Source organism: Amphiprion ocellaris, chromosome 6 (assembly GCF_022539595.1).
Source record: "Amphiprion ocellaris isolate individual 3 ecotype Okinawa chromosome 6, ASM2253959v1, whole genome shotgun sequence".
In the NCBI taxonomy this organism is placed as follows: Eukaryota; Metazoa; Chordata; class Actinopteri; family Pomacentridae; genus Amphiprion; species Amphiprion ocellaris.
This window is the reverse complement of record NC_072771.1, coordinates 5,792,253-5,853,200: the sequence shown is the minus strand read 5'-3', so window position 1 is coordinate 5,853,200 and position 60,948 is coordinate 5,792,253. Positions and strand designations below refer to the sequence as shown.

General features: G+C 38.2%; 1 protein-coding gene and 1 long non-coding RNA gene across 3 annotated transcripts; both read left to right on the top strand.

Annotated features, from left to right (window-relative positions):
* Positions 1-1,222: 1,222 nt before the first annotated feature.
* On the top strand, positions 1,223-49,248 carry ypel1 (yippee-like 1). Of its 2 annotated transcripts, none has more exons than XM_023292304.3 (5): positions 1,223-1,786; positions 13,596-13,880; positions 36,907-36,950; positions 41,273-41,381; positions 43,622-49,248. In XM_023292304.3, exons 2-5 carry the CDS (start codon positions 13,764-13,766, stop codon positions 43,709-43,711), a joined length of 360 nt encoding a protein of 119 aa, XP_023148072.1. In that variant the 5' UTR covers positions 1,223-1,786; positions 13,596-13,763; the 3' UTR covers positions 43,712-49,248. The 2 variants fall into 2 exon arrangements, with proteins under 2 accessions (XP_023148072.1, XP_023148071.1); XM_023292303.3 differs by lacking the exon at positions 1,223-1,786 and adding an exon at positions 6,708-6,979.
* A 9,975-nt stretch (positions 49,249-59,223) lies between these two features.
* LOC129349051 (uncharacterized) lies at positions 59,224-60,801 on the top strand. Its single transcript, XR_008601885.1, has 2 exons — positions 59,224-60,519; positions 60,583-60,801. It is a non-coding gene; the product is annotated as an uncharacterized LOC129349051 (long non-coding RNA).
* Positions 60,802-60,948: the final 147 nt, after the last annotated feature.

Below are 60,948 nucleotides of genomic sequence, written 5' to 3'. Positions count from 1 at the left end.
GGCAGCTGATTGGCCAGACGGAGGTTCTTCTGGTCGCTGATTGGACGCTATTTGTAGAACAGGCTGTGTAGCTAGGCTACTGCTGCCTTCACGGACCTCCACTAGCATCAGTTTTAAAGAAGAAAATGTGTTTTTTTAGTTCTTTTGGTCGAAAGAGAAGCAGAAAAACATCAACCAGCGGACAATCTGAAGCTTTAAAGGCTGAAAAATACAAATAATGAAGGAAAATACATATAAAAGTGATTGTTTAGCAAAGATATGCTCAATAAAGAGTAGCTATTAGCTAAAAATCAGTCAGTTAGAAGCTTAAAAGTCTGTAAAATATAAATGTTGACAGCAGCAAAAATAAAAAAAAATTAGAATTATTTAGCAAGGATATGCTTGAGAAATAGTCGTAATTAGTGGCTATACATCAGCCAGCCGGCTGTTTTTAGACTTTTTGAGGATGTAAAGACTGTAAAATCTGCATATTGACAGTAAAAACATAAAAACTGTGACTCTGGCAAAGATATGCTTAATAAATAGTAACTATTAGCAGGTAAACATCAGCCAGCAGACTGTTTTTAAGCCTTTTGAAGTTTTAAAGGCTGTAAAAACAAAATAGTGAAGGAAAATCCATATAAAAATGATTGTTTAGCGAAGATATGCTCAATAAAGAGTAGCTATTAGCAGCTAAAAATCAACCAACAGACTGTTTGAAGCTTAAAAGTCTGTAAAATATAAATATTGACAGCAAAAGACTAAAAAGTCTGATTATTTATCCTTGAGAAATAGTAGTAATTAGTGGCTATACATCAGCCAGCTGGCTATTTTTAAACTTTTTGACGATGTAAAGACTGAAATCTGCATATTTATAGTAAAAACATAAAAAACTGTGACTCTGTGGCAAAGATATGCTTAATAAATAGTAACTATTAGCAGGTAAACATCAGCCAGCAAACAGTTTTTCAGCTTTTTCAAGCTATAAAGGCTGTAAAAATCGGACTATTGATTAAAAATCCGATCAAAGAGTGTTTATTCAGAGAAAACCTTAAGAAATAGTCAGAATAAGGAGCTAAAAATCAACCAAAAAACACTTTTATTAAATTTTTAAGCTATAAAGACTGTTAAAACGTGGCAATTTTGACCCGCAGGACGACAGAAGGGTTAAACTTGAGCTTGTTCAGACATCATCCACGTTGTTTCTTTACGCGCTCAGTTTCTGACACTCATTTGTCCTGCGGTCCCTAAATGCAGCACCGGTCCATGAAATAAAACGCTGCTTTTTCTGCACTTTTTCTCCCCACAAGTTTCACTCGTTAAGCAGCTTCTCAGCTCCGGTGTGGCGGCAGCAGAGACGCAGTCGGTCGGTCCGGATGGATCCAGCGTCGTGCGTCTTTGTGCAGAACTGAGACGCGCTGCGCATCACGGAGCTGCTCGGTATAAATAAGGCCGCAGACGGGACAGCTCAGCCTGTCCTGAAGAAGCTGAAGGTGCTCAGAGGTGAAACTCCTCCATCATGTCCTCACTGTGAGCCGCCTCACGGATGGGACCACCGGAGAAATCTGTTCACGCTTCGGCTTCCGGCGACGCACACTGATGCTCGGGGAGACTTGTGGGTTCGGCTGGCTTCGACCTGAACGGGCTGCTGCTGCCTTTATGGGACGGTGAAAGGTGTCTGCGGTGTTTTTGTTTTTTATTTTTCACCGGTAACCCAGACTCCTGCGGCTCCACGGAGGGGAGGCACCGAGTCCTGCACCGGGAGGTTTTCGGAGTCCGACGGGGGGGACGGTGAAGAGTGTTTGGGGTGAGTGACCTGCTGGAGGACAGCCTCAGATCTGTGTGTGATGTTTGCAGCTTTTTTCCACACTTTGCATGTTTTGTTTCCTGTTGCACCAAAAACCCGCCCCATTATTTATCACCTTTAAACTGAACAACAACTTTAAATATCTTGACATTTCCATCATTCTCCTCCGGAAACTTGCATTTTACGCGTGTCTTTTTGCTCCTCTCGGGTGGATTTACATAATCCCAGGCCTTTAAATAATCTCCTTACATTAATTATAAGCGGTGCTGCTTTCATGAGTTTTGCAATTTGATCTTCGTGTGACGTTCAGGAGCAAAGAAAAGACGTGCAGTTCGTCTTCACCGGTGTTTTTTGTGTGTGTGTGTTTGTGCTGCCGTCTCCATCCTCCTCTGTGCGCTCTTTTGGCCGCAGATCTCGGTCAGGTTTTTTTTTCTGTTTTTTGTTTTTTTTTTTTTTTGGTTTGTTTTGGAGAGGAGGTGGGGGGAGGCTTATGATGCCACGTGAACAGGGCGACAAAAACAGAGAAAAGGACGGATTTCATAACGCTCACGCAGCGCTGCGCCTCCTGGAAGGAAAGGAAGCTGCAGCGAGCGGCGGCTTGTTGACATTCGTCCTCCTCCCTCATGGTGAGGCGGTTTCAAGGTGTTGCAACACAAATCTTCTTCTCCCCCTGTGTGAGAGGAGGTGGAGGAGGAAGAGGAAGAGGAGGAAACCAGAAAACATCAAATAAATAATCAAATAAACAGCATGAATTGTTGTTGTGGTTTGGAGACTGACGCGTGTCCTCAAGGGTAAGACGAGGACAGGGCTTTCTGTTTGATTTTAGCCCCCTTTTCTGTTTTCTCCCCCTCACGTTTCCTCTCATCATCATCATCTTATTCCAGATGTGGATCAGGATGATGCAGATAAACAGGCAGCAGCTGCGGGAGAAGCAGGAGGGGCGAGCAGGCTGCTGGTTCTGTGCGTTTTAATCCACAAAAACAACATTTATTTACTATCAAACGCGCCTCGTGTGGCACAAATGAGGAAAAAACACACTTTGGCGCAAATGCCCAAAAATGTGTTGTATTTTTCTAGAAAATACCCAAAATGAATCTTTTATTGCACCTTTAGTGACATTAACCTCTGCCTTCACATGGGCTTAAATTTAGTGTTTGACGTCCTTATAAAGCACAAAAATCCCCTTTCTGCAACAGCAATAACCCACATCAGTGTTTAATCAACCCACAGATAAGTTAATCTGTTAATAATCGATCGTAGATTTGCTCATTTGAGAGAAAAATGTGCTAAAAATGCGCAAAAAACCCCCAAACTCCTCCTTTAATCAACACGCAGCTCTACAGGTGGAAAACAACACCTGGAAACAGCAGGTTTTTTCCTCCTTATGAGAGAAACAGCAGGAATCAGATTCATATTCTCATCTTGTATTTATTTACACATCCGGGTCTCTGAGCGCTCCCTCCTCCCCTCCGCGATGCGTTCAGGTCACCTGGGAAATAAGATACTCGGCCATAACAAAACAATAAGACGCAGATTTTCTTTTTTGTTCTCTGAACCTGAAATATGTTTTGTGATTTAGTTTCATCACAGACGTCTGGTGTGAGCTGAGTTTATGTTCTACAGCAGATAAAATGTGGTTTTAAAGTGGCTTTAACTCTTTTTTTATGGATTTTTACAACTAGAAGTCAGAGAAATTGCTCAATAGATACTAAATCTGTTTAGAGATGGCAACTTTATGAACATGTTTACAACAAATGTTCACCCATTTGACAATAAAAGCACTTCTTCATTCACTTCTTAAAAACAAAACAACATAACATTGCACTAATAACAGCGTATGGCAAACAAAACACAAAAATATTACATAAATCCTCTATTTATTGGTTCTTTTATCACAAAACCTCATATTAGAATATATTTTGCAGACCCCAAACACAAAAAAAATATGTAAAAGATCAGCACAATTAAGAATTAATTCATTAAAATCAAAACTAGACAATTAAATACAGAATATGCATCTACTGTGGGCAATATAAAGTAAAAAACAACATTAAAAAGTGTTATTAATATCACTTTTAGCCTAATTAATAAGTACGGAGTGGTGTTTTTATTTTATTGCTTCATTATATTTATTTCAATATACTGGTTCTAGTAAAAAGGTAGTTCCTCCTTTTTCATTTGCTGATAGGAATTATTGAGTTTTTAGTTCATATTTAATATTTAAACTCGTTAAATTGCTAATACCAGTCATATCTCTCCCCTGGAAAACATTTTGGTCCAATAGCTGTTGCTTTAAATCTGCTAAACTTGACTCACGTTGACCGAAATTGCAACAATCAATCATTTAGTTGTCAATTAATTAATTGATAAATCAGTTTGAGCCATTTTTCAAGAAAACCAAACTAGATATCCTCCCATTAAAGCTTCTTAAATGTGAATATTTCCTCCTCTGTGACAGTAAACTGGATATTTTTTGGCTGGTGTTGACAAAACAAGACATTAAATCGTAAATTATTATCAAGTCCACAGAAATAATAATTCTAGTCAAAAATCAACAATAAAAGTAATCATTAGTTGCAACCTTAATGAGAACATTTTGTACTTTTGCATCCTTTGTCTTCTTGTTTTAGCTTCATCCTGATTCCACTTTGCTTTGTTTATAAAAGCACTCCATAAACTGTTATTGTTAAAGGTTCTATATAAATAAAAGTAAGAAATGACTTTATTGATCCAACAATGCAAAGTGGAGGAGTGATGGTTGCTGGAAATGTTCCTCTGTACCTCTATGGAGATATTCCATTAAAAATCAGCCGTTTCCAGCTAGAATAGTCATTTACCACATTAACAATGTCTACACTGGATTTATCATTCATTTAATGTTATCTTCATGGGGAAAAAAATGCTTTTCTTTTAAATCTAAAGATATTTCTAAGTGACCCCAAGCTTTTGAATGGTAGTGTGTATAAGTACTGTTAATGTTGTAGAGATAAAATGCATTTTAGGGGTTCAGAGGATCCATAACAAAATGCCACGTTTAGATACTAATGTAAAAGTTCTATAACAAACTAAAAACTGCTCTAAAGGCCCACAGTGGCCTGAGATATAGTGACAGGAAGGAAATATCTTCCAGAATTACACAATTTACAGTCAATCCTGGTGTGTTAATGTGGTCCTTCTATGACATCTTAGTTAAGGGGCCACATTCAGCCAAATTTCATCTCAAGTGACCAGTAAAATCACAGCATAATAATCTATAAATAATGACAACTCCTAATGTTTCCCTTTGATTTATTGCAAAAAATTATATTATGAAAATATTTACACATCTTTTTATAAAACATTAATGAACAACCTGAAATTTCTGAAGGAAAATAGGTGCAATTTCAACAATATTATGTCTCAGTTTATCATTTACACATTACAACTTACAGATCACATATTTAAAATAGCGGTTACGTTTATTGATGTCTTTTCTGTCATTTTTACATGTTGCACGTTCGTCTGTATGTTTGACACTCCTGTTCAGCGAAAGTCTCACATTTTAAGGCCAGACACATTTAACTCAAACGCCAGCATTGTCATGACATACAGCTAACCCTCATTTTTAATCATTTCTCAATAATGTCCATACACAATTCATTTGAGCGCCTCACTTTTATGAGGAATTTTGCGTTGATTTGCTGAATTTTACTGTTTCACTGGGGGCTCCACTAGCGTTCAAAAGTTTAGGGTCACTTAGAAACATCCTAAGTTTTGAAAGAAAAGCAGCTTTTTTTTAATGACGATAACATTAAATGAATGATAAATCCAGTGTAGACATTGTTAATGTGGTAAATGACTATTCTAGCTGGAAACAGCTGATTTTTAATGGAATATCTCCATAGAGGTACAGAGGAACATTTCCAGCAACCATCACTCCTGTGTTCTAATGCTACATTGTGTTAGCTAATGGTGTTGAAAGGCTCATTGATGATTAGTAAACTCTTGTGCAGTTATGTTAGAACAGGGATAAAAGTGGGAGTTTTCATGGTAGACGTGAAATTATCAGGATGACACCAAACTTTTGAACAGTTGTGTGTGTACAGGGGTGTCTGGACACGTAAGAAATCTCATGAACCCTCCTGTTGTCCTCATTTATGGGCAACAAAAATATAGTTTCCTTGTCTGAAAAAAATCCAAAATTTCAGCAAAAAAATTCCTCAAATATTTGAAAATTTGCAAAACCTTCAGGAAGAAAATTCCAATAATTCCTTAAAAGTTTCCCTTAGAAGTTTTATTGAAAAAAATTCCCCAAATGTGTCAAGAAAATTCTTGAAAATATTTTCAAAAAATGAGTAAAAATCTTCCAAAAATATCCTAAAAATATCTAAAATGATTACATATATATCAGTAAAACTTCTAGTATTTTCTTTAAGAACATTCATTTAAAAAATCTATTTTTTGTGAATATTCTTAAAGAAACATTTTTAACATTTTTTTTTCACCAAAAAAATTTTCAAAAATTCCCCCAAAATGTTGAGAATGTGGACATCAGAAGTTTCCCACATTTTCAAACTTTAAAACGGGTCAATTTTGACCCGCAGGACAACAGGAGGGTTAAATATGACTTTGTCAAACGATTAAATCCATCTGCTGTCTTTCAATATGTCCATCCTTCACTGAGACGTACCAGTTCAGCTCTTTCTTCTTTCGACAAAATCATATTTAACTAGATTTCCTATCTGTCCAGACTTTAGGGACACTGTATAAAACACAGACTGAATGGAGAGGAAAAAAATCCAATTTCCAATTGAATGGGACTCAAAATCGGGTTCCCATCTTTCCCACGGGAGCTTGAACGCAGCACGACCCCCCTCCATTCAGCCATTGGTCAGCGCGCCTGTCAATCACGGCCCCGTCTCCCTCCCACGTGGTGACGTTTCCGTACCAAAGTAACCAGGCCAGTCCATTACGCACACAAAAGACACAACAAAAGCCCGTGTTGGGAAAAATGAGATCCGTCAGCACCCGAAGGACGCAACAATAAGTTCCCATCTGGCGGCGGCACACATGGACCGGAGCCCGGGACGACGACAATCACTAATTTAAGTCCAAAAAGCCGCAGCAACTGACAAAAAACATCCCCGAGCTGCGTTTCTCCAGCAGCCAGTTTTCCACCAAGGCTGCGTTTTTGGCTCAGATCTGATCCAGGTGGTGAGTACAGACAGACAGACAGACAGACACTAGGACCCCCGCTGCTGGTTCTGGTGTCGTGTCGGATCCACGGAGCCTTGACGCGCTCCGTGGATCCGACACAACAAAGCGGAGAGCAGACTGTTGCTGCTGCTGCTGCTGGCGTCGTGCTCTTTTGTTGGGGGATAAACACGTTTCTGGAAGAAGATCCGGAGGAGCAAAGAGGCTCTGAGAGGGCAGCGAAAGATGTCAACACAAACTAGTTCACAGTTTGGAGAATCTGCGCAAAAACGCGTGTTGTGTTGAGTTTTGTTGTTGTTGTTGTTGTTGTTGTTACATTCAGTGATGAGTGGAGCGAGTCTTTTGTCTGGACGTGGTTCTTCCTGTTACCAGAGACGCACGGTGCGCTGCTGCCTCTTTGTTTTCACTTTGGTCACATTGAATATCAGCTGTTCCTGTTGCTTTTACCTCCACACTTAGAGCTAATCTTTTTTATATATATATATATATATATATATATATATATATATATATATATATTTTTTTTTTTTTTTTTTTTTTTTTTTTTTTTTAAATTAAAAAACACACGTTTTGAGTTTTTAATCCCTCAAAACTGACAACAAAATCTCACTATCCAGCACCTTGGAACAAAAGAGACGCACAAAAAATGGCATAAAAAGTGACCACATGGAGCCTAAAGTGAGCAGGTTGGCTCTGAAAGCTCTGCACAAGTTGTTTATTGTCTATATTTGGCTTTGATTTAACTAAAAAGTGAGGTGTTTATCTTCACCGTGCACGTGCCGTGGGGTTAAACTGGGCTAATTCAGAGAGGGGATTTGGTCCTTTTCATGCAGGGATTAAGCCTCGGGCACCTGTGCAGATTATACACTGTGTATGTAAATGTGGCTGCTGTGGGGGCCACTGGGGGCCAGTCCACTGTTGTGTTGTTGTGTAAATGTGTGGTACTGTATATATACATGTACATAAAGTGTGTTTGCAGGGCAGCCACGCTTCACGTCACAGCTGCTTCCCGTTGAGTTGCGGAAGCTCCTTTGTTTTCTCGTCTGGCTGCTGGCTTCTGTCTCGGCGCTGCTCTTCCTGTTGCAGCACATTGAGCTAAACTGGAAACTTCCAGAGAAGCTCGTTTTCATTGTGTTGTTTTTTATTGTTTTGTTTTCAAAGTGCTGCCTTTTGTGTTGTTATGTGTTAAGTACACAGATAGCTGATTACGAGAACAAAAGGTACTCTTATCAACCAACACGTGAAAACGAAACCCCGACATTTTTGTTAGACTTTTTTGTGTCATTGAGTAATTGGGAACCATCCGATAGCATGAAACGCCCACTCAAGTGCTCTATATTTTCTAACAAGTGGTTGTTTTGTTGCTCTATTGTGGTGTCATGACTGGTTGGTCTTTTGTTTGGGAAAATTTAGTCAAATCTTATAGACTTGGGGTATAAACCGTCCGTTTCCACCTCGCATTGCACACTTTGTTCACCCTTTTCTGCTATCGAAGTGTCGCCATTTTAGAAAACTCACCAATGTGAGACAAAACGACAACCTACACATGGAAATTTTCAAGTTTTGCCAAAGATTAGCCTTCTGAATAAGACAAGTTAGCTAAATTAGCTGTTTTAGTGACAGTGCTGCCTTCCTGTATGAAGGGGTACCGTTGCTGCATCCTGGGCTCAGCACCACCCTGAAAAATTGATATTGGCTGAACAAAATACAAAAAACCCTAATGCCCACCCCCTACCCACCCAATTGAAGAATAACATTGAGGTGCTGTCAGACCATTCTACAGCATTGGTAAAATAGGTCCGGATACACAAAACTCTAAGTCAGATTCAACTTCAAACTTCAACTAGAGCATTTTTAAAGAAATTCTGAGTGCGCCAAGGCATCTTATGTTGCTATAATTATATTTGAGGTGTAATTTTTATAAGTACATTTTATTTTGAAAAGCCAGCATATTTCCCTCACTAGCTACAGGAAAATTCTAGATTTTCAAAACATTCGTAAAACTTCGAACCACTACTGCGTAAAAACCATAAAAGATATCAAAACCCGAATTTAGACGGATGACATTTAAAGCCTCGTGACCTGTTTGAACTTCGAATGAAGGTTCTACTGTAAAATCTGCCAGAGTTACAGGGTTCCAAAGTTGGCTGGGTTTCGGCAGTTGTTCGGCCAACTTCCCATTAATTGCAATGGGGAGATTTAGCGCAGGTTTTTTTTTTTTTTTTTTTTTTTTAAACGAATTTCATAAATAAAACCGTACTACGAATTGTGACAGTGGCTACCAAATCAAAACAGAACAAACAATCAGTGCAAATGTTGGGCGTATATTCATCAGGTGTTGACACTAATGTGCTCTTTATATTCCACGTGGAATACCGTTTGCCAAGACTTACATAAGAACAACTTTATAAGATCATAACATGTCAGGTCTTGCCCATAAATCAATTAAAGCAGCCTCATAAATCAATCAGACTATCTCTGTGTAACACCTTATCAGATACTGGGGAAAACGTGATCCTAATGTGCACAGAAAGTGTGTTTTTGTAGTAAATGTAAGAAGTTAAAGCAGTTGTGATTTTGCCGATAAGTGGCACAATCTTTTAACAACAACAAAAGACACAAGAAGTTCAATAAGACAGTACAGACATTTAATGGGAAATAGCCAGTTTTGCTGACATTGTTTACTCAAATCCTCAGATGTTACCAAGCATACAGTTTTGAAATGTTATGTTTATTGTGGTAGTTTGGGGAAGTTTTATTGAAATTCTTGAAGATTTCTCAAATTTCTGACAAGAAGTTGAGTCTTATTTGGCTGACAAGAAAGTGAGTTTTCATACAGTTTACTGGGAAATAGCCAGTTTTGCCAATTACGCTAACATAGCTAACATTGTTAGTCAATTCCTCAGGTGTTAACAAGCATAAAATTTTGAAATTTTATGTGTATTGTTATCGTTCTGGGAAATCTAATTAAAATTATTGGAGCTTTCTCAAGTTTCAGATAAGAAGTTATAACTTATTTGACAAAAAAGTGAGTTTTTATGCAGCTAAGTGGGAAATATCAAGTTATGCTAACTTAGCTGACATTGTTTACTCATTTCGTCAAATGTTGATGTCATGACCTAAATCCTTGGATGTTTATGAAATTTCAGACAAAAATCACAGTTATTTGAAGGACGAAGCACAACAGCTATAAGTTTTTATCCAGTTGAGTGGGAAATATTAAGTAAGCTAACTACGCTAACCTAGCTGACATCGTTTACTCATTTTATTACAAGCATTGTGTTTTAATAATTAAGTATATTGTGATAGTTTCTTCAAATGTATTTTAATTCTTTATGACTTCTCAAGTTTGAAATAAAAAGTAGTCATTTATTAGATTGACAACAGTACAGTTTAGCAAGACATACCCTACTATGCTAACTGTGCTAGCTGTGCTAGCCCTACTGACTCATTTTGTCATTTGTTACAAGCATTGCCTTTTAGTAATTAAGTATATTGTGATAGTTTTTAGAAATGTAGATGTATTTTAGTTCTTTGTGACTTCTCAGGTTTGAAAGGAAAAAATAATTATTAGATTGACAGTAGTACAGTTTAACAAGAAATATGCCGTTATGCTAACTGTGCTAGCCCTACTGACTCATTTTGTCATTTGTAGCATGATGTTTGGCAATTTGAGGTATATTGTGGTACTTTTAGGGAATCTAATTCCTCTCTGAGATTTAACAAGTTTCAGGACAAACATGTTGATCATACATGTTGATCCATTTTACTCCTAACAGGTCTTATAGCATTAATAAGCTAATTTTAGCTATTTTTAATTGGTGCTGTTAGCCACACCTGGAGAATACTTAGTTGCTAGTAAATATTTACAAACAGAGGACTAGTTTGTGTGGTGCAACCTGTTTAGTTATGTGTTAAATTCCACTTAATTAACATTATAATAAGATTGAGGCTAAGTTTGAACTTATAAAGAGCAACTATTACGAACTACAGGTGTTATTAGCAAAATGAATCAAAAGTAGTTATTATGCTGCGAAGTGATCTCTGCCAGTGTTATAAGAATAAATGACTGTTACTAGTAATGCATAAGCAGCATTTTACTGTTTGAATTGATCAAATGTGAGCTAAAGTTATATTAAAGTGAGCAATGTGTAGCTAAAGTTTGCTAATGTTAGCGAAAAGTTAGCCACCTTATGCTAAGGTAGCAGGTACAAGACTGACTAATGCTGTAGCAGCGAAAATTTGTTGAATTCAGTGAATGAATGTTTATTTATTTATTTATTTTTTTTTTTAAATTTAGCTTTTAATTTCAGAGAGGATAATGTTCTGGTTTGTTCTTTTTAAAGTTACAGTCTCATAGCAGAGGAGCTAAATCCATCCAAAGTCAGCAACTAGGTGAGGAGTCAACCAAAACACTAAAACAGGGTAAATATTGGACTTAAATTCATCAGAAACAAGCCTCCAAATCAACGCTAATATGTTCACGTACCAACATGTACACTCTTAGGACTTTAATTAACCATAATATGTAGATTTTACGTTTTTAGCTTGATTTGCTGGCCCCAAGTGGCCAAAAAAATCAATTAAAGCAGCTTTATAAATCAGTCAGTCTTTATTTGTGTGAGTAGTGCAGTTTACAGAGAACTGAAACGCTCAAAGTAAAGTAAAACTAATTTGAGACATAAAAACATTACAGTGAAATACATAAAAGTCAGTTACAAAGTAGAAAACATGCGCTCAATAGCAGTACAAAGTAGCAGTAAATGTATTTTCATCTTTGACTGAATCTGAATGTGTTTAAATCAAACCCAATCAAATCAAAGTCAACTTAATTTCCTCTGTGCCTTTTTAAAAAAGTATTGCAATATAAAGTGGCTCCGCATAGAAATGGATCAATAAACAAGATGCAGCACAACCAAAGAGCAGCAAACTATGGGAAAATAAACTAGTAAAAGGCCTTTTTGTGCAGCACACAAACCTCAGGGTTCACTTAAAGACCCCAAACAGCCACAGACGAATATTTACAGGAAGTATTTTCTTTGACATCTGAGCCTTTTAGCAGCCGCTCGCTACAAAACCACCGACAGACGCACAAACAAAACGATTAATAACGATAATTCAATAGATGAGATTAATAAAAGGCTCATGAGAGGCAGTGGAAACAGAGCGAGGTGTCTTGTCGTTGTGTTTTGTGCTATCTTTGAGTCTTAAATATGCACATTTTTTTGTGAGCATTAATGTCACATTTGGTCTGCTGGGATTCAGATTCCGGCAGCATCAAACCCCAGACAGCGGCACAGCAGGAGGCCAAGGAGGTCTTCACTCAGCTGAATATTTGGTGTCATTGTGAACCTGCAGGGACGTTTTTAAAGGATCGCACCTTCTTTGTGTCTCAGCTTCGGGACTGTTTTCGTCATTCCTGCGTTTGTTTCTGCAGCCCTGAAGAGATTTTTCTGAACTTTCTGTGTACTTTTGTCAACCTTTTGGCTTGTGTTTGTCATTTTTAAAGGATTTTTTTTTTAGCTTTACTGCACCTTTAATGTCATATTTTGTATAGTTTTGCTAATGGGTTCGGCTGATTAGTCTAATTACACTCACAGAGTTAATTGTCGAAGTATAAATACACGGAGACGTGAACAGGTTGTGAACGGACCCTGCAGGTTAGCCCGGCTCACTGATGAAAACATTCATCACAGTTTATAGACTGAGCTACTGTAATTGCAGTAGTTGTGTGCACAATTTTCCTGAGTTATAGGAGATTATCGCCAACATTTCAGGTGCGCTCGCTTTCGATTTTACCTTTTACAACCTGTGCAAACAGTTTCTTTTGCCTGTCTGACTCTGTTGCAGCAGTGCCACCAGCTTTCACCAATAGAATTGACTAGTTTTAGTGTTTTGTTGTCAGTTTTTATGATGCATTTTTCAAAATGTAAAGCTCTTGTGTAGATTCCAGGAAAAATAGCTGCTGCTAATGGGGATCCTAACAAACTAAACAAGTTAAAATAAGCCAGATGTACCCTTTAATGTTAACTTTCCAGCAAACTGCATATGACAATTAGTATTTTTTACTGTCAGTCAACAGTTTTCTCAAACTAAAATAAAAGTCCAAACCTAATGAAACCCCGGAAAAAAGAAAGAATCTCCATTGAGAGAAGTTAGTTGTAGGTTGTATTTTTTTTGTTACACAATAATAGTACTGAATTAACTCAATAATAGAATCTGATTACATAAGAGTGGGTTATTAGATTTAGTGAACAATTCTGTGATGGTTTTCTCAAATTTTCTCAGAAGTTGCAATAATGTCATCCTGTGCCTATTAGTTCAGTAGGACGCAACAAAAAGGGACTAATTTCTGTAATAAAGAGAAGAAGAAAGCAGTTTGTGCCACATGTTACGTGGTCGTAATATTGAGTTACATCACGGCGCAGTCATGTCAGCGTTGGACGTCATGTAATCACATAAAGGATGATTGTAATCAAATGATTGCTGCAGCGAATGAGCCGTGTTTATATTGGAAATGCAATCAAGATCATGAGTTCTAAAAATAGGAGGTATGGAACGTGCCTCTCACCACATCTCCTCCTTTGTGCTTTTTTTTCCCCCCCTCTGCCGGCAGGTTTGATTTTCTCCCGTGGTGTCTGTGTGGAGCGTGCCACACACCCACTCCACAACAACGACGGCTTTTGCTTGCATCTTCCAGTGTTTCTTCTGTCAGCAAGTCCAGCAGAGCTGCAACTCTTCCAGTGCCAGCCCTGACACCAGCGAGGAGCCCTGCCCCACTGACATGGTGAAGATGACCAAGTCCAAGACCTTCCAGGCTTACCTGCCGAGCTGTCACCGCACCTACAGCTGCATCCACTGCCGGGCACATCTGGCCAATCACGACGAGCTCATCTCAAAGGTACGGCACCTCTGCTCGGTCCCACCCACTTCTTTATAAATCCACCCTGCAGCTTTTCATTTGACTTCAGCTGCTCCGTCTATATTTATATACACACGATAAAAGCTTCAGGGGTTTTGCGGTCGTCTCATAAATCTCACAACGGCCACATTTGGTGCCATCATGAAGGTCAGCCGGAGAAAAATAATACGTAAATGTAACGCTGATCAACTGTGAGTGTTGTCCCAGCCCATGAAGCTATAAATAAACAGTGTGATGTGGCACAACAGCAAATGTAGGTTACTGTGACAAACAGTTTTTAGCTTTACTGTCAGGCTTCAACACATGTTGTGGGAATAGATGAAGGTAATTAATCTGAGCAAGAAGTGCAGATGCTTGTTTGACTCCTGTAGTGACCAACATCCCTGAAGAACTGTTAAAATGTTACGATCTGTTTTAAATGTACTTTACAGCCCGTGAAGCTGAGAACTAACTTTACTTTCATAAATCAAAATAGGTGTTTTCAGACAGTTATAAGACAGGAATGAGTGGTCTTTTAAGTTATGTCGTGACGAATCGGCCTTCTGATAATATTTCCGAACTTCGATTTGCTTTTATCTTTTCAACATGTTGCACAGCTGTGTCCCTTGTCTGAACAGATCAGAGACTAAAATAACTATTCAGATGTCATTCTGCTGCTCTACAGCCTTTTATTAGCAGTATTCATTTATAGCACACCTTGTAAAGCTAATGTTGTTCACTACAGTCTCCAGGCTCATGGACACCAATATTTTAACACTTTAGAAAAGATGAATCACCGTCTGAATAAGCTTAGAATTGAGACTTTTCTGTAGCAGATAATTCACACCATGGGTTAGGGTTAGATGCTCAAAGAAATGCAGCTTGATTATCACAAGTTAAGCGCCTCGAGGTAAACAGTTGGTGCCATTAAACCACAGCAGAAGAAGGCATAAAATGATGAAGGGAAAGTGATTAAAATGTGGCATTTCATTTATTTTAATCCAGCTATTTAATGTGAATGCAAAATGAACTGAATCGGCTCAAATACCTCCCATCAGGCGATTATGTAATGATGATGACAGTCCTACTGGTACAACCTGTTTTTCAAAGATTGACTTCACCGTTTATAAAGGTTCAAATGTTTATTTACTCATGCAGCAGACGATGAGAAACAGCTTTTTTTTTAGCTCTGGTTTGGTCGCCAATACTTCCTGCAACAAATGTTTGCATCTTTAGCTGCAAAGTGTTCCTTTTCTTTGCTTTACCTGCTGTTTGGACTTGGAAAGATCACCTACAGTGAATTTATGAGCACGTTTTAGCTGAGAACTGCTGCAGTAAACAAGCTTTAAATAATACTCGAGTTGATCTTGACTGAAAAATGCAGTAAATAATGGATACTCGGTGCAAAGAGCAGATTTAGAAACACATTCAACATTTAGCTCATTTTTCGGCTGATGTATGAAAAGTTTTATTGTGCAGTTTTTAATCATTTAAATCAAACACTGATAAAACTGCTGCCTCATCTGCAGATCAAATTGACTATCTTGGTCTCCTCAGTCATCTGTTGGACAGCACCGTGAGCCAGTAACGTTCGACAGCGTCCTTGTAATATTGTGAGATGAATAAATCCATGCCAAACCGTGAATCCTCACTCAGCAGTGATTGAGTGTTGTCTGATATTAGTTGTGGCAAATGGCCCTTGGGTTTGACACCGGTGTAATTTTATTTGACGCTCATCTGCCTTATTGCGTCTCCAAAGCTCGTGTACCTGTCTGCGCTTGCATCTGTATTTTATTTCGGCCTGTAAATTCTCAGAGGCTTAGATGACGGCTGCTATTATTACCGACATTGTTTCTGCTGTGCACAGAAGAGCCGGCCAGTCTCTTAAAGTGCTGCTGCTGAGGCTATTTTTGTTTCTGTTGCTGTTTTTTTGAGCTTTAAAAAAGACTGAAAGCGCCGCCTTGGCTCACTGAGCATCTCCGCTAACCTCAGACACACTTTTAAAAATAAGAGATGAAAAATCAGGACGATCGGGCCTCAGATCTGCCCACATGCTTCCTCTGAGCTCAGACGTGTTTTTGTTGGGTTTTTTTGCTTTTAGTGGTCAAAGAGGGTCAGCTAATGATCGCCTTCGCTATTGATTCATCTGTTAATCTTTCAGTCTGTCAGAGAGATTGCTCACTGCGAGATCCCTGAGATCAATGTGTTGCTAAATTTGTCCGATAAATCTGAAGGGTATTTAGGGGAAAAAAAGCAGAAATAGTTGCATAACAGAGGCTGAGATGATTACAGTTTATAAGATCCTTGATTGAAATTGAAATTATCTGATGTTTCACAGCCTAAACATTGTATTCGACTCCCCGTTTCTGACGTCACTCTTGCTGAAGCTCTTGCTCAACATTTTGGAAAACTATCCTCATCATCATCATCATCATCATCTGCTACAATCTTCCACTTCTGTTGAGAACCTAAACAGTCGAAGAAATTCAACCTGAAGTCAATCTAGACGACAGATTATTGTCAGTTAGTGTCTGAATCTGAAACGGTTCTACTCAGACTAATATTCAGGAAAAATGACTCCAAAAAGATGCACCAACAAAGAGTTTTAAACAGTGTTGTTAAAGTGCAAAACTTTGGCAGTGAATTCCGGGTTAAAAAGCCTGATGCAGTGGGTTAGAAGCAAAGTGGTCTAACCAACAATAAATCAGAGTTTGATATAATTTCTGTAATATTTTATGGTCTAGATATTAGTGGCAAAGTGGTCTAAACCCACGACCTAAATGTAGCGTTAAAGTGGCGCTTCGAACGTCAGACCATTCTTGAAAACTTTGAACCCATTTATCCCAAAAACTAAGACAGTGGGTTTGACCATTCTGCTTCCAAACCCTTCATTAGTTATCGTGGCTGAACTGCTCAGTCGAAGGCCGACAACAGCTCTTAACTCGAGCATGTAAATTTGGTTGACCATTGCACATAGAGACAAATGGAGGAAGCTGTCGGATCACATTTCTGTGGTTGAAGAGCTGTGGTTTGGGTTGTGCTTGTTTGTAATCCTTCATTGTATAGAAGCTGTTATTGTGTGTTCGTCTTTGTGTTTAATTAGAGAAGTTGATATTTATCTTTGGGCAAGTAGTCACTGAATTTCTTGTTGTTTTTGTGTGTTTTTCTACCAGTTTGAGTGTCGCTCATCCTGCATATCAGTTAATTACCAGCAGGACGTAAGATTTTATCTCGTTTTACTTTTATTCTTTACATTTCTGTAACCTTCGCTGTGAAGATGCTGTGGATTCTTTATCAGACGTAGATACAATGCTGAAAAAACTCTAATTTTTTTTATTTCTAGGCATCATAAATGATCATTGATGGACTTGTGGCTGCCTGCACATAAATCCACTCATATCTTGTCTTCGCTAATGATCAGTTCTAGCAGAGAGAAAAACAATCAAATAAAAAAAAGCCCTCATTTTGCAGTCAGATCACACAGCAGGACGCGGAAGATTCAGCCCAAAATAAAATCGTCCTGCCTGCTCTGGTCATTCATCAGCCCGTGGAGGAATCTGAACCTGAGTGAAATACTAACTTTTGCTGTAAAACGGTGCAGTTTATCACAAGATTTCTGGGTATTGAAGTCTCAACAATTAGCACTCTCTGACATTTGGAGGCACAAACATGCGAAGCTGCCAAACTGCCGCCGGAACTCTGATTGTAAAATCGACAGCTGGCGAGTGAAGAGTGAGTAAAGTTTATACACTATGAGATGAAGCGGTGACCTTTATGTGTTATAACAGGAGAGCGACAGCGTGATCGCCGTGCGTCGCACTCTCACCGCAGCACTAAGCTGATTATTCACATGGCAAAGATGATCAATCTGTGCACTCGCTGTCTCCGTGTCAAAATCCATTTGCCTCCCGCGGCTCGGAGACTTGGAAACTCTCGGTTTGTCAGCGCAGGCGGAGAGTGGAGCTCGGTAAACAGCTTCGGAGGCAGACTGTGTTGTTCCTTTCTGCAGGATCAGAGGCCTCAAGATAGTACAAGTTGTGAAAATCAGCACAACAGGGACTTAATTTAAAAAAAAAAAAAAAAACGCCGTAAATCCTGAATGCAAAGCTCCTTCAGCCAAAGAGGAAGACTGTCCTCATTTGTCTGCACCTCACATGACCTAAGCGGACACAGTGTCAGATATCTGGATTTACTGCCGCTGAGCAGGAGGCTGTTTAATGTGGGGAAGTTTTATTGTCGCCGCGGCAGATTTTAACCAAATCCAGATGAGTATAATGGAAGAGTTTACCACAACTAGCTCATGTAAATATTCATGATTAAATATATACAATAAGGGTGAAAAACAACCACGTCATACAGTCGAAGGCGTAATTATTCTCGTCCCTTTGTCTGATTCACATCCTCCTGTTTGCAAAACTGGGAGGTCACCGGGTTGAGGTTCCTCCTGCAACTTGGAAGAAGAAAACACCGCTAATGCTAACAATGAAACCTCATCGATAATGTAACTCAGCTCATACGGAAACAATGCAAACAGAGCGAGATGGAGACGTGTGAACTTCACCAAAAAGTCAAAGAATGATTGAAAGATAAGAAAACGAAACCAGTTGTAAAATTAGAATAAAAAACAACTGTTAAAGCTCTAAAATACATTTTCTAGCTGCAACTATCACTACATTTAGTCTGTAAAATGTCCAAAAACAGCAAAAACCTCCCAACTGTTAAGCATTTTTTCTGACCAAACAATTAAAATGCTTAAAGTTAAGATGTAGTTTGGTGAGACAGAGAAAACTAATTGGTATCTGCAGACCTAAACATCCTACATAAATAAATCCAGCAGCAGTAATAGAGACGGTGATCTGGAGCTCCGTAAACAAAACTTTACTCATTAAAATGCAGCCTGGAGGCCCATCAAACCAAATGTACATTCAGTTTCTTCCTCATTTGCAAAACAGATTGTCTTTAAAATTCAAAAAAAATCTTTGGAAACCTGCATCGTTTACATCCATATTTAATTGCTAGCAGGACAGACTGTATTTCTGATTCATTTCATGTTATCTTTATTGAAAAAAAATGCTTTTCTTTCAAAAATAAGGACATTTCTAAGTGACCCCCAAACTTTTGAACATTAGTGTATGTGCTGATAAATAGTCGTTATTATCTCATTCGTAAATTTACCTAAATGTTTTCACATTTTAATTAGGCTATTTCTGTATTTGTATATACATGTTTTTGTTGATGTTTAGAACCACCAACCTTATTAACATATAGACACAGAACACAGAAATAAATAAGAAATGTAGAAATACAGAAATAACCTCAATAACAGTTGGCATATGGAAGCGTACAATTAAATTCTAGAGGTTAATTTATGTCCTTTTTCTCTATTTTCAGAAGTTATTTATTGACTAGTTTCTTCATGTCTGTCTTTCTGTTTAAGTAATTTTTTCATCCTCCATTTTCTTCTTTCTTGACTTTTGTGATGCATTATGGGGCTTTTAAACTCCACAGCTGCAAAATAGTCAAAGTTTTCCAAACTTCTAGCAGGACGTTAATACAATATTCTATATGAAAACTCAACTGCTATACCCTATTACCTCAGTGAACACACTTTAATATGTCTGTAAAGCCACTGAGGTGGATCAAACTTAAGCTACTATATATTTGTACAGGTTGTAAACCTACAAAGCAGAACTACCCGACCGTTAACAAACACTTGGCATGTCTACTTAGATGGAAACCTGTTCGTAAGATCAGGCTTTCCTCCCGAGGCCTCGATAAAAATGTAAAACTGTGTCGAATTCAGGTTATTCAGACAAACAGAGGATTTTCTTTCATTTATATTTTTTTTTTGCATGACTGGATGCTTCGTTTCTGCAAATCTTAACTTTCAAATTAGTCAAACTTTGACCCATGTGCAGATGCAAACTCACAGAGCAGCAACAAACCATCGTGTTGCAGAACAAACCATTGGAAATAATGAGTTTTAGAGCCTTTTTAGTGTGTTTCTCTGCTTTTATTGCCACCTTTGGATCAGTCTACAAGTGAAAAACATCAGCAGGAATGTGTATTGCTTCTCTATTTTTCTTTAAAGTTGAGCTTTTATTCAGTATTCAGTGTTATAGATTGCTACATGTGATGGAGTATTGACACACCATCAAAAGTTTGACTGTCACATGACATGAATTCGTAAAATCTGGGTCAGACATTCTTCAAAGTGTGTTAAGTCTAAGTCTGGCTAATAAATAATGAGACTGAGCATTTGCCAGTCGAACCACAGCCCGAGCCACGTAATAAACGCTGATCAATAAGCAGCATAAACAACCCCTGAAAGTTTCAGTCTGCTCAAATTAGATAAAAGTCAATTACAGCATGAGGCTCATTATTTAACAGTCTAAATTGCAGCCTTTGTGATTTGCTAATTGCATTGTTTCAGATTTCAAATTGCTAAATTGTTGAGCTCTGCTTCCTCGTCTGAGTGCACGATGAGAACGAACAACATCATAATTCATTAAAACATTGCTCCGTAACACATTTTAGAATAATGCATCACTGTAATCACATTACATTAGTCTGCGAGTAGTGTATCTTTGATTTGAGGAGGCATAACCTGCAATGAGAAGCTTTTTCGGCTTGTTTTCACCAATTTTGCTATCAGCTTTGTGTTTATAATTTATTAAAGAGCACAAATAAAAGGTTTTATGTTGTTCGGATTCTGATTTGTGCTGATGTGTGGCCTCGTTAGGTGTAACGCTGCTACTTCCTGTTTACATGCAGGCAGCAGCTTGTTATAACCCACAGTTAAAAGAGACGCCGCTCTTCTTGTGATTCCTGGACTTAGCAGAGCAGCATGTATCTGGGAAAGGAAGAAATGCTGCCACAGACTGTTGGCTGTGATGTGGCCGAGTGAAGTCCGCCGACCGACCGCGGTTTAGCCGGTGCCAGAACTAGAGGTCAGCTGTAAAAGTGTTGGCTTGTAAATTAGTTTTTTGTTTTTTTTTTCTTGAAGCTTTGAGAGGCAGCTGGGTACTCGAGGCTTGTCTTTGAGAAAACAGACAGCGCTGCGACCTGCGATGCTCCGTTTGCTGCGCCACTTATCTAGTCATGCATGGCTTTTTCCTAGAAATGTCATCCAAAAGAGCCTGTATGTTTGTTTTTTGTTTTTTTTTACAGCCATTCATCTGCTAATTTAGCCACTTAATCAGATGCTGCAGGTCCCGATTTGTAAATTTCACAAGTGTAAAAAATCATGACTTTCAGTTTCGCTTCGCTGCTTCACTTTTGCTCCTCGGCACTAATTCTTCTTGATGTCCTCGGCCTGACTTTGACTTATTATGAGCTGTTGCCTCCTAAGTGACAAATAATTAGATCAAAGTAAGGTATGAGCTCCTGATGTCTGTGTGGGAGAGATTGAGGCTGCTGTTCAGCTCCTGTGTTTGTTTTTAGTGGCGTCAGGCCCCATTGTTTGCTGAGGTTCCTTGGAGCAGGAATGTCGGGGAACCAGTAGCACCAGTGAGCTTCAAACTGGGAGATGAAGCAGATTAATTACTGCGCAGTAGCTTCTTCTCAGGCAGTTCCCAGAGCTCTAAAATACTCCGACATGTTTTAAAAAAGCCTTTTGTTTGGTTTGTGGTATAATTCTGCAGTCTTGTAGCGTTGGAGAACAATGAGGCTATAACACGTTGTCATTAATTGATTTTTTTTTTTAGCAACTTGGGTGCAACCGGGGAAGCTTTAAACACAAGGTCTGACTTATTATGGTCTTGTTGTGTAAGTGGTAGCAACTGGAAGATACACAAAGCACATTAGCATCAATTTGGAGCCTTGCACCATGACACTAACCACTGGTTTGTTTGGAGTTCGACTGTATTTGGTCTTTTGAAACCAGCTGTGACAAATGAGGGTTTGATCTGACTGATATCACAACGTACCATCACACTGCTGTAGAATGGTCTGACAGCACCTCATTATCTTTCTGCTCTAGGGGGAAAAACACTCTAGCTTCAGTCTAGATTCAGTTAGTCAGGCTAAATTTTCTCAAAGAAAGACAAACCAAACAGTCATGACACCAAATTAAAGCAACAAAACAACCACTTATCAGAAATTACGGCGCATATCCATATCCGAGACGTATCTCCACAATGCTGTAGAATGGTCTGACAGCACCTCATCATTATTTTGCTCCAGTGGAGGAAAAAGATGCTCAGGATCTCAATCCTTTTGGGCGGAACTAAGCCCAGGATGTAGAGGTGGTGCCCCAGCAACATAGCGACATTGGGCCTGCCTTATTCTACATTTTTTTAAAAAATCCAGAAAAACATGCAAAAAAGTGTGAAGTTTTTGCTGCTCAGGGGTTGTTTTTCTTACAGTGAAGGGGACCAACCAACAAGTCACAACAGCAAAATTGCAAGAAAATACAGATCATATCCATATCCAGATGTATCCCCACAATGCTGTAGAATGGTCTGACTGCACCTCATCGTCATGAGGAGCTTGCAGAGTAGTACTGAACATGAAAACTGAATGCAAGTTTTTAATCCAAAAACATACACAGATATTTGCCAGATACATGCCTGTTGCGGTGTTTGTATGGCTGATTGTGTGGTATTTCCACACAGGGGGGTGACGACTCCATACTCTGCTTACTTCACAGTCCAGATCCTTGGCAAAATATGTATTTTCAGTGTGTAGGTTGCTGCTCAGAGGTGGTTGCTTCCTGTGGACTTATAAAATAGTAACACTCATATGGTAAAAGTGGAGGAAAAAGCTGCATTAAAACACCCAGTGAAAATGGCATTTTTATTCTTGTCTATATGTAGTGAGTGTAACTAGTATTTTCACTAGAATAAATCAAATTTCTCATATATTATGGCACATTATTAAGAAATAACAGCACAAAAACCCTTCCGCAGGTTGATTACACAAATGTTTTTTAACATCAGGGGGAAAATTACTATATGTTGGTCCATTGTGGTCAAAGTTTAACCATTCAGCAGTTCTAGAACTAAAAATACCCCAAATTGTCCTGTTTTATGCTGCTGTGACGGAGAATGGCAAAGCATGTCATGCAAAAGTAAATAGGGAGCAATAAAATAGCATAAAAATGCAATTATAGAAAGTAATATCAATAAAAGAAAAGCAGAATTTAATCAACAGATGCACAGTATTGAGGCACACCCTTAAGGATTTTCAGTGCTTTTTGAAAAATAAATTAAAAAATAACAGTACAGAAAGTTATTATTTCCACCCTGAAGATAGTAGTAATTCTAAATAATGTCTCATCCTGTCATCAGTTGTTGATATTTGTTTTTTCCCCAGTAATGACTTTTCTGCCAGCAGTGTTTTAAATCTGGAGGCATCTGTTTGTCCACATTTTGATTGTCTTTAATAGAAGTTTATTTAGAAGTTCAAAATGTGTTTACCTCAGCTGAATAAACACTTCCCTGTTTCATTGGCGATGCGCTTCGTTTTGTGTTGATAAATCTGTGAAGACTTTATTGGTTGGTGCAGAATGAGGTCAAGTTTTCTCCAGGAAGAGTCAGCTTTTCCAGAATCAATAACAAACAGTCGCATTAGATTCAGACACTGTCTCAGAACAAGTGTGGATGAAAAGTGAAAATCCTGTATTTATACATAGAAATAGCATATTCTCCAAGCAAAACTTCTATTACTATGAAACTTTTTTCCTATTTTAGATTAAATAGTCTGAACTAGAGTTGAAATACTTTAATTTGCTTCTCAAACATGATGTTTGCTGTTTTTTGTTGCCTTTAATGGCATAAAACTGAATATATTTGACTTTTGCTGGACAAAACAAGCAAAATAGCTGCACTTTCTTGTATTTTATGATGAGTTAAGGACGAGATTAATTGAAAAATTGATTGAAAATAATCAGAGGCTCTGGATTGAATATTTATCGAACAGTTTTTTGTGATTTACAAACTGTTTCCGAAGGTTTCTATGTGACTTTGTGTGGACTACAGTCGGTTAACAGGGCAGCTGGTCAGTTTAAAGCTCTCTGCTCATATCCGACCTCTTCTCCACTGACCTCCATTCAAAGGGAGAACTTAATCTCCAGTGAAAACTCAGAAGCAGTCTGCAGCAAGGAGTGAACTGTTGCCAAAGCAGCTGTTGACAAATGACCTCATCAGTCTAAACAATCCCCTTTAATAGTAATTGGATTCATTAAGAGATCCTCTGTGGACAGTCTGTCATTCTGTGGTTGGTTTCACACATTTAACATGCCGCAAACATGTCTATTGTTATGCACACGTGTGATGATTGTGAGTTAATTTAAAAAGGTACAAGAAACCAAAAGTAATTAGAAGTCACAAAAGGCTGTTACCATTTAATTTCAATAAAAATATTTAATCAGAAAGTTTCCAGATTTGAATCATGGTGTTTGACAAAAGGAGGTTTCAAGGCTTCCATGCATGTTCGTTTTATTGCAGCCACATGGGAAATTCATCTAATAATTGTAGTTCTAACAGTCCAGAATTGGCAAAATCATTAAAACGCAACATTACCTGGTACAGAAAGCAATCAGAGATGAAAAGAATTGTTTCCCTGCGCAAAAAAACAGCTTGTGCTACCTCCTAATTCAGAAGTAAACTCTATGATTCTGCCATATGTTGTGAGGACAAGAATCCAAAATCAGATCAAATCTTTAAAACTGATATAGGAAACAGTTTAAAGCCTTTAACTTTAGAAACATTTTGACAGTTTTAGTATTAATTCTAGAACAACTTATTATAAACTCAAATGGAACTGGTTCACAGCAACATGGTGGGATTGATCTACGAAACTTTATGAAAAGTAAACTAAAGCAACTGATGATCGCAGCATAAGAACTATTGAGGAACACAGCACAGACAAATTAGCTGCTGTTTTTCGATGATCGGCCATGTTGGTTGTTGAGCTGTGATACACAAAGTACTGTTTACAAAGCTGACACTGTCACAGTGCTCCTTTACTAGCTAAACTCTGATAAAGTGGACACTCAACTTTTTGGTTAGTTTAGAGTTGACTTTTGAGTAAATGTTCAATAAATGTTAAATTAGTTAGACGTAGGAGTCTTCATTAGGTCCAGTAGTCTCTATCACAGTGTTCCTTTACTAGCTAAACTCTCATAAAGTTTATGCTCAACTTTTTGAACATTGGCTTGAACAAAATGCAGCAATACCAGTGATGTCTCTGACATGGTATCAATTTGTTTAGACTCAGAGTGAACATTAAATGCATGTAGCAATCATATTAGGTCCAGTAGTCTCTGTGACAGTGCTCCTTTACTAGCTGAACATTCATAAAGTTTACTCTCGACTTTTTTGGTCAGTTTGGAGTTGACTCATAAATAAGTTAGGCATAGCAGTCTTCATTATGTCCAGTAGTCTCTGTCACAATGCTCCTTTACTAGCTAAACTGTCATAAAGTTTACACTCAACTTTTTGGTCTTTTGAACAATTGCAGAAACACCAACAACTTCTTTGACATGGTGTGAATTGGTTTTGTCTCAGAGTGATCCTTAAATCCAAGCAACAGTCTTTATTAGGTCCAGTAGTCTCTGTCACAGTGTACGACTCGACTTTTTGGTTAGGTTGGAGTCAACTGTGACTTAATGTTCAATAGGAGTCTTCATTATGTCCAGTAGTTTTTGGACTTTTTAGACATCGGCTTGAACAGTTGTAGAAGCACCCAACAACTTTTTTGAAATGGTATCAGTTAGTTTTGACTCATAGTGAAAGTTAAATAAAGTAACAGTCTTCATTATCTCCAGTAGTCTCTGTTACAGTGCTCCTTTACTAGCTAAACTCTGACAAAGTTTACACTGGACTCTTTGGTTAGTTTGGAGTCGACTCTGAGTAATCATTCAGTAAATGTTAAAAAGTTACAAATAGTGGTTTCCATTAGATTGGGAATTTCAAAATTGTAAAAAAAATTCCTTCTGCAGCCAAAATAATTCATTAATTCTGGAAGGATATTGATGAAAATTAAACCAGACATTGTCCGACTAATGCAAATTTGGTCAACTGTTGACCTGGAGACTTAAGTGTTACTTTACTGATTATAAACCAAATTACTTCAAATTATTTGTTTTTATTCAACCAACAGCACAAAACCCCAAAAATATTAAATTCATAATTATACAAAACAGAGAAACACGGTGTATCATCATATTTAACATTAAATTAGAAGCTGCAAAGGCACTTCCTGAGTACGACAACTACAGTAAAAATAAATTTTCAATATAGATAAAGATATTAGAACATTTTAAAACTTAAAATGTGAAAAGAACCTGCAACTGAAAATAAATGAACGCTCAATTTAGTTTTTCCGTTTTTGAATTTTTCATTTATTTCAGCATTTTAACATCAGATTTTATACATTTTCCATATGGCGTGATGTTAGGTGAATTCAATAAGCTAGTTTATTTGGGCATGTGAATGTTTTTAGCTTTATTAGAACACACTGTTTAATAAACTCCTTGAAATGTTTCTCATGGTTCTGGTTCTGGAAAGTCTAAACTCATTTGAAGATTACATTAATAGCACCAAAGGCACTGCCCAACTGAAACGAGCACAAAACAAAAAGACTTTCTCAGGGTAGATTAAAATATTAGGACTTAATGTGTACAAGTGCAATTTAAGATGCTGCAGTAGAAAATAAATCACACAATTTTTTACATTTTCCATTTGTTCCTGCATTTTAAGATCTAATTTTACACGTTTTGCATACGATTGAGCTGAAAAGTGTCTGTATTAATATGCTGACATTGATTTTGACCGCGCTGCTCGCAGATCTATTAATAAACTGTGCCTTCTTTGCCACACCTCGCTGCCATGTGTGTGTTCAGCATCACCAGTCCTCAGCATCAACCTTTCTAAGCCGATTATGTTACTTAGGAGAAGATGACACCGTAGTCTGGTGTTTTCCACTACAGGCTGCCAAAGGCCCGTTTGACTTCCATCCCATGTGAAGGTGTCGTTCCTCCAGAGCCACGTTCCTTATTAAGTTTCTTTGCTGAGGGAGAAAAAAAGCTAGTTAGTGGGTCGTGTTAACAGAGGTGTTCTGGCAGCTTTTATTCCCCACAGTTGCAGCTCGAGGTTTAAAAAAAAAAAAAAAAAGTTTCCCCTCACCGAGCTTATGCACCGAGTCCTGGAGGCAATGCCACCTGGCCGCCGGAGCTGCAGATGGAGCAGCCGAAAGAGAGGATTAACCTGAGACGTGGGCCAGAAGGAAGTATGGCAGGCATGGTCTCCCTCCCCCCTGCCTCACCCTTTCCTCACCCTCAACCAGCAAAACAAATATGGGACACAGACGCCTACTTTGCTGCTACTTTATTGCTTAGTTTTGTGCATAAACTGTCAAAAAATACACAAAAATATGCTTTACACTTCATCCAAATCCAAAAAATTTAGCTGCAGAATTGATAATTTTGTAGGGTCTTAGCTGTAATGTTTATATTGGTTAGGTTTAGTCATATAATATATTATACTGTAGGGTTTTAATAAGATAAGACAAAACTTTATTGATCCAGAAGGAAATTCTTGTACGAGATATTGCACAAAAAAAAACAAGACTCAGAATGACATAAGATGTTAATATGACGCTACTAAAATGCCGCTAGAATAGAAAAGCAAAAAGTAATACTGGCGATGATATTGAGCTAATAAGTAAAAAAAAACCACACATGAAATTGAAATATTGTGGCTAAAAAATTAAATATTGTACATTATGAGTGAGATGCACATGACTGAAAAAGATTTGGCACAAACTATTGGAAAAAAGTAATATTGCAAATTTTATTGACAATACTGTTGATTACATTAGTTAGGTTATTCCCCATAATTAATAAAATGTTCTTTTATAGTAAAGTCATATTTTATATAATATTGCAGGGTTTTAATTCATAATATGTAAATTACTCGGGTAAAATCACACCATCAATAAGTGATAAGCTTTTCTAAACATTGGGATTTTAACTTGTTAGGGTAAATCTTATTTACCGGACACATTTACCACACATGGAAGAATGGTTTTAAAATTTATATAAGATGAATAGTCAAAGAAATTTCTTTTTTCCTGTTTTATGTCAATTCTAACTTAGTTAACTTAGTTATTTTGCTTGTATGTTTATTTGTGTAAGCTAGTTAGCTGGAGGCCCTGCGACAGACTGGTGATCTGTCTAGGGTGTCCCCTGCCTTCACCTGAGTCAGCTGGGATAGGCTCCAGCACCCCCCGCGACCCTAGTGAGGATTAAGCGGTGTATAGATAATGGATGGATGGATAGTTAGCTGGATGTGCAAATGTTTTTAGCTTTATTAGAGCTGACAATCACTCTGTGTTTTGATTAATTCCTGCAAAATTTCTTGTGTTTCTGATTTTAAAAATGACTAAAAAGTTGTAGAAATGAAAAGTTATGGACATTTTCGGATTGGATTAGAAGCTCCAAAGACATTCTTCTTAAAACACGTAGAAAAAAAAACATTTTCAATACAGATAAAAACATTAATTAACTTAAATAACTTAATAAATATGTAAAAGTGCAATTTTTAAAAAAAATTCACAGAAGAACAAATAAGCAAATGGCCAATTTAGTTTTTAATTTTTAGGTTTTCCAATTATTTCATCATTTTAATATCTGAGTTTCCACATTTTCCATTTGACATAATGCTATGAGCTAACTAGCTCATAGTAGGAACAGACAACACACTTTTTGATGTATTAATGGGATTTTTTCTCGTGTTTCTGGTTCTGGGAAGCATAAAAAGTCATAGAAGTCCAAAGTAGAGAACATTTTAAGAATAGATAAGAAGCTCCAAAGGCTGCCTCAGTGAAACAAGTACAAAACAGAAAGACATCCTTCATTTGGATTAGCACTATAGGACTTGTTAAGGTTCAACTTTTAAGCTAGTTAGCTGAGCAAATTAGAGCAGATAAACACACTTTTTGATGCATCAATGGATTTTTTTTTTCTCATGTTTCTGGTTCTGGAAAGCCTCAAAAGTTGTAGACAGAAAGTCAGCCTAGTTCCTGTGGTTGAACCGTCGCTGTGGGGCGTTCAACAGACACTCAGCTTCCCCTGTTAGCCTGAAAACACAGTAAGTCAACATGTTCGACCAAAGCATATTGAAAACAAGAAGCGTGGCCACAAAATCAGAGCCGACACACGTAGTTATTGTCACCCCGATCACGCTGCATCTCTCCAGCGCGGCTGTCGGCTCATATTCTGATCAGATCTGCAGCGGATCCGTCCTGAAATCAGAGCAGCGCTGGTTTTTGGGAAGGCGAGCGTGAAGGCCTGCAGTGTGAACGTGGTCCTGGAAGCGGCGCGACGCTGCCTGAATACTGACGAGGAGGACGGCTGTTTTATTCAGCACCCATCAGGCTGATGGAAGAACCCTCTAATGGATTGATCACACTTTTCGTTTCTTGCCATTAAAGCGACGCAGCTCTTCTGGCTGGACGTTTGCTAACGCGCTGATGGTCTACATGTGGCCGAGGTGACAGTGGCAGAAAACGCAATTTAATGCAGCTGCTCTCACTCTCTCTGTTTTCATTTTTATTTATTTTTTTTTAATATCATAATTAAACCGAGCATCTTCTGGACTGGGAGGCTTTTATGTAACTGTTTTTATAGCCACACGAGTGTCGCTGACACTTTATACTGAAAAATCTCAATGAATATTTAATGAATGGCTATGAATTTTGGTACACACATCCATCTTCCCCCTAAAATAGCTCTGGTGATCCAGGGTGGTGCAGAGATGGAAATAATCCCACCACCTGATTAAATGTTTCTTCTTCTGCCAAATGGGGACAAAAAGCACAGAAAATACTAATACTGTCTGTAATAACTGCTCTGAAAGGTTACAACCAACCTTGAAAAGTCAAATGACAAGCAAAGAATGTAAAAGCACATAGAAACACAGATTGTGTTTTTCTGCTCCTGTCACGTTTTTACTCACTGTGGGCACATTTTTCACTCCAATTTAAAGCCCTGCACCTCTATGGAAACAGAACAGTCATGACTACAAGTAGAAAGGACTGAAAAATGTCTTTTTTGCAGTGTGACAAAATTCTGATGCCATAAATCATACAAAAAAGATGAAACGAAAGTGATTATTTAAGTTGCAAAAATGGAAAAACCTTGGAATTAACATGTACAACATTTTTCCAAAGCCCCATATCGGTTACTAATATTAGAAAAACTTTGGTGGCTCTACATATTCGAGATACTTTACTACTTACATTTTTAACTTGTTTATAAACTTGTCTCCTCTCTGCTAGAATAAATTGATTTTGATTAAAAATCCACATTTCGCTAAGATTTGTTTAAATTTTCCAGAAACACTGCCTGCAGTTCAGCCAAAAAATATGTGAATTTTTCTTCCATACCTGTTGGTCACAGTTGAGTCAATAATAACTTCTCGGTTGTGGCAAGAAGCATAGAATTTTTTGTTTTTTACAGAATCTGGTTGCTGCAAACGGTTTATTTTTGGCAAATTTTTAAACATGACGTGTAGAATAAAATGTCCTTGGTGAAAAATCGAGATTTAGCTAAGATTTGATTAAGTTCTCTGGATGGATGAGTGGTTCAAGGACTGTGGGAAAGTTGAAAATCAGATGATTCTTGCTGTTGTAACAGTTTCTGCATCTTTTTATGGAAATTTTACATTAATAGTGATATAGACTCTTTCATGGTGATTTTGAGTGTTTTCATGGTGATCCGATGGTTGGCTTTGTGGTGAAATTGTGTATTTTCATGGGTAATTTACGTCTCTTAATAGTTATTTTATGTCTTTGGTGGTAACTTTGCATCTTTTTGAAGTTATTTTGCCTCTTTTTGTGTTGAATTTGCATGTTTTTGTTGTGACTGTGTCCTTTTGGGGAGATTTCACATCTTTTTGTGGTAGTTTTGCATGTTTTCTAGGTGTTTGGAGTCTTTTTCTTGTGGTTATGCATCATTTGGTTTTAACTTGGCATCTTTGGTCATGATTTTGGCTCTGTTTGTAAGGATTTTACCTCTTTTGTGGTGATTTTGCATCTTTGGTGGTGATTTTGTGTCTTTTTGTAGTAACTTTCCCTCTTTTTGTTGTGATTTTGCCCCTTTTTGTGTTGTATTTGCATGTTTTTATTGTGACTTTGCATCCTGTTGGTGTGATTTTCCATCTTTTCATGGGTATTTTACATCGCTTCATAGGGATTTTACGTATTTGCTAGTAATTTTGCATCTTTTTGTTGTAATTTTGCCTTTTTTGTGTTGAATTTGCATGTTTTCGTTGTGACTGCATCCTTTTGGGGAGATTTCATGTATTTTTGTGGTAATTTTGCATCTTTTGGTGTTAACTTGGCGTCTTTGGTGGTGATTTTGCATCTTTCATTGGAATTTTATGTTTCTCAATAGTGATTTTACATCTTTGGTGGTGATTTTGCCTCTTTGTGATGAATTTGCATGTTTTCCTTGTGACTTTGCGTGCCTTTGATGTGATTTTCCGTCTTTTCCTGGGGATTTTGCCTCTTTGTGGTGATTTTGCCCCTTTTTGTGTTGAATTTGCATGTTTTCGTTGTGACTTTATATCCTTTTGGGTAGATGTCACGTCTTTTTGTGTCAATTTTGCATGTTTTCTTGGTGTTTTGAGTCTTTCTTGTTGTTATGCATCTTTTGGTGTTATTTTTCCCTCATTTTGTTGCAAGTTCACATCTTTTGTGTCTTTTCATGCTGCTGCGTGACACATTCTGGTAGCGTTGTGTTGTTTGCTCAACTAATTGTTGTTAATCTTGCTCTTTTAACGGTTTCTGGCTTTGATTAATGGTATAATTTTGGGTCTTTCTCTTAAAGATAAAACACCTTTTTAACCTGCAGAGGGTTAATTTACCTAAATGTTGGCCAAAGATACTACCTTTAACCTGCATTTAAATGGAGCCGTTTGGTTGAAATTGGAGCTGAACCTACAGCAGTCGGCATCTGTTGGAACAGATGGTAAAAGTCGACCTCAGCAGGTTCGTTAATAGCTTTGAGTTAATCTTTTTTTACAACTTGATTTATTGTAAGACACATTTTAAGGGTGGATATTGGAGAATACCGCCGTCGTCTGCAGCTGTTTTGGCCTCTCTGGCTGGATTCTGTGTTATTCTGTGTTTGGCTGAAGAAGCGGATTTCTCAGCTATTGTTCCTTTCAGTCCCGTGTGGTCAAGAGGATTCAGGGATTTTGAGATTTGCTTCTTTGTAGAATTCATTTCTTGGGAACAAGCATTTTTCTTAAAACAAGTGCAATTGCAGCAGCTTAAAGAAATGAGCTCGGTAACAACACGCTCATGTTTTATTAAGTAGTGACAAAAAAAAGGAAAAAGAAAAACCTGTGGGAGTTCATCCAGCCTGCTTCGGATTCTTTTTTTCTTTTTTTTTTTTGGAGAACAATCCCTGCAGGATCCAGTCTGGCTGTCTAATAGGATTGCTGAGTCTGGAGGGTTTGTAGCTCTGAAGCTGCTGTCTGCATTCAGAAAACACGGTCCAAGTTTATTTTTATTTCACAGTATTTATGGGTTTTGTGCTGCTAATGTTGTAGCCAATAGATCCACAGAGAATCAGCTGGTAGAAATGATGATTCTACATCAGGATCCGTTACCACCAAACACTTCTAGAAAGCCTCTAGTTACTCTACATTTAAGAACAACATTCTCGGAACTAAAAGAAAACTTCCCACTGACAACGTTAGTAGAACTTTGCAGAACTTTCTTAGAATGTTTTTGGAACAAAGGAACTCTATGTGTGTGATTCAAACCCAGTCCTTAGATCCATTTTACCTGCCTGTATAGTCACATATGATGATTTAATATGACCGCAGTGTTACTGTGACACATTCTAGCATCATCTATGTAGATATTCTTAGTGCTATTTTCATGCTGATTTTAAGTCTTTGTGTTGGTTCTTGCTCTTTTGTGGTGATTTTGGCATCTTTTCATGGGAATTTTACACCTTTTAATAATGATATAGACTCTTTTCATATCGATTTTAAGTCTTTTTGGTGAAATCGCGTATTTTTATGGGGATTTTACATCTCTTAATAGTGATTTTATGTCTTTGGTGGTAAATTTGCATCTTTTTGTAGTAATTTTGCCTCTTTGTGTGGTGATTTCAGCCCTTTTTGTGTTGAATTTGCATGTTTTCATTGTGACTGCATCCTTTTGTGGTGATTTTGCATCTTTTCATGGTGGTTTTGCATCTTGTCATGGGGATTTTACACCTTTCAATAGTGATTAGGCTCTTTTCATGGTGATTTTGACTCTTTGTGATGAAACTGCATCTTTTCATGGTAACTTTGCATCTCTTTAAATGTGATTTAAGCATCTTTTCTTGGTGATATTAAGTCCCTATTGGGGATTTTGCGACTTTTTGTCCTGACTTTGCATCCTTTTGGGGTGGTTTTATGCATTTGGTGGTTATTTTACCTCTTTTTATGGTGATTGTACCTCTTTTTGTTGTGATTTTGTCCCTTTTTGTGTTGAATTTGCATGTTTTCATTGTGACTTTGTGTCCTTTTGGGGAAATTTCTCATCTCTTTTCAGTAATTTTCCATGTTTTCTAGGTGTTGTGCGTCTTTTTATTGTGGTTGTGCATCTTTTGGTGTTAACTTGGCATCTTTACTCGTGATTTTGGCTCTTTTTGTAAGGTTTTACCTCTTTTGTGATGATTTTGCATCTTTCATTGGGATTTTATGTCTCTTAATAGTGATTTTACATCCTGGTGGTGATGTTGCCTCTTTTTGTCGTGATTTCGCCCTTTTTTGTGTTTAATTTGCATGTTTTTGTTATGACTTTGTGTCCTTTTGTGGTGATTTTCCATCTTTTCATAGGGATTTTGCGTCTTTTTGTAGTCATTTTGCCTCTGTGGTGATTTTGCCCCTTTTTGTCTTGAATTTGCATGTTTTTGTTGTGACTTTGTGTCCTTTTGGAGAAATTTCACATCTTTTTGTGGTAATTTTGCATGTTTTCTAGGTGTTTGGAGTCTTTTCTTGTTGTTATGCATCTTAGGTGGTAAGTTTTGCCTCATTTTGTTGTCATTTCTCTCTTGATTGTGTTGCCTGCTCAACGAATCGATATTAATCTAAAATGAAGACATAGTTAATAACTGCGTAGCTTATTTCTTGCCTCAGATGTTTGTTGTTTTTTTGTTATTTTCTAGTGAAGACTGGACCACTGGAGAGTTGTGGCTGGCTTCTTTGATATTTGTAGAAACATAAGGAGAAGCGCTGGTTAAGCTGCTGTCTGGTTCCAGATTGCACACCCAGCTCCAGTCCCTCAGAAACCCTCCCCGGCCTGTCAGGAGAACATGTTGTTGCCTCGGCAGGGACCGACCCAGTTCCCCCTCACAGCTAAAGGTCACACGACCTCGCATGTGTGCGTAGAGTTCACTTCAAACAGCGAAGCGGAGGACGTCGCAGTCAGACGTGGACACCTACAGAGCAGAGAGAAGAATCTGGCCGAGCGTTGGACCGATGCAGGCGGTTAGGACTCGTCCCCTGAGCCCGGTGGCGGCGGCTGTGGTCAGCAGCTGCTGCTCCTATTAGCCGGTATTAGCTCAGCGGCCTCAACCGCAGCCACCAGTGTATCTGCCGCACTCATTTGCAATGGAAAAAGCAAAGCGGATTGGGGCTGGTCTGCTCTGTCGTCACCCACTGTGACGCTTCACTGCTCTGTTTACATTATTATAACATCACGAGCAGACGCAGCCGCAGGATGTTTACCCAGACTGTATTCACCAGCGTTACATAATTAACTGTAGCTTTAATATATCTGAGCTATCTATTAGGTTGTCCTGTTTACAGTAGCAAACTTTTTCTTTCTGATTTCTCATTTGCAGTTTTTACACATTTACAGTCATTGTGTTTGCTTCTTTCCTTCATGAGGATTTGATTTTGCATCTTTTAGTTTAGATTTTCCCTGTTTGTGCTGATTTTGACTCTTTTTGTTGTGGTTTTGCATCTTTAAGTGGCAGTTTTGCATCTTTTCGTGTCGATTTTACATCATTTTTGGTGATTTACCATCTTGTGGTGACTTTGCATTCTTTTGTACTGATTTTGTATCTTTTTGTGGTGATTTTTCATCTCTTGTGATCATTTAGCATCTTATGGTGATTTTGCATCCTTTTGTGCTGATTTTGACTGTTTTTGTTGTGGTTTTATGTCTTTTAGTGGCCATTTTGCATCTTTTCATGTTGCTCTAGTGTCTTTTCATGTTGATTGTGCATCATTTTTGGTGATTTAACATCTCATTGTGGTGATTTTGCATCTTTTTGTGTTCATTTTGTGTCTTTTTGTTGTGATTTTGTCTGTCATGGTGATTTTGAATCCTTTTATGTTGATTTTATACCATTTTGTGGTGATTTAGCATTTATTGTGGTGATTTTGCCTCTTTTTGTCGGGACTTTAGTTTTTTCTCTGTTGATTTTTGCCTTTTTGTGGTGATTTTGCATCTTATTGTGGTGTTTTTGCATCTCGTGGTGATTTTACGTCATTTTGTATTGATTTTGTATGTTTTTGTTGTGATTTTGCATCTTATTGTAGTGATTTTGCCTCTTATATGGTGATTTTGTGTCTTCTACTGTTGATTCTGGGTTCTTTTGTGGTGATTTTGTGTTTTTCTGTGGTAATTTTATTGGTAATAAAAAAAAAAAATATGGTAATATTGCATCTTTTGATGTTTCTTTTGAGCCTCTGTGGTGATATTGCATGTTGTTTGTGTTGATTTTGCCTTTTTTCATGGTAATTTTACATCTTTTTGTGTTGATTTTTCCTGTTTTCGTGATGATTGTGTCTTTTTGTCTGGATTTGCCTCTTGTCATGCTAATTTTGCAACTTTGAAAGGCGATTTTGCCTCCTTTAATTTAGCATCTTTCAGTGTTGCTTTTGCATCTTTTCCTGCAGCTGATGCATTCAAGTTGCGTCGCATCGCTTGCTCCTTATTTGCATAAATTTGAGGTCTTGGCTACTTTAGGCAAATCAGGGACATCCAGCTCCCACTTGATGTCTGTGGAAACTCCCCAAAAAAACTTTCTAAAATATTTTCTAATTTGTGGGAAGAGGGAAGCACACAACAAAAACTTAACATAAATCCCTTCTGAGTGTCTAAAATACAATCTCATGAGGAAAGTTTTAAATATGTTTGTTGTGCCTTAAAGTCACAGACACTGAACAATGTCTACAAATATAACAGTATTTGTTTAAAAGGAAACTTGATCCAACAGGTTTTCGGCATCTTTTCATTTGGGATGATTGTTTTGAGCCATTAAATGAGCTGTGATTATCAGTGTGTGTACAGTTAAGCTCATTTCCATTAAACTGTGTCTTTGGCTGACTTGTTGGTTGAACTGAACTGTGGCTTTTGTTGACTCAAAAAGGTTCTCGCCGTCGTTCAGACTTCAAAGTTTTCTATCAGATGTTTATTTTTTTAGTGCTGCATGTCAACAACGGGGCTTAAAATCTTGAGGTTGCAGTCGGGAAAACTCATGGAAAAATGTGACTTTTATTGCATTTTCGTCCAGATTTTATGTAATCTAATGGATTTTTGGCGAGTGACTTCATTCAAAGCACACTTTAATCTATTTCTTCACAGCCCGTAATTTTTCCACATGAATTCTGGCTGCTTCTAACAGCATTTTATGCCATTTTCCATTTAACACTTTGCAGAAAGTTAAGTGTCAGTCATGAATTTGAAGGTCGTGTTTTGGTGTCTGACGTAACCGATCGGTCCGGCCTCAGTTCTCTGGAAACATCTGTCTTGTCACTAAAGCAGAAGCAATGATGATAGACTTGTTCTGTGATGTTTGTCGGCTCAGGCTCCAGCTTTTTATTTCTTACCTGCAGCCAAATGTGTGTGTGGGAACCTTGACAAGGTGGAGGAACAAGTATGCGCAGCAGTTAGTGGTAGAAAATCACCCCGAGGGCATCAGTTGCTGACATTCCTGCAGTGCGGTGAAGCTCTTTAATGTCAACTTACATGATTTCTCTCTTTCTCTCTGCTCTGTTTTCAGTCATTTCAAGGCAGTCAAGGAAGAGCGTACCTGTTTAACTCAGTGTAAGTATCACACCTGCAACTCAGCTCACCTGCTCTGTAGAACTTTATTGCTCTTGTTTGCTCAGATTCAATGCAATGTAATTTATATGTGATGTCATAAATAAAAGTCATGCGGACTCATAAATAGCTTAATCACAGGAGAGAGTTAGAACTCGACTGAAACATCTTTTTCATCCACTAATGTCGTCTTTCTGTTTACTGCCACTGCACATTTATGTCAGAATTTAGACCAGAATGCTGCACAGACACTTTTATTAGCAAGGATTTAGTTTTTTCAGGGCTGATACTGATGATTAGTCATTAACCTCCTAAGACCTGGCGTCCATATATGTGGACATGTTTTTTTTTTACTTCCAAAAAGAGAGTATTGTTAATAATAATAATAATAATAATAATAATGACAATAATAATAAAAATGACAATAATAATAACAGTACTGATAACGACGATGACTATGACAACGACAAATAGAACACATATAATAAATACAATAATCAGATATTAGATATTATCCAATTATTATATTGATTCGTTCCTCCTTATCTCTAATAACTACAACAGGGGTGTCAAACATGCGGCCCGCGAGCCAAAACCGGCCCTCTAGAGGGTCCAATCCGGCCCGTGGGACGACTTTGTAAAATGTAAAAATTACAGAGAAGACATTAACTGCAGATTTTAAATTTGTAAAGCTGTAAATTTTAAATAATTTCTAGACCATGACAAGTTGTTTTCATCATAAAGTAAAATATTAGATTGTTCATTGTTGTTTTGTCATTTTGTGTCTCATTTTAGTAATAATTTGTCCTGTTTTTTGTCTTTTTTGTCTGACTTTTGTCGTTTGTCTCATGTTTTTGTCATTTTGCGTTTCTTTTTGTCTCACGTGTTTTTTTGTCTTATTTTTGTCATCTTGTGTTTTGCTTTATTCATTGTTTTGTGGTTTTGCATTTTTTTGTCTCGCTTGTGTTGTTTTTCTTTTTTTTGTTTTCTCGCTTTTGTCATTTTTTGTCTCGTTTGTGTCATTTGTGTAAAATTTGTCTCGTTTTTGTCGTTCGACCATTTTTTTGGTCGATTTGCAACTTTTTTTTGTCTAACTTTTTGTCTCTTGTTTTGTTTCATGCTGTTTATGTCATTTTTTTGTCATTTTGTTTCTCGTTTTTTGACATTTTGTGTCTCGTTTTTTAATTCCTTAAATGTGAACATTTTCAGAATGTACTTTTTTGCACTAAAACAAAGGAGAAAATTCAAGTTGTCGTTATTTATGCTGCAATTTTACTGGTCCAGCCCATTTGAGATCAAATTGGGCTGAATGTAGCCCCTGATATAATGAGTTTGACACCCCAGAATTAGAAGATTTCTAAAATGCAAGCGCAAACAAAGCTTGGATCTTAGGATCTTAGGCTACAGAGGCTGATCGCCAATATTCAGAACCAATATTTGTGCAGTAAAAATAAACATCTTGGTGTCAGAATGTAGAATAACACAAATTCTAACACAAAACTTCATAAAGACGCCTTTGTTTATGTTTTCCACATCTGTAACTACAATAAAGCTTTTCTACTTTTATTTATCAGTGTCGATTCAAAGTTGATGTCAAAGTTTTTTTTACATTTATTTTAATCATCAGTAACTTGGTTTTTAAAAAATAACAGTAAAAAATGCTTATTCTTATGATAGTATCGTAATTAATCCACTGTTGGAATGATGGCAGTATTACCATTATCTGTAAAAAAAACAAACAAAAAAAAAATTCTACATCTTTGTATTGAAATAATATTGTTATTTTGTAATAATTATAATATTTCCATTTTGGGAAAACCCAACCCATCCTTCAAACATTGGTTAACCTCTCCAATGCCAGCTTACTAACAATTATTATCATTTCTCAATTAATCAATTAGTTGGTTTTTTTTATATTAAATGTCAGAAAATTATGAATAATGCTGATTTACCAAAACCTAAGATGACAAATGTCTTTTGTCAGCAACCCAAAAATATTCAATTTACTGTGACAGAGGAGGAAAGAAAGACATTTAAGAAGCTGCAATCAGAAAAAAATAGATTTTGCTGGTTTGAAAATTACCTCAAACTGATTATTCAGTTTTCAGAATAGTTGGTAGCTCTTCCATACACCCGCGTTTTAAGAGTGCAACGCTGCAGCTAATGTCGTTAGTACGACATGTACATCATATTTCATCCTCTGGGAGTACAAATTGATGTTTGACGGCATGCAAACTAAACCGAACCCAGTGTTGGACGACCTCCTGTAGGTGGTCTCTGCTTGCGTTCAGAAAATTATATTCATTCCAAACATTTTAGGTAGAAAGACTCAAAGCAAAGAAGCTGCTATGAACCGTTTAGTTGCAGTTTGTAGCCACAGATTTGGTGGTTTGCAGTTCAGCAGATGGATCACACACTGTGTGTAAATCAGGACGTAATAAGGCTTTCAATTACAGTCACGGAAATTCAGGTGCAGTTTTCAGCTTTTCATTTAAACGTCTTCTGACCTGGAAAAATCCTCAGATCACTACTTGCCGGTAAACAGATGACATGTGCTCGTTTGTGCTTCAGAAAGGGCTGGTTTACATCCACCTCCTCAGAGCCAAGAACAACGTTTAGTGGTTTATTTCTTGCTTGGTTGGTTTTTGGGCCTCGGCTCTCAGTCTTAATGAAGCGCACAGACGACCTCCCTCCTCCAGAGGCCCCGAGACATTTTTAGGTGTTGGTGTGCAACAGCTTTGTGCCACCCGGCCCTGCTGGATTACATTGTTCTCACCTGCCACAGCGAATTGAACGAAAGAAGCCCTCAGTGGCCTCAACAGTCTGAATAAATCATTTCAAACTGTGGGAAAGCAGCAGGTGAACAATGGTGTTAACACGTAGAAAGACATGTGGGCTACAAACAGCTATGTGTGGTGGAAAGTTCTGCAGTCATCTGCAGGTAGATTGTTTATGTGTAGTGATCGTTTCTGTAGAAGTACAATGACTTTGTTGTGACACGTCCTCCTAATTAAAACGTCACTCAAAAGATACTCAGGGGCGCCCGTATAGCTCAACACGTTGAGCGGGCGACCCATGTACAGAGCTGGTCCCCAACGCAGCTGACCCGGGTTCGATTCCCGCTCGCGGCCCTTTGCTGCATGTCTTTCCCTGACTCTTCTCCCCTGTTTCCTGTCTCTCTCTCACTGCGCCTATCTAATAAAGCCGACAAAAAGGCCAAAAAAAAACTTTAAAAAAAAAAAAAAAAAGATACTCAGCAGGCAAGAGGAGTAGAATAATGATGAGTAAGAAGGAAAGTTATCGAGTATTTACACTACTGTTCATAAGTTTAGGGTCATCCAGACAGTTTCATGTTTTCCATGAAAACTCCCACTTTTATTCATGTGCTAACATAACTGCACAAGGGTTTTCTAATCATCAATGAGCCTTTCAATACCATTAGCTAACACAATGCAGCATTAGAACACAGGAGTGATGGTTGCTGGAAATGTTCCTCTGTACCTCTATGGAGATATTCCATTAAAAATCAGCTGTTTCCAGCTACAATAGTCATTTATTACATGAACAATGTCTACACTGTTTTTCAAATTCATTTAATGTTATCTTCATTGGAAAAAAAAATACTGCTGTTCTTTCAAAAATAAGGAACATTTCTAAGTGAACCCCTGCTTTTGAATGGTAGGTTAAATATAAGATGTAGAATAAAGTGATTTTGATGGAATAATTTCTGATTTTAAGCTTGGATTTAGTTAATTTTCCTGATGAAACAGTCACAGAACACTTATCTTTCAGAAAGTCAAGAATCCAGCAATTCTCTCTGTTTTTACAGTTTCTGACGCTGATAAATGGTGTAATTTCAGCCATATTTTAAAGATAAGAAACCATTTAAACCCACTCGAGGAAGACAGCGCTGATTGGTTAAATACGTAGTTAGGGACTTTGGCATGTCCCCAACAAGTAGTAGCTTTATCAACAACAAAAAAAGCGCTGTCATCAGTATAAAATTCACCGTGTATATTAACATAAAAACCTGCTATCTGCTGTTGTTTTGGTGCGGTCAGAGCTAACCTTGATGCTATCATATAGCTACATCACAATGGAAACAGAATAATTGGGGAGATGTTCCCATAAATGTTTGCGCCACCTCGCAGCTCCTCCGAGTTCTTACACTGGAAAGCCGTCATTACATTTGGATGGTAATTCCATCCATTTTGGTTCCATTTCGGGTGTTTTTATCCAATTTTAAAGGCTGTACCTTCACTTTAAACCTGCTGTTCCTCCCCTGACCTCCATGACCTTTTCTCTACTTGCTGTCTTGTTTCCAGGGTGAATGTCGGCTGCGGGCCAGCTGAGGAGCGGGTTCTCCTCACAGGTTTACATGCTGTGGCTGATATCTACTGTGAAAACTGTAAAACCACCCTGGGCTGGAAATATGTAAGTATCCGCCAGCTTTCACCTTTGACTCTTCCCATCTTTCACAAAGCATCACCTTGGTCTGTTCCCACGACGTTGCACTGTGCAGTTTTTCTTCTTCTTCTATGGGGACAAATTACGGCATTACGGGTCAAAAGAGCAAAGTCGCTCTCATTAAAGCATTGCTCATTAAAGTCATGGTGACAGCGTTTTTTGCTCACGTTTGTTTTCGGGCTCAGAGGTTGAACACTGTGTGGTATCCTAGCGCGCAAGATAATTACAGTGCCGAAAGGTTGGCTGCAGACAGCCAGACTGGTACCTCCGAGAGTCTACAGTGATTAAATGTCAGGCCATTTTGAAGAGGCTCGTCCCAGTAATTGTCTGAAAAGACTGGAAGGGTGTGAAATAACTGAACAAAGTATAGGGACGGGAACTCACTTAAAGCCGCTCCTTTAGTGACAAAAACAATTAGAGATTGTCAGAAAGGCGCTGCGAGCACAGAAAAGGAAAGCAGAGCTGGTTTACAAGGCAAAGCAGCCTGAGCAAATAACAACAAAGACCCTTATGAATCTCCTGGAGCTCAGCAGGACGAGACATACGCCGGAAATCATACAGCATCTAATGAGATGTACTGTCAGTGGTGAAGTTTAGACGCTTGAAAGAAAGCGATTTGGTCGCTAGAGGAAGCCGTTCTCTGTTCTCATGTTCTTCTCTGCAAAAACCCTGCTGTTCTCAGATAATAATGAGGCTACATGAATATACTGTACATCTGTACCTCTCGTTTGTGTTTGAGTTGCTGTATGCTTCTTTCATGTGATGTATGCCTCCTCCACAGTGTTGTAGGGTTCCTCCATAATTTACTTAAAAGCATCTCCAACACCTTTTGAAGACTGCAGCAACATTTCACAGTCTGAGAACATCAGTCAAGGTTCTCCACGTGGGAGAAATGATACAATAACTTGTTGACCTTCAGCACATAAAAACACAGTTTCAGCGTCACTCACACGCAAATATTTCAACCTGATTCCTTTTAAACTTTATGTTATTGTCTAGCGGAAAGTAGAGGAGGTGACAGATAAGAACTAGTTTACAGAGTGAAAGTTCCAAAACAATCTGAACTCAAGGTTCAATTCAGCAGCTTTCAACCACATCTAACAGTCTTTCTCAGTGAACAGAGTTTGTTTAGTTGTTGTGGAGATGTACCCTACCGTTCAAAAGCTTGGGGTCACTTAGAAATGTTCTTATTTTTGAAAGGAAAGCTTTTTTTCCGATGAAGGTAACATTAAATGAATGATAAATCCGGTGTGGACATTGTTAATGTGGTAAATGACTATTCTAGCTGGAAACAGCTGATTTTTAATGGATTATCTCCATAGGGGTACAGAGGAACATTTCCAGCAACCATCACTCCTGTGTTCTAATGCTACATTAGAGCTAGCTAATGGTGTTGAAAGGCTAACTGATGATTAGAAAACCCCAAACTTTTGAACGATAGAGCGGATATTTGCAGCATATTAAATCATTCGAACCCGGTGATTATAAACTGAAATGATACCAACAGACCACAGTAACCGCTGTTGATAGCAATACAATAACTACGTACGAATATAGCAAAGACATATTAGCTGCTGTGTTGAGATGATTGCTGTTGGTTGTTGAGCAAGGTTTTAACTGGACTGTTTGACAGTCCATTTTGAACAAAATGCAACAATACTGACAACTCCTTTGACACAGTGCCCATCAGTTTTGCGTAAAAGGTTAATACGAGTAGTTGCCTCCATTAGGTCTAGCAGTCTCTTGCATGGTGCTCCTCTACTAGCTAAACTTCAATAATGTTCTCTGAATGCAAAAACGGAAGTGCTCACCTCCTCTGGTTACTATAATATTAAACAGCAAGAGGAACCAGGCACTACAGCTAATTTACAATACTTTAAGGATCTGTTATCTAGGAACATGGTATCGGCAAATATCAAATGACTTAGATCGGATCAAGACCAACATCCCTATTGTGTAGCACGAATTGATGTTGATAATAAAATGGTGTCCAGGCTCTTTAAAGTTACTTCTCACACATGTAACATGCGTATCACAATTGCTGCGCTTCGTTCACATGCAGCACAACCAGTCCTGGAACTTTTTGATCGCACCCTGTATCACATTTTCCTCATTTTATGTGATTGTTAGCCTGTGTATTGTTGAGTTTTGACAACAGTATCAGTCAAACACCAATGTTTTCTCTCTTTCTTTGTGTTTTTTTTCAGGAGCATGCATTTGAGAGCAGTCAAAAGTACAAAGAGGGAAAGTTCATCATTGAGCTGGCTCACATGATCAAGGATAACGGGTGGGAGTGACGCTCCGGCCGGTCTCCCATGTTTTTTTTCTGACCTTGGAATGCTCTTTATTGAACTTCGTGGAGCGACAACCATCGACCACCCCGACCCCTTCCCCACCAACACCACCCCGACTCCCCTTTAAAAAAAAAAAAGGAAAACAAACCTCCACCCACCTCCCCCTCGCCTCCTTCACATGCACACCCCCACCGGCTCATCGTGAACAGGCGCAAAAAAAAAACAGGAAGTGGAGCAACTCTTGCAAAAATCACGTCACAGGAGTCCCATCGTTACTTTGAAGATTGTGTGTTTTGGAGCTTTTGGGTTCGAGCCCCTGGCCTCCACCTTCCACTCTCACCCCTCCGCCCACCGAGCCACGCTTACAAGTGATTGTGGTGATATGGCGACCACTATGCGAACGGAGAGAGACTTCACTGAAAGAACATTTCTTTGTTTTCGTTACTTTGCTCGTCCGGTGAAACGGAAGACTTTGCTGATTATTTTAATGTTTTGTTCATTTGCTCTAGTTTTAACTTCTGGGTTTGGTAAGGTTTTGGTTTGATGGTGGATGGATGTTACTGGTTAGCATTTTATTTCCCTGTCCAGTCTGTCACGTTTTGTTTATTTTTGGCTTGGTGTATCTCTGCCTATAGCTGAGCATGCTTTTCTTTGCTAATGTCCAAATGAGCAATCAGGGATGGGTGAGGAGCAGAGGGGAAAGGGAGTTTATCGTAGTTATGAATATGTAGCAGCATCTTGCTTTTTTTTTTTAAGTGGCAAAGGATTTGATTGCAGTAATGTGGAATTTTATACCTGATATTTTCCTCTGTTTTTATCTCTTTTTTTTCCCTTTCTTGTGAATTTTCTTTATTCCCCCCCCTCTCCTTCTGGTACTTTTCAGCACCCAAAAAGCATCAAAAGCAGCATCTAGTATTTGTTTGACATAAACGAATATATACATAATATACATATATCTATATATATAAGTATGAATTTATAAATATATGAATATTTCTAGTGTTTGGCTAATTGCGATTGTGGCTGGTCCCATTTTGCAGCAGTACAATAAGTGGAAGAGACAGGAAGAGAAGCAGGAATAGTTTCTTGACTGGGGAACCTTACATCAGTGTCCACATGTCATAAAACACTATGACAGGCTGTATTATCCCATTGTCTAGTAACGACACAGTAAGAGACACATATGAATATAAATACACATGCTATGATTACATATCCATAAATACTATGAAATGTTCGTAGTACATAGATATTGGAACATGGTTTCTATATATATATAAAAATATATATTTGCTGTCATGCACATGTATATATGCATATTACTGTGTGTATATATGCATTGTGTGGTCACGCATTACACAGTGGCTTGAACTTGAACGACTCTACTTCGTTTGCACTTTGCAGAGGCCTTTGGTTCACATCGGTTTAGAGGCAAAAACTAAAGTTTCTCGTCCGTTTTTTAATGGCCTTCTCACGGATGATTGTTGGAAGAAAGCTGGAGGACGATTTGAGGGTTTTGTCATCTCCGTAGTGTGTTTAGCAGCCATCTGTTAGATGATTCTAGGTAATTTGGTTGGGTTTTTGTTAGTTTGTGATTCTTTGCTGCTATCCTAGAAATCCCGCCATTTTCTTCCCGCCGTTTCTTCCCGCTCTCATAGGTCTTTTGCACTTTATGTCCCTCTCTCTCTTAGAGCGTATGAATTGTCTCTTTGTGGATTTGCCTCTAAGCCGTATGAATCTTGTGCCTCTTCAAAACATGAACGGCCTCCCTGTTTTTCTTTTTTTTTTTCTTCTGTTGTGCAGTGCATAACTCTGAAAAAAAAAAAAACTTCATGTGAACCAATGTGTCTTCCCCCCTTCTGGTTCAAAGCAGCCCTTGAAAATCACATTCTTCACCAAAATCCTCAATGAGCTCTGTCTGCCCTTCTTCTTCTTCTTCTTTTCCCAGATAACAGAGAGTTAGTATACATACACGCATATATTTTCTACGTTAAGATTTAGAGGTGCAAAAACAGATGGATATTCAGTATATTATTTCTCAGAGGAAGAGGTTTTGGTATGCCCGGGGCTTGTTTGACTTTTTATTGGAAGGATTAAAAAGATGGCAGCAGGTCAAGGCGGGGCAGGGTGGGATGGGAGAGATTTAAAAATCAGCAGTGATTGATTACTTTGCCGGCAAGGTCAGTCAGATCACACGACCTTTTATCCTAAAAACTATGACAATGCAAACCCTTAATAGTTAGCAGTGATACCTACTTGAAAATATAAATACATAAACAGCTGAGATATTGGCCCGTGTTACAGTTTTTGTACATAAAGTAACATATTTAAGGTTTTATACGTATTTCTACTGGGTTAGTTCTTTTACTTCCCCAACTTGAAGCACTTTTGTTCACTGTACCTCTGGCTGTGTGTGTTTGTATGTGTGTGTGCATACATGCATGTGTATTAGCCCACATGCGTGCCTGCACACCAAAATGAATGTTTACTTACTTTTCCTCAGTTTTATTTCTCTTTTTTCCTCTCCTGGTTTTGTTTGTATAAGTTGTCCTGTTGTTTTCTTTCTTTCTTTCGCAGCTGTTTGGCTTCACTGTCTCTCCCGGTGATCTGTAACGTCGAGAGCCAGGTTAGTTTGTTTGGAAGTGATTTTATCCCGGTTTTGTTTGTTTGTTTCTGTTAGCTTGTTTATTTAGCGTGTGTGGTGAGGGCCCGTTAGAGGGCCGGTGTTTAGGTCTCTGCTGAGCCATGTAGACGTCGAGGGCGAGCTGGAATCTCCCACCATGTCGCAGGGAGAGCCTTTTACCAAGACCTTTTCGCCACCACAGTCAGTGTCTCCTGTATAGAGGGCTTTCAGGCGATAAAACGCACCCTGTGGCAGCCATATTGGAGGTCACTAGTTTTTGGCAACACTGGCTGTAAATATCTGATTGTATTTCTGAAGAACGTTTTCATTTCTGTGCTGGATTTATCCAAAAATTAACTGTTTGTTGCCTGATGTGGTGTTCTGATGATATTACATGACATTAGTTGCTATATCCCAGTTCTGGAGCTGAATCCCTTTGAATTTCAAGACCACAGTTGAAACGAGACACCTTCAGATGCTTCCGTCTTTTGGTGGAACTCTTGTTTTACAAACCTCTGCATGACTGTTTAAAGAGAAACTTAATAGCAGCTGAACGTCTTTAACTTCTTGCCTGGCTGCAGTGATGTTTATTAAGACCAATGTTATACACATTTACACAGGGTTCGAGTAACGTAAATTTTACTATCTGCTCAAGTTTGCGGGCCTCTCTGTGGACTTTTAAATTTTATATCTGCACAGGTGCTATGCTTAAATAGCAGTGGTGTGCATGTACCTAATACATAAATGCCAATCTACTACTTATGTATGGGGTTAAAGTCCTCCAAACGCAACACAAAGTAGTACAGCCACATGTCCGTGTGCATCTCCACAAGATAGTATAATCAAGACTTAAGGGTAATCCAGAGTATGTCAGCACACCATGACGTGACTTCTGGGTGTGGTCAGAAGAGCAACTGGCTTGAAACATTCTACCCAAGAGTATTTTGAAGCTTTTCAGGCTTAAGTTCCATTACTGGTGCATTCAAGTGGTCTACAGCAAATTTGAAAGAAATCAGGGAACATGATGTGACCGTTTTGATATTAGAAAAGATGGATGTAACCTCTACATCTCAACAGTGAAACCAATGCATAATTAACTTAAATCTGCATTCTTTCAAACAGCCAGCAGGGGGCGACTCTTCTGGTTTCAAACAGAAGTCAGATTGTATAAAAATTTATGAGCAAATGACCTGACTTCTTACCCGATCTGTTATCTCAGTAGTCACTTTCCTAACGAGTTCATGGCCTCAGTCAGTAGATTCAAGTCTCCTTTAATACAGCATGGTGTCCATTATTAAAATTATGGTCCCACGTGGCGGAAAACAGGCCATAACACAGGGTATATTGTGAATGACAAGTGGTGGTATGGTAGCCAAATTCCAAACTGTAGGCATCTCTTCCTTCCATCTTTTATATTCTGTCTGGGGTTCCTGTGGTCATCAGTGCAGCTTTGTTTTCACCATTTTGTTTCACCTCCTGAACAAGCACAGAGTAGTCCTTGTGGTGAAACTATTTTAAAGCTTCCAAAGTTGATGAGGAGCACTTGAATGCACCATGAGGGGTCGGTCTGCCCTTCAATTCCAATATCCACACTATCATACTACGTAGCATGCCATAAAAAGATTTAAAACATCCAAATACATGCTTTTCTGACCCACAATCCTCAGCACAGTTTGACTCTTGACCATATATGTCAAGAGTCATGCTCATGTCGAACTACAGATGCACCGGATAAATGAGCTAAACTTATGAGGAAGTCCCAATCACACTGCATGCAACAGTCCATACTTTGTAAGAGCAGCTGCAGTATGTACTGAAAGTAAAAAGAAGGTAATGCGATTTGCAACAAGAGACGCTCTCAAGAGGCCGATTCCTCGAAGGTTGCAGCTCCTGAACTGGGATGTAGCTTTTATCTGATCAACAAGCCCTCACTGTCTGAATTAGCTGACAGCATCAGAACTCTGCCATTTGCTGACTTCACCTTGGTCAACTTCTCTCACACTCACACTCCTACAGGAAGAGAGACCAGCACTCGTAGCTAAATTTGGAAACACATCTACCTTAGCAGACGACTCACGTCTGCTCACATCATTACTGAATGCACATCTAGTACAGTAGTACGACTTTCCTCCTCTTTAACTGTTACATGCACACAGCCAGTTTCTCCAAAAATACCTCTGAGATGGCGCCAGCAGTGGTTGCTGGGAGATTTGTGACCCAACTGCAGAGCCTCTATACTCTCCCTTTGATCATTCAGTCTAAGCTGAACCAACAAAAAGCAGTTGCCAGTGTCACCGCCAGTGTGTACCAAATAAGAACCAGGTTCTATCGAATGCATCAGTGTCATGTGTCAGTGGGCAGGAAGGAAGCCAGGGACCGAGTCCGAGTGTCTCCTGGAGATTCAACTGCTATACCAAAATCAAAGAGTATAAAACCTGTCACTTATGACATTGTCTTTCTGTGGAATGTTTTGATTCTCTGAACTCAACAGCGTCAAAGCAGCCTGGATAAAAAATGTAGATATTTGCTGCTGAAAACTGTTTACTTTTTATTGTTATTCTGTTTTATTGTGACACTGGCTACCTACTTTTTGAGCTCTGTTACTGTCTAAAAATGTACCTGAAAGGATGTTGATCAAAGGCAAATGGGTATACAGGGGAAAAGACTGTACAAGTTCTTTTCTTAGGACTGTTAAACTACAGTTTAAGGTCTAAAGCATGTTGTATTTATAATGGCTATATGTCGTGCCTGTTTTATTATTATTATTTTTTCCTAAATTTAAAAACAAATATTAAATGCTTTTTATTTGACTACATTGCTTTGCATTCTGTCTTAGTAAAGCCATGTCACATGTCTGTTTTCACTCTAATGTAAACTATCAGATATCACAATAAATTTTCAATGGCATTAAGTTGTGGATTGTCTGAAGGTGACGTTCATTTTTAGGATATGATGGATGTTTGTAAGAAAAGATGAAATTTTATGAATCCCATAGGAAATTCTGAAAATATTTTAGAGGATTTGTTTTGCAAAGATATTTTAAATTCCTATAAATCTTGATCTAAAGACTTGGTCTGCCCTCTATTTCAGTGGAATCAAATACATGAGATGCGATCAAAAAGTATCATACTCAGATGCATGAAAAGTGTGCGAGTAGCTATTAATTTACAAGTTATGAGGCTGAAAAATTAAGCAAATGTGGAAGGACCAAAAACAGCTGCAGTTCCTCAAACAGCCACTTAAGGCTAACTCCAAAAGCGAGTCAGTCCCTGTAGATTTCCATGTTAAAATGTACAACTTTTCAGCACAAACACATTTACAACCCAACCTCGTATAGAAATGGTTTTGGTCTTTTTAGCTAACTTCCCTGTTCATGACAACTTTACAAGGGGTGCATTTTTATATAACTCACCCGCTTAAAGTTTGTTAAGGCTTAAAGTTATGCATCTGTAGTAATATGAGCATGTTTGAGGGAGCTGAGGTGGAAGGTCAAGCTTTTTATTTACTAATCATTCCAATGCCCACCTGTGGAACCTATGGTCATGAGCTCTGGGTAGCAACCAAAAGGATCAGGTTATGATTCCAAGCATTGGAATGGAGTTTCATCCATAGAAGCTTGGAGTTATTGTTCATTCGCAATGAAGGTAGCCAGTTGAGGTGGTTCAGACATCTGATTAGCCTCCTGGGCAACTTCCTTTGGGCATTTGCAACTGCAATGGTAAATCCAGAACTTACTGAAGGGATTATATATCTCATCTGGCCTGGGAACACATTGGGATCCCCAAGAAAAAAAAATGGAAAGCATTGCTGGGAATAAGAACATCTTGAACGACCTGCTTTAACAGCTGCCACAGCAACTCAGATTCGGATAAATGGAAGAAAATGGACGACGGATAATTGTGCCATCACGGGACCTTCCATGGCTTAAAGATGTTTGCAAACCTTCATCTCTTTGCTGATTTTTGGATTAGCTGGAGTTAGAAGGGGGATCTAGGATGGCAGCAGCTGAAGTCACCACATTGAGCTTTAAAACGTGTTCAGAAGACCAGTGGATGACATCACTGAGCGTTTGTCCATCTTTGTTTACAGTCTATGGTCGTAACTATGACGAGTCAGGAGTCTGCTCTATCAACATCAGAGCCTGTTTTATACATGTTTGTGTGACCACTTGTAGGTGCACACTTGTGATTGTTCTACCTCAAACTTGAGCAGAGAACAAGATTTTGTGTCGGTGTTTATCTGGATAATTGAACCTTTTGTGTGGAGGAACATCACTAGTGACCAGAGGTGGGTCTGTGGCTACCATTAGGAGAAGAAGCAACAATTTTCGCATCGGAAAAGCCAAAGTTTCCAAGAGGAGCACCAGGAGAATGCCATTGGTCCATTGAAGGAAAAAGCACCCCAGATCATGATGGAGCCTTCTCCACTGTGCTGCATAGAAAACATCTCAAGTGGGATCTCCTTGCCATGCCAGTAATGTTGGAAGCCATCTGGACCATCAAAGTATTTTTTTTTCTCATCAGAGAATAAAACTTTCTTCCACCTTTCAATGTCCCATGTTTGGTGCTCCCTTGCAAAATCTAAAAGGGCAATTTTGTGGCATTGAAGGAGATGTGGACGTTGAAGATGTTTTTTTAAGCCTTTCCCTCGCAGATGCCGTCTGACATTATTGGGCTGCAGTCAGCATCAGTAATGGCTTTATTTGGGTCAAGGATCATCCGGTGTCTTGATGGAATGTTCCACGGAACGTCTGGAATGAACTGCTTTACAGTCTGCCACAGCAACTCAGAGCCGAATAAATGGAAGAAAATGAACAGAAGGATAATTAAGGGTCTGGCCACTTTGTGTGACAAGAAGGTGCCATCATAGGACCATCCATGGCCTTAAGATGTTTACAAACTGCCACCTCTTGAATGAGAATGCTTGTTGTTTTCTTCAACATTCACACTGTTCTGCACCAGGAATTAGTCCCTCAGGATGTCAAGTTCTACTGTAATGTCCTGGGGAATCTGATGGAGAACATTAGCTGCAAATGACCTTAAATGTGACGCAATCGCATGTGGCAGCTCCGATTGTATTTACAGTCAGATTTTCTGGCCACAACAACACAATCTCCACTCCCCACCTGCCCTGCTCGCCAGATTTGGCTCCCCATGACTTCTTCCACCTCCCTGAAATGAAATTCCAGTTGAAGGTTCTCCATTTTGACACAGTTTAGGAGATTCAGTGGCCATCACAGATGAAGCTTGACATGTTTACATAACCGGACTTCCAGGGAGCGTTTGCAGTGTGACAGCGGAGCTCGGAGCGCTGCATCGCTGCACAGAGAGGCTACTTTGAAGGTTATAGCAGCCAGATTCAAATCAGGTACAGCTTTTGATTTTTTGTAGGCTCCATCTTGGAGATTTTATAATAACACCTTGTACAAAATTTTCCACAGTATATATCAAATTTTTCTCAAACATCTGTCTGTAAGAAAGCTTTATATGAACATTTTTAAGATGGCTGCTCACATTTTGTTTTCTATTTTTGTTAAATAATTTGCTTGAAAAATATTTAACAAAGATAACTAATAAAATATCCAAAACCATTTGATCCATATATCCCTATATTTTTATCCTTATATTGCGAGCATTTTCTAAATAATTTGCAATTTGGAATAAACATATTTAGGTCATTCTCAAGATTATGCAACCATTCTGAGAATAAGGTTTATCATTTATGTTTTGAAGTTTTTTTCCACTGAACAATGTTAGTTTATGTGTATAAAAATGTATTACATAGTTTGACTGTTTATGATTTTACATATCTATCGTTTTTGCAGAAGATTTCATTTTTCACAATATATATGTCTTAAAAACATCCAGAGATTGAACCCTGTGTATTTTTACATTATGAGAGACATAAAACATTCAGAGAGTCATTATGAAAGCTAAACTAGAGATTCAGCATAGTTCAGTTTTTCAAAACAGGAACAGAAATGAAAAAAAGGAAGCTGTCTGCGGTGGAAGTGATGTCTGTGAAAAGGTGATGAAATGAACTCTGACAGTTTGGCACAGAGGCTGAACTTCTTATTAAATATTACAGGCCTGGCAGAAAATATGCCCTTTAAATGTAAAACAATTACTGAAGCATGAAATCCACCAGTGTCCCCTCTGATGTGAGAGTCTCAGACAGAAACTAGAGAGAGTGTCTGGCTGTTGGACTTCTGACAGTAATTGATTTAAAACTGAGAGACCTGCAGAGTTTAACACTGATAGCTTTCTCTCTTTTTTTTTCTTGTTTGTTTTTTACTCACTTAAAAGTGAGAAGTCAGCTGCAACATGCTTCATCAACTGCAGCCAGACTTCCTCTTCACTGACAGTTTGACTGTTGTTTTGGATTAATGCCAACAAGAACACTGTGATGCCTACATTTTTATGTCAAGATTTATAGACAAGGGCCAAGAACTATTTAAAAATAATCTAGAAACTTATATACCTTACATTTGGAACTGACAGTAATGCTTTCCCAACACCTTTAGGGAAATATCAAGACTTTTCTATTATTTTAACTAATCAATATCGGCACGAATCTACACCTGATGCTTTTTTTTCTCCATCCACTGTCAGACAGGTGTTATACAGTTAGAGTGCAACTTGTGACATATTTTTCAGTAATTGTCTCATTCAATAATCAGCAGCGTGATATAATTATTAATTATGAAAACAGGAAAAACCTCCCAGTTGATCCCATCTCATCTTGGGTTCTGGTTGGAGGTCTTTAAGTGTCACAGAAGTCTTTGTCCTGGTGCCCACTGCTAGCTAAACCCTTAGAATGCTGCATGAGCACATAAATGGAAAAAATACTCATTGCCTCAGGGCTGTGGTAAAGCCATTGTGTGGTGAATACAAGCCCTACAACATGAAGTAAACTGCAACAAAGATAAGACTTTGGTGAGTATTGTATTATTCAGTAGAAATCTGTTTAGATTTTAGCGATCAGACTGGATAAAATCTTAGAAATGGGTTATTGACAAGAGCAAAGGAATTCTGTCATTTTGGTCTGGATCAATCGTTCAAACCTTCAACAATTTTTTGTAAAAGTCAAAAAAAAAAAATCTGGATTATTTTGATCCTAGCAGAAGATTGGACTCATGTATGAAAACTTACCCAACACTTTTTTGGTGTTTTTTTGTAGAGCTAGTGTAAAACTTGTGACAGAACATTAGGGATGTAAATTTTCAATAATTGTCTCATTCAATAATCAGGAATAATCAGTGACTGATTAATTTATAATACAGCCTGAACACAGCGGACATTTGTTCTGTGGTAACACTGCTGTTTTCATCCATTAAGCATCACAACAGTCTTTGTCATGGTGGCCTGTTGCTAGCTAAATCTCAACAATGCTAAATATTAAATGATTGGAATTAACTGGATTGGAAGCAAAAAAATTTTGATCATTTATCAAACAGCTTGATGCATCAGTGTTAAATAAAATACAGTCTAGAATTAGAGAAGTTTTCTTATTTAATATTTAGACAAAATGACACCAATGGTTCATTAATTATTTCACTTGTTAACACCATCTCTATGTGTCTCTTAATATATTTCTAATGTCACTCTCTACCAGTTTCATATGAATTAAACAAGACAGTGGTCATACTGTGTGAATCTCAAAAATAATACATTCAGTCCACATTGGTCCTGCTGCTTTGTTGATTACATTTTCTGCCCCTTAAGGCTTAATGCCTGAGCTCCTTCTGTTATGCCGCAGTAATCTTCCATTATTATCAGGTAGTGCACTTTAAATGTAATAATTGTAAAAGATTAAAAAGTTCAACATTTCTACCTGAAATGTGTTGAAATATAAAGTAATATACACTCACCGGCCACTTTATTAGATACACCAGTTAACACAAAGAGCTAATAACTCAATTCATTTAGGCAGGTAGACGTGGTCAAGACAACTTGTTGAAGTTCAAACCAAGCATCAGAATGAGGAAGAATGAGGAAGAATGGGGATTTAAGTCACTTTGATCGTGGCATGATTGTTGGTTTGAGTATTTCACAAACTGCTGTTTTATTGGGATTTTCACCACAACCATCTCTAGGGTTTACAGAGAATGGTCCAAAAAAGAGAAAATATCCAGAGAGCTGTGTGAACCAACATGCCTTGTTGATATGAGAGGTCAGAGGAGAATGAGAAGACTGGTTGGAGATGAAAGAAAGATAACAGCAACTCAAGTAACCACTGGTTACAACCAAGGAATGCAGAATACCATCTCAGAACGCACAACAACCTTGAAGACGATGGGCTACAGCAGCAGAAGACCACATCGTTTGCCACTCCTGTCTGCGAAGAAAATATCATTAAAACGTCAAAATTTAGTATGTGGTCCAAAATATCAGTAAAACGTCATAGGTTAGTATGTCGTCCAAAATGTGACAAATACGTCATATGTTAGTATGTCGTCCAAAATGTGACAAAAACGTCATATGTTAGGATGTCGTCCAAAATGTGAGAAAAACACCATAGGTTAGTATGTCGTCCAAAATGTGACAAAAATGTCATAGTTTAGTATGTCATCCAAAATATGACAAAAACGTCATAGTTTAGTATGTCGTCCAAAATGTGGACAAAAACGTCATAGTGTAGTATGTCGTCCAAATTGTATAAAAAATCTCAGTTTAGCGTGTCGTCCAAAATGTGACAAAAATGTCATAGTTTAGTATGCTGTCCAAAATGTTATTAAAACATCATAGTTGGGGCACCCGTATAGCTCAATGGGTTAAGCGGGCAAGCCATGTAAAGGGGCTGGTCCCTGACGCAGCGGCCTGGGTTGGATTCCCGGTTGTGGCCCTTTGCTGCATGTCTTCTCTTTACTTTCCTGTCTTCCTGACTTTCTAACTGTACCTGCCAATAAAGCTGAAAAAGGCCTAAAAAATGACTTTAAAAACATCATAGTTTAGTATGTCGTCCAAAATATCATCAAAACGTCATAGTTTAGTATGTTGTTCAAATTGTATAAAAAATCTCAGTTTAGTATGTCATCCAAAATGTGGAAAAAGTCATAGTTTAGTATGTCGTCCAAAATATCACTAAAACATTATAGTTTAGTATGTCGTCGAAAATATGACAAAAAAAGTCATCGTTTAGAATGTCGTCCAAAATCTAAAAAAAGTCATAGTATAGTATGTCGTCCAAAATGTGAAAAAAATGTCATAGTTTAGTATGTCGTCCAAAATGTTATTAAAACGTCATAGTTTAGAATGTGGTCCAAAATGTGGAAAAAACGTCATAGTTTAAAAGTATGTCGTCCAAAATGTGACAAAAATGTCATAATTTAGTATGTTGTCGAAAATATGACAAAACAGTCATAGTTTAGTATGTTGTCCAAAATGTGGCAAAAACATCATTTAGTCTGTCGTCCAAAATGTAGAAAAAAAGGTCATAGTTTAGTATGTCGTCCAAAATGTGAAAAAAAACGTCATAGTATAGTATGTCGTCCAAAATGTGAAAAAAACTTCATAGTTTAGTATGTCGTCCAAAATGTGAAAAAAACGTCATAGTATAGTATGTCGTCCAAAATGTGAAAAAAATGTCATAGTTTAGTATGTCGTCCAAAATGTGCAAAAAACATCGCAGTATAGTATGTTGTCCAAAGTTGTTATTAAAATGTCATAGTTTAGTATGTCGTCCAAAATGTGACAAAAAAGTGATAGTTTAGAATGTCAATCAAATTGTATAAAAAATGTCATAGCTTAGTATGTCGTCCAAAATGTGACCAAAATGTCATAGTTTAGTATGTCGTCCAAAATGTGGAAAAAATATCATAGTTTAGAATGTGGTCCAAAACATCACGAAAATGTCATAGTTTAGTATGTCGTCCAAAATGTGACGAAAACGTCATAATTCAGTATGTTGTCCAAAATGTAGCAAAAACATCATTTAGTTTGTCATCCAAAATGTAGAAAAAAACGTCATAGTATAGTATGTCATCCAACAGATGAATGTAGTGGTGCCCAGGTAGCTCAACGAGCGACTCATAACCAGGACTGTGTCAGAGATGTAGGTTCAATTGCAGCTCATGGCCTTTTACTGCAGGTCTTCCTGCTTCCTGCCTACATATTTAGGTCATGTGATGTAGCAAACCCCAACCAGACAATGGCGAAGCTCCTGATGTTTCACAAAGCCTTTATTTACATTCAGCCGTCAGCCTTATTTTGAACACAAATTCACCTTTCTGTTCTCCACTCCTTTCTTCAACAGCTTGTCCCCATCCCTGCTAGGAGCTTCTAAGTTTAGACACATCCTTGGAACCGTTTTCTTTCATCTTTACGTGAATTTTCGGACTTTTCGGCAGTGTTTCCATCATGTCAAGAAACCACTTCTTAGATAAACACTTCCTGTGCCACTGGAATGGTGACAAAATAAAAGCGCGTAGCATTTTAAAATATGCCTTCAAAATAAAAGCATAGAAGGAACGGTTATTTTAACACTAGCAAAACAAAGACTTGCCAAAAGTGATGAACTGATCAACAGACCTTTATAGTAGTCATTTACACACAATTCAGTATCCACACATAACATGCACATGCATAACACACGCCTGTGCTCAGCACAAGGTCCTTTTTTTCTTAAAGATTTCATCGGTCGGAAATGATACGTCAACTGAACAGCCTTGGCGGAGTTCTGTGCTCTCTGAATGCTTTTCTAGTTCTGTTTTTATTCAATTTGTGCAGCTATTTAAGAGAGAAATGTCTGTTTTTAAATTTATATGTTGTTTTAAATGTTTTAGACACTTTCCACAGAAATTAGCTTTTCCACAATCCAGATCTGTTTCTGTTTATATTAACAGTTAACTTATGAAACCATGAGACTTACCTAAGATACAGTATACTATTACAGTAATCGCTCACCTTTATTATTCTTTAATCACTTTTAGGTGCTTTTTGTTTGGTAATTAAGGACTCTAAATAAGGAATTTAATGAAAAATCATCTAATTTGTGAAAAAACCTGACTTTAAGATTCGTACAATATGGAAGCAAATCAGACTCATCAGATTCTAAATTTTAAAAGCTGCTGAATTTCTTACTTTGATTTTTTTTGCATCAAAATTACGTATATGAATTTTTTATGCCTGAATTTAGCTCATCAAAATTCTGAAAACCAGTTAAAAATTCAATGTCTTCAAAATTCGCCATCAAAACAATTCAATGTCTTCAAAATTCGCCATCAAAAAAATTCGATGCGTTCAAAATTCAACATCAAAAAATTCAATGTTCAAAATTCGCCATCAAAAAATTCAGTGTTCAAAATTCGCCATCAAAAAATTTGCTGTTCACATCCGGGGGACTCAGGCGTAAACAATCGATCCTGGCCAAAATCGAACCAACGCCCAGCCAATCACGTGGTGCTCCTCCGGTCATGTGACGCAGACGGTTCACTTCACAAGACCGGGGTCAACCAGGGCTACCAGCATGAACGACGGCGCTTCAGTGAGTGTATTAATCCTTTTTTTTCCTGTATGTGGTTTGTTTTTGTGAGAGTCAATAAGCTGTAATGCATGCCGTTAGCTGCGCTAACACAGCGTTAGCCGCGCTAATACGGCGCTAGCACAGCGTTAGCTGCGCTAATACAGCGTTAGCCGCGCTAGCCGCGCTAATACAGTGCTAGCCGCGCTAATACAACGCTAGCACAGCGCTAGCACAGAGTTAGCCGCGCTAATACAGCGCTAGCCACGCTAATACAGCGTTAGCCGCGCTAATACAGCGCTAGCACAGTAATAAGGTCACACAGACAGCACGTTCTGCAGCTGGGTAGTTGAGTAACAATTTTATAAACGCACAAATGGGTGGAAGTGTGATTTATGCGCCCGAAAATGCAGTTAAGTCACAGAGCAGTAGGGTTGCCACCTTTCAGAAATGAAAATAAAGGACGCCCACCACGGCTCCTTGGGGCCACAGTTCAGTAAAATCGGAAAGATATTCACAGATTCAGAATTCCACCATCAATAACTCATTATAAACGATGCCTCTTTTCCATCGCTGTAAGGTAGACAATGTGCTACAAGCCTAGTTTTATCAACAGTAGCTGTCTTTCAAGCTGCAGAAATAACATTGGTGTCAACACAAGCCAGTTGAAGGCTGCAGTGATTCTGGTGACACTACAGTGTATCAGAGAGAAGCTATTGAATATTTGTGTCTCTCTTTGCTGTTGCAGCAGTTTTGCAATTTGCACACAGTCCCTGTTCACTCCATAGACATCAATGTTATTCGTGCAGCTTGAAAGACAGCTACTGTTGATAAAACTGGGCTTGTAGCACATTGTCTACCTTACAACGGTGGGAAAGAGGCATCGTTTATGTTTTGACCAGTGTTGCCAACTCCTCAGTAAAGAAAGTAGCTACTGGCTGTCCTAAAAGTCACTAGAAGTCGCTAAATGATGTCATCGCCTAATTTGCATAATTTCCCGTTTGCATGTAATTGTAATCAACATTGTGGGAGAGACAAAAAGTGAGTTTAAATACCCAAAATGTGTTTCTGAACTAGAGGCTAAATGCAGTGATTTATTTTAGTGTGACAGTGAAGAAACATTTTCATTTCCATCCCGCTCTGTAAGCAGGACGGGATCTGCAGAGACTTTGATTCATCTGCCGTCTGGACATGGAGTGATGTGGGTCTCCTCTAATCAGACAGTGGGATGCTGCAGGTCACTAGACTGACCGGCTGTGCTTTGGGAAGGGGAGGAGCTCACAGCGCCACCTGCTGCTCGTTGAGGACAGTAACTGCAGAACGATCCCAGCTTTCATGTCAGACAGGGACGGATCCAGATTAATTTTAGTGGGGGGTGGGGGGCACGGGGGGTACAACAGATATTTTGGGGGGGGTTGTAAGTTTTAAAGCTGCTACCGACCTCTCGCTTTTACAAAGTATTTTTCATGGGGTTTTTTTTGGCTCTTTAACCCAATAGGAAAGCTGTATATGACCTTTTCATTTTGGACTGTTAACATTCAAATTATGATGGACTTGTTTCCTTGTTTATGTGAATTACAACATCATTAGCTGCAACATCTGCCTGTTCTGTAAAACTGGTAGCTCAACGACAGCATCCTGAGGGCAATTAAGTGACAAATATTGTGCAAGACCAGCACTATTACAACCCTGTCAATTTCCACTTCTTAAAATGTTTACTGCCAATTATCACACATAAAGCAAGAAATAATATTCTGTACTAATACTTCTGTACTACCCAATACACAGTGAATAAATATTATCTGAAAGTCGGGTTATTGTTGTTTATCAGCACAATACAAAAAGATTCATGTTAGACATATCCCAGTTAAGACTAGAATATCATGATTTATGTAAATTTACCTCAATAATATGAATGTTGAGGTTAAGATTGTACAGTGATATTTATTATGTAAGTTTAACTGATTAAAGTTTATGACTGCACTGCAATATTATTTATTATTTAGATTTACATAATTATAATATTTAGGGTCAGACTCTACAGTATTAAGATTAAGAAATCAAATATTCTATGAAATGTAAATACACTGAACTCATTTGGATATAGTTAAGTGAGACTCTACAATATTCTTTGACACAAATCTATCTAAATCAAAATTTTAATCATTTTTACTCCAAACATTTACTGGACTGATTTAAACATTAAAATCACTCCTTTCTAATCCTCTGCTGTACGTTCAAACCTGAGGCCTTAAATAGAAACACACAAGTATCTGATTGAAGGAAATTCTGCAGAGTCCTGGTTCCAGAACATGATGATAGAATTATAGACAAAGTTTAACAAAAGCTGCCTGAGAGTTTACAGGTTTTTATGTTGGATTTCTTCAGTAGTTTAATGAGCGTTATCAGCAATAATCAAGTGTTCATTTGATGAACTTGATTTCCTAAAACATACAGAATTGGAGCTCATATCTTTGGCAGCTGTAAAGTTTCTGCTCCTTCAAAGTTCACAACACAATGAATGAATTCCTAAAACACTCTCAATGCTGGAGAGCGTTTGTGATGCTGAAGCAGTGACCAGTTTTTCTGTTTCTTCTCTGGAGATGCACAATGAGGGACGTCTGCAGCGACTGAGAAAGAGTCTCACCACATCCTGACATGAGGAAAAAGACTTTATTGAAGACTACAATGAGAAAAACTATCAGACAGCAGACGGCATGCATTCAAGGTGAGCTCTGAACATTTGATCTGGAACAGGAATTCAATAACGGCAGCATGAGCTTCATTTCAGTCTGTAGCTGCTGAATTCATGGATGAATCATCTGGCACTAGAGAGGAAGACCATCAAACGTCCACGTCAGCTGATGGAGGTCCAAGAGTCTCACCAAAGAAACAACCTACAGAGTGAAGACCTCGAATCTTGATTGGACGGCCTCCTATTCAGCCACGTGTGTGAACAAATGCCTCTAAGCTGATTTGTTTTCTAAAATAAATCTAGTTTGTGTCCTAATCAATGCCTGTGTGTTTGCTTCTTTACACCGCTGTTAACAGTTTAGGCTGTTAGATTGTTCCAGATAAGACAAGTACAAGATTGTTCAGAGCCGTTCTACCACGAGCCTGACAGGAAGAACTCCAACAGCTACTGAATGTTCCTGTG

Bases quoted from the DNA above. Each gene is read 5' to 3' on its own strand.
- ypel1 (XM_023292304.3), top strand. From the start codon at position 13,764: ATGGTGAAGATGACCAAGTCCAAGACCTTCCAGGCTTACCTGCCGAGC. The intron at 13,881-36,906 runs GTACGGCACCTC...CTCTGTTTTCAG, and splicing joins ACGACGAGCTCATCTCAAAG to TCATTTCAAGGCAGTCAAGG. The intron at 41,382-43,621 runs GTAAGTATCCGC...GTTTTTTTTCAG, and splicing joins CCACCCTGGGCTGGAAATAT to GAGCATGCATTTGAGAGCAG.